Source organism: Furipterus horrens, unplaced genomic scaffold (assembly GCF_987537825.1).
Source record: "Furipterus horrens unplaced genomic scaffold, mFurHor1.1.pri manual_scaffold_5, whole genome shotgun sequence".
NCBI classification, from domain to species: Eukaryota; Metazoa; Chordata; class Mammalia; order Chiroptera; family Furipteridae; genus Furipterus; species Furipterus horrens.
This window is the reverse complement of record NW_028327175.1, coordinates 170,579,064-170,651,152: the sequence shown is the minus strand read 5'-3', so window position 1 is coordinate 170,651,152 and position 72,089 is coordinate 170,579,064.

The window sequence follows — 72,089 nt, the reverse complement described above, 5'->3', positions numbered from 1 at the left end:
AAATAAAGAAGCAATTAAAGGAGCAAGTGTTGCTAAAATGTAAAGTCTGTGAGTAAGCAATGTTCACAGACATTGGAAGAAGTTGAAAAATTACTTTACATCTGGGTTAATGAAAAAGTGGCTGACAGCATTTCTGAGGCAATAATTTGCATGAAAGCTGGGCAATTGCATGCTGATATGTTATAAGACAGGCCTGGAACAAGTGGTGAGAGTACCAAAGTGTTTAAATCCAGTCATGAATGGATTGATAAATTTAAAAAGAGGACTGGCATTCACAGTGTGCTGAGGCATGGAGAGGCAGACAGTGCCAGCAAGGAAGCTGCCAAGAGCTATGTCACTGACTTTAGGGAGTATGTAGAGGCTGAGGGTTTTGTCTCCCAACAGGTGTTTAACTGTGATGAGATGGGTTGGTTCTGGAAGAAAATGTCTAGCAGAACCTAGTTCACTCAAGAGGAGAAAGGGTTGCCAGGGCACAAGCTGATGAAAGATAGGCTAACTCTGTTGTTGAGTAGGAATGCTAATGGGGATTTAAAAATTAAGCCTCTACTAGTGTACCATATGGGGTTTCTTGGCCAGCAGGTCCCATGGCATGACTGAAAATGACCCAGAAACTTCCAGCCAAGATGGAGGCCTAGACTGACACACTCTGTCTCCCTCCACAACTAAGAAGAAATACAACTACTGCAAAACCAGAAATAACCAGAAGTTGCAGAAAATAAAACTACATGGAAGTCCAGTGTATGAAGTTATAAGGAAGTGGTGCTTGTCCAGACGGGTAGGAAGGGCAAAGCCAGGGCAGAGAGGTCAAGCTGTGCTGGTGGTGGCAGCTGTGGTGATGGCAGCAGGGTGGCCGTAAGCACAGACACCTGTATTTAAGGGGAGGCGAGAAGCACCTGGGGAGCATCCCCAGCTGCAGACCAAACCCGTCAGCTCGAAATTCCAATGTGGGGGGAGGCAAACCTCCATTGCCTTGGACTGCGAGGGCCAGAGTGCGTGGGGATGGAGGAGGAGGCTCCCGGTTTCTCAGCTGAGAATGAATGGCAGAAATCCATCTTGGACCCCCACCCCCATGCAAAATACCACAGTGTGGTGAGAAGGGTTGACCGGTTGTGATGACTACATAGGGCTCTACCCACTATAACACAGGAGGTGTGGCAGCCTCACCCAGGAAGCAAAGGTAAACACAAAACTGTCAAGATGGCACAGATCATGATAGAGATCCCAGTGACACAGCTGACCAGAAGCAAATATCTAATCTAAAGGCTCAGCAGATAGGAAATCTTTCCGAGGCACAGTTCAGAGCTTTGGTTATACGAATGTTTACAGACCTAACAGCAGATCTTAAACAAGATGGTCAAGGAATGAAGGCTAGCCCTGCTAAAATAAATGAAAACACCTATGAAACTAGTGGTGAGGCAAGAAAACCAGGGATCAAATCAACAAATCAGAACATAGGGAAGGAACAATCAACCAGTGAGGAAAATGAGGAAACCTATGGGACAGCTATAAACAGGTCAACATCTGAATTGTAGGGTTGCCAGAAGGTGAAGAAGAAATGGAAATTTAAAAATTATGTGAAAAATAATAAAGCAGAACTTTCTTAACTTGGGGAAGGAAATAGACCTATCGGTCCAGGAAGCACAGAGAGTTCAAAAAAAATCTAGACCCAGGGAGAATCACACCAAGACACATTATAATCAAAATGTCAAAGACTGAGTATAATGAGAGAATCTTAAAAGCAACAAGAGAGAAGAGAATTACATACAAAGGGGTCCCAATAAGACTCTCAGCTGATTTCTCAAAAGAAACTCTGCAGGCAAGAAGGGACTGGCAAGAAATATTCAAAGTAATGAAAAGCAAAACGCTACAACCACGATTACTCTATCCAGCGAAGCTGTCATTCAGAATAGAAGGGCAGAGAAAGTGCTTCCAGGACAAAGTAAAACTGAAGGAGTTCATCAGATCCAAACCAGTGTTCTATGAAAAGTTAAAGGGACTTTTTTAGGAGAAAGAGGATCAAAAATATGAACATTAAAATGAAAACTGTATCGCAACAACCAACAACAGAAGCTAGGGAATTGAAACAAAGTCAAACTAGGTAGGCAACGAGAGTTTGAAAAGAATTATAGGTACGAGGAACATTTTGGGGGGAGTTCATCAGGGAGGGGGAAGAGGGAATGGAGGGAAATGGTACAGGAATTAAGAAGCATAGTAGGAGGGAGTGGAGTATATAGGAAGATGTTGAGAAGAACTATATGCACAACCAATGGGCATGGACTAAGGAGGGGGGAAAACTGGAGGGAGGGAGTCACTGGGTGGAGGGGGACAAAGGGAAAAAAATTGGGAAATCTGTAACAGCATAATCAATAAAGCATATTTTTTTTAAAAAAGAAAGAAAATGACCCAGAAACTATCTGTCTGTTCTGGGGAGCAAAGGGTGAGCACCTCAGGTGAGAATGCTCCAGCCCCCATCCCAGAGTTTAGATTTATTTAGTAGCTGGCATGCAAGGAATTTTGCCAAACAGGATGTGGATAACTTATTTACAAAGCTTTGAACCTACTGTGTGAAAGTCAGCATGGAGATAGATGATCATTATCTATTTATCACTTCCCTGTTATCAGAAGGGTGCGACTTTCTCTGGGACTGTTTTCAGTCTGTGTCATTGTCTTTGTCTTCAGGGCATTGTGCAGGGGTCGGGGGGGGGCGGGTGGTCACAATTTTCTGAACCAAGGCCACCTATCCCCCACAGTATCACAGAGAAAAACCACAAGTTTCTAAGAGAGAAAATGTTATGAAAAGCAAGTTAAATGTGATGTGGAGGGACAATACTAAAACTTGGGTTTGGAGGCAGTTATTTATAGAGTGGATGAACCAAGTTTTTGGCCCCAGTGTGAAAAATATTTGCAGGAAAGCACACTGCCTCTGGGGGCTTTGTAATTATGCATAACGTTCCCTGCTCACGTTCCAAGCTTGGATGACAATTTATTGGAGTAGATGTGCTTCATTACCGTGAAGTTCTTGCCCCTAACTCAACTATTCTGCTCCAGCCCATGGACCAGAAAGTCATTTCCAACTTCAAAAAAATGTATATAAAGGTTATTTTTCAGAGGTGTTTTGAGGTAGCCTTGGATACACAGTAGTCACTCAGAGAGTTCTGGAAGGACCATTTTTAATATCCTCTACTGTGTTTCTCTCATAAATGAGGCCTGGCGTGGAGTCTCTTACAAGACCATGAACTCTGCCTGAGAGAAATAGTGGTTGGAAACTGTTCGTAACTTCAAGGGACCTTGAAGGCTTTGAGGGTGATCTTGGTTGCCCAAAAGTGGAACATATTGTGTCTCTGGGCAATTCCATGGGCCTGGGTGGAGGCCAATGATGAAGATGTTGATGAGTTAGTGGAGGAGCACAGAGCTGAGCCCAGTACTGAGGAGCTGCGGGAACTTCAAAAGGAGCAAGCAGCACAGAGCGGCTGAGGAAATTTCTTCAAGTGAGAAGGAGGGAAGAGAGAAAGCATCTACTGCACTAATAAAAAGAAATGTGCAGTAAATGGGTTGAAGTTCAAAACTTGTGGAAAGGTATCACCCAAACAAAGGTATCACCCAGACAAAGCCCTAGCAAGTGGAAATGTGGACCTCTTTAATGAACAGATAATGTCATGCTTTAGAAACATTTTGAAACATAGGCAGAAACAAGTTTTTATTAATAGGTTTTTAGTGAAACTCCCTATATTTGAGTCTCTAACACTGTTCAGTGAAGTCAAGAGACAGAAAAAAGAAAAAAAAAAAAACCTGAGAAATTGCCTGAAGTTGTATTGGAAGAGGACTCCTCTTCCAACAACTAGTCCCTCTTCTCTTCCTCTTATACCTCACCACCATCCCATTATGCCAGGAATTCCTCTCAGTACAGTAAAGTTAACTGTTACTGTATTGTTATGTAATTAATTGATTTTTTATCCATTTTTGTTTACTTTAAGATCTTTTATTACAAAAAACAAAACAAACAAAAAATCTCATTACTTCATAATAGCCCAATAAAATGTAAAAGTTCTTATGGGAAAAATTTGTTTGGTACTTGTCGGTTTTGGCACTTGTTGTGAGTTCTGGAACGAATTAATAATGAGTACCAAGGTACCACTGTATTTTATCTGATTGACATAACTTTTTCTGTTCTGGTTGGTTTTAACCTTTAAATATTTAAAATAATTATGTTCATAAACTACTTTACATATATCTTTAATATTAATTAAAAGTATTAACTATATCAAAAGGCATATACCTTTTAAATATATTTTGGTATAGTTTTCTAGACTTATTTTGGTGTGTTTTTTAGATTACGTTTATTGTGGTAAAATTTACTATCTTAATTATTTCTAATTGTACAGTTCAATGATGTTAAAATATTCACATTATATAAAACTAATCTCCAGAATTTTTTCATCAAAACTAAAAGTTGATATCCATTAAACAACTGCATTTTCCCCTTTTCCCTCCCCAAATTCCTCCCTCCCCCCAGTTCATGGCAATCGCCATTCTGCTTTCTGTTTTTATGGATTTGACTACAATAGATACATCATGTAAATGGAATCCTTTGCATTTAAAATGTCTTTCTGTAATTGGCTTCTTTCATTTAGCATAATTTCAAAATTTATCCATGTTGTAGTATGCGTTGGAATTTTCTTTCTTTTTAAGGTTGGATATTCCATTTTATGTATATACCACATTTTATTTACCTTTTAAAGGATGCTTCGGTTGCTTCTACATATTGGCTATTGTGAATAGTACTTCTATGAACATGAGTATTTAAAAATATTTAACTTATGTTCTGCATTCAATTTTTTTGAATATTCAGAAATGGAATTGTTCAATTATATAATAATTCTATTTCTAATTTTTTGAGGTACCACCTGATGTTGGAAATCAAGGCTGCTAAACTGAGGCATGTTCTCATGCCTCTCAGTCCAGATGTTCTATGACCTGAGCTGGTGAGCTTGACTCGCTGGCGCCAACAGTCTTTGACTGATCAGACCTCAGGGTTTCAAGACATTCTGTGACTTAAAAGAAATCTTGCTGAGTACTCCATCCTCCCTGATGTTGACAAGGAAACCAAACAAAGCCAAGCACAGGTAGTGCTTAACCCTGCATGCTTTCTGTTAATGTTTAAGGAACAGTGTGGCCATTCCCATAGTCTTAAAGGAATAGATGATTGAATTCCTATTTTTTGTTTTTGATAGGAATCATTCTTTATAGTTTATATATTAACCTCCTTTTGTTGTAATCCCAAGTAAGTAATTGTATATTGTAATCAATATTGGAATATGCCTGTAAGCTCATTCCTTACCGTCCCTATTGATTTCTATACTTGTAAAACTGAATGAAAGGAGAGGTCTTTGCGCAGCTCGCTGCTGACCTGCCAGAGCATGCGGCAGCCCTCCAACAGACTCATTCTCCTTGCTGTAATTACTTCCGCGCCCTCGACCACATTTAATACAACATCTGGCGCCGAACGAGGGACAGAAGGTAAGAACTGGGAACAGGGAGAACCTAGAAATGTATTAGGTTGCGCGGAGTCCGCAAGCCTCTCGGCATATGAGTTGGAGTCATGGGGAATCCCCCGTCTGTAAAAGAAGAGTATACTATTCTTATTCAATCTTTATTGAAAAGTTCACAAATTAAGGTTAAGGAAAATACTCTTATTGATCTCCTTTCTCAGTCTAAGAAACATTGTTATTGGTATATTCCAGAAAAGGGAAAAACCAAAAACAACAAAAAAGGACCCACTTCCCATGAAAGAATGGGGTCAGGGTTATCTAAGGAACAGGAGCTTTACTTTAGGTTGTTACAACAAGTAATAAAAGGAACTGGATGCCAGATTAAGGAAAGGCATCTGATTAATTTACTACATACTGCTGTGGCTCAAAGCACTGTGGTCTCAGAAAAACAAAGGGAAATTAAGAAAAATAACTCAAGATTAAAAAGTGCCACAGTCATGATAAGAGTAGGAAAGGGGGAGGCAAAGGGGAATATGTGGAGTGCTGTCAAACAATCGGCTCTGCAGACCCCTTCCCTCTGGAATGCTGAAAAGCCACAATGTCTCTTGCAGCCTCTGCCGGCTGACATAGGCCCACCAGTAATCCAACCTTGACAGAAAAACTGTAAAAATGTTTTTCCTACAATTGCCTTAAAACTAAGGTTCTATTTAGTAAAATAATATCTTATAGTATATTACTCAAATATTCAACTAATATTCAAAAATTCATGTCTTTTAGTGCTAAGAACTGAATTTTTGTGTCTATATTAATATTATATATCTTTTATTATCACTTTAAATAAAGAGTCAAATATTATTTTATAATATATATTCCTTAGATGACAAAATTTTCAAGATTTAAAAATTAAAAAACTTCCTTACAACCTTGGGATATTTCAAAGGGCCCTTGAAATATCTCAGGAATTTATTATTTTCTTCTTACCAAAAAGAAGAAAACTCTAAACAATCAGGCTTAATACATTCTGAAGTACTTGGAAAGCTTTGTCAAATAAGAAAATTTTACAAAAGAGCTCAAAAACAATTGGCTTTTAAAAAGCTAATAAAGACTGTAAAACAGTTCTTCGTCCTCTTAAACAAAACTTTCAAAATATTAGTCAGTTTATTCAGGCTTGTCAAAATATTGGCACGAAAAATTATAAAGTGTCTCTGCTCGCTCCAGCCATCTCTACGGCTGCCACCAAAGGTCAAAAAGAAATTAAATGCTTCATTTGTGGAAAAACAGGCCACCTTAGGAAGGAGTGCTACAATAATCAAAAAGAAAACTTTAAATCTCCAAGAAAGAACTGTCCTTGTTGTGGCAAGGGGAAACATTAAGCCAAGGACTATAAATCTAAATTTAATAAGAATAGTAAATGTATAGTACCCTCTGATAATCAGGGAAACTGGCAGCGGGGCATGAGCTCCGGTGCCCCAACCAAAACAGGAGCCCCCAAGGCCCCAGCAATCAAATGTTTTGAAGTCAGGGTAATGCCAAGTCACAAATCTTTGCGCAGCTACAAGCGGAAGCACGGGGCTAGACTTGGTCACCACCCAGCAATTAACTCTTAAAGAACAAAATCGCATTTATGTTTTTCCTACTAGGGTATAGGAACCTTTGCCTAAAGAATATATAGGTTTAATAATTAGCCAATCTAGCCCTATTGTTAAGGGTATTATTACTCAACCAGAAGTTATTAACTCTAATTTTAATAAAAAAATCAAAGTTATAATACAAGCCACGGGCTATCATATCATACTTGCTAACACTCGCATAGCACAGCTTATACTTCTTCCTTATACTGTGTCTGCAACTTAATATTAAAGAAGGAAACAAAGAATTTAGCAGCACTAATAATCAATCTGTTTTTTAGGCTGCCTCTATTAAATTACAAAACCTCTTTTAGAAGTAAAAATTAAAAATAAAACATTTCAAGGACTATTAAATACTAAAGTACTGTGTCAAAAACAAAATATAATTAAATAGCTATTCTTACCACATAAATCAACCAAAAGGTTAAAAACTTATCTCAGTAAAATTGTTCAAATTATAGCTCATAGCAAATTACATTTTAGACAACTTTGTAGTCAAAATACTAATGAAATTATTGTTCCTTTTACCAATAAAGAAATTACTAATCATTAAATATTATATGAGAAATAGCAAAATGCCTTCTCTGACTTTTTAGGTAAAGTTCATAATTCATATCCTTCCTGCAAAAGGTTTCAGTTTTTAAAGTGAACTCAGTGAATACTTCCCAAATATCTTGTTTCACAACCTTTATCTGAGGCAAAGACATATTTTACCAATGCTAATAAATTTAGTGTTGCTGGTTATAGTAACTTGAAAAATAGTAAAACTATTCAAAGCCCTTATAGTTCTGTACGAAAGGCAAAGTTATTCGCTATTGTTATGCTTCTAACTAATGTACTTTCAGTTCCTTTAAACATCATTACAGACTCACAGTATGCTGCTCATACAGTTCAAACTTTAGAAACTGTGACCATACCTCAGAATGGTTCTGAACTTAATATTCTTTTTTTTTACAGCTACAGTTTATTCTCCAAGCTCGCCATCATTCTATCTATATAACACATATTTGTTCCCATACAGGTTTACCAGGACCTTTAGCTGAAGGCAACAATTATATAAATACTCTAGTTGGTTCTGCTGTCAAAGCACAAGCTGAACATCAGCTTCATCATAATAATGCTTGGTCGCTTAGAAACAGACATAATCTTACCTAGCGCCAGGCACATCAAATTGTTAAAAATTGTCCTACATATCAACCTATTAATCAGCCTTCTTTACCAACAGGTATTAATCCTAAAGGTCTATTACCTAATCAAATCTGGCAAAGAAATGTTACTATTTTACCTAGTTTTGGAAAGCTTAAGTTTGTTCATCATTTTATTAATACTCTAAATTCTCCTAGGCTACAGCAATGTCCTCTGAATGCACAAAATGTGTTATTACACACCTCCTAGAAGCTTTCACTGCTCTTGGAAAGCCTAAAACTATTAAAACAAATAATACTCCAGTTTATCTCTAAAAAATGTCAAAAGTTTTTTTCTCAGCATAATACTGGCATTCCATATAACAGCACTAGGCAAGCTCTCATTGAGCGTCATAACCAAACATTTAAAAAGCTACTTTTAAAACAAAAAGGGGGATATAGTATGGATTCTCCTAAGAAAAGATTAATGAATGCAGTATTTACTCTAAATTTTTTTTGCAAATTGGTAATGACTCTCTCGTTCCAGCTCAGAGGCATTGGACAATGAAAACTGTTTCACCAATAAATCAACCTGTTTTTTATTATAATGTTTTTAACCTCCAGTTGGTTCCCAGCAACTGTTATTCAATGGGGCCAAGGTTATGCTTATATTTCCACAGGTACCCAGAATATTTAAATTCCTTTTATAACCTTATGCTAGTTAAAAATTCTCATTATGCCCAAGCTTGTGTACGCATTCCATATCTAATCTTAAAAGGCGAAATATCTTAGAATTATAAAATAGGAAAACTTTATTGTTATAGTTGTTCTTTATATATTTGTATTAATCATACCATGAGTTTGTCTCCCAAGGAAAGCTTGTATCTACTGAAAGCCAGTACTGAAGTTTGAATCCCCATCTAAATGAATCGCCTTTGGCAGGACAGCCCTGCCCTAGGATTCATCAGAAAGATTGCAGAACAACTTTTAAAAAAGAAGCAAGCATTTTACTGGACTTTTAATTGCCATAATAATGGAACTTATTGCTGTCACAGCCACTGCAGAGACTGCTGGTGTAGCACTTCACCACTCTGTACAGACGGCAGACTTCGTTCGGGACTGGCATAAGAACTCTAAACAGTTATAGACTGCCCAACATCAAATTGATTCTGAAATACAATCTGAATTAGCAGATTTAAATCAGGCAGTTATTCTTGTAAAAAATTAAGTGCAAAGTTTAAAAAAGCAGATTAAGTTAAAATGTGATTAGAATCAGTCTACTTATTGTATTACTCCTGTGCCTTATAATGCAACTGAGTTCCCTTGGGATAGGGTTAGGAAACATTTGTTGAATTATGATAATCTAACGAAGCATATTATTTCATTACAGACAAAAATCCATAGTACTTTTAAGAAACATCTAGAACAATTGTCAGGTCAGGAAATCTTTGAAAATATTGTTAAAAATATTAATAATATAAATCCTATTCCTTATGTTAATGGGTTTGTTGAATCTCATACAGGTCTACTTTTTTTTTGTTTCTTGTAATCTTTTTAATCATTATTATAGTAGGATGTAAGTATAGAAGAAAGCAGCAGGTTAAAAATGCCATTTTTTCCGTTATGGCTAATAAGGTTTCCGTAAAACAAAAAGAAGGAGATGATGTTGGAAATCAAGGTTCCTAAACTGAGGCATGCTCTCATGGCTCTCGGTCCAGGTGTTCTATGACCTGAGCTGGCGAGCTGGACTTGCTAGCGCCAACATTCTTTGACTTGTAAAACTCAATAAAAGGAGAGGTCTTTGTGCAGCTCACTGCTGACCTGCCAGAGCATGCGGCAGCCCTCCATCCGACCCATTCTCCTTGCTGGAATTACTTCCGTGCCCTCGCGACATTTAATACAACAACCAGCATAGTAGCTGCATCATTTATATTTCCACCAGCAGTGCACAAGAGATCCAATTTCTCCACGCCCTTGCTACCATTTGTTATTTAATGCTTTTTCTTAAACAATACTTAATAGTTTCTGTTTTACTAATAAGTATAAACAGATATCTCATTGTGGTTTTGATTTGTGTTTCAGTATTGATCAGTTATTGAATATCTTTTCATATGCTTTTTTAGTAGGTTTTCTTTTTGCAGACTGATCTACCTTTCTATATGAGTGTACTTGTTTTCCTCTGCACTTAAGAATGATGGTGGTCATAGTTATAACCATCACTATTGTTATTATAATTTTGATATATTGACTTAAAATGACACAAAATGGTATTTTATTACAAAAATAATTTATCTGTTTACTGGCAAGTTTGAACAATTATATTCATTTGTCATTATATAGCATCATTTGGCTATTTATGTTATTAATTTTTCCAATATTTTTGTTAATTTTAATAATTTTGTTACAAATATTGAATTTTACATTTAAGTTTTTAAGTATTTACTGGCCATTGCAGAATATTAATAGTTTCTTTACATAGAGTCATTTTCAATATCTAAGGTATATGGATTGATTATATGGTTGATTTTTTCTTAATTATTATTTTATTTCTATACTTTTTCCTAAAATAGATGCCTTTTTATCAAAATATTACTTTACTCTGGACAGCTCACCCATGTGTTTTTCTTTATGTTTTGTTTCCCTTTGAAAGATGTGTTTAATCATAAAACAGATAAATCTTCACCAAAATATTACTTCACTCTTTAGAGATTACACATGCTTGTTTCTTCATTATCCATACTTTTGTGTTCTTTTCTATTTTTTGCTTACATATATTTTCAAATTTTTATATGATATGCAGGAGTTACTTTTTCAATATAATGAATGAATTAGTATTTTTTAATTTATACAGTACACAATGAAAACTATGATCTTAATAGAAAAATGGGCAGGACTGTTTAACTGACATTCAGAAGAGTAATATAAGAGCAAAAATGCACATGGTATTTTTATTCTTCAAAAGTAGAAAATAAAATAAAATTATATTTTAATTGTAAATTTAAAAAATTTAACTGTTAATATCAAATGTTGGTTTGAATGTACACCAGCAGTGTTAAGTGCAGATTACTTGGTAAATTTATTTTGAGTAAAAATATAACAATAGGTAGCAAGATTTTTAAAATATAAAAATTATTGTGTTAGTAATCTCCCAAAAGACCACAATAATGGATCATGAAGGGATGTACAAATGTATCAAATATAGAATTGCTCATAATACTTTATAACTAGAAATCATATTAATGTCCAAAATTTGATAAATTATGAACTTCTATGATATATTCATACAATAAAATATATGCAATTACACAGAGGGACAATTTTTAAAATAATTCCTGTTGAGTTTGATCTTTCAGCTGTTTTAAACTTAAATAGGCATGCTTATTTCAAAGCTGCAGTTAGTTTTCTTATATTACATCAAGTTTTTCTCTACAGCTTATCTAATTCAACCACTCTAGGCTGGATCAAGCCTGGATCGAGGGAAGCACTAGTGCTTTCATATTGGCTGAGAGAAAACCTTCCTCAAGTGTGGAGGGGTGGGGGATTACGTTGGAGACCAGCGACAGGTTCATATTGGTCAAGGCTATTCAGTTACACAGGAGACAGTGTGGTGAGAGGTTGTGTACTGCTCTATATAGTGAATCATATTCTGAAGTGTAGTCTAAGTTCTTGTCTGTACACAAGGAGTTAGCAAAATTTATTTTTTTATTTATGTATGTACTTATTTCCTTTCCTTCAGATCATGTCTGCCTCTGCTGTTTCTTGTTGTAAGTGCCTAAACAACCCTGATTTGTTTTGTTCTATCTGTGGCAGTTTCAACATTCCCAGTCAAAGAACGAACATCAGTGCATTTGTCAGGCAAGCCTATTTTGCACATTTTAAAGTAAAACTTGGTGATCAAGATATGTCTTGGGCCCCTCACAAGGTGTGCAAGCAGTGTGTCGAGAGTTTATGGATGTGGACGAAGTGAACATGTGATAAATTGCCATTTGGTATACCTATGGTTTGGCCAGAGCCCAGACATCATTCAAGTGACTATTACTTTTGTATAGTGAAAATGCCAGTATATAACAAGAAAAGTAAATGTAAAATAGAGTATCCTAGTCTACCATCAACTATATGCCCAGTGCCTCATTTAGCTGAAATCCCAGTGCCAGTTTTTACTGAACTACCCTCTTTCGAAAAACAGGAGTATGGTGAAGAACTAAGTGACAACAACAGTAAAGATTTTGAAATTGAAGATGACTCATTTCATAAGGGATTTGATCAGCATGAGTTGAATGATTTGGCATGAGATCTGGGACTATCCAAAAAGGCTTCAGAACTCCTAGCATCAAGACTGCATAAACCTGGCTGCTGTGGCTCAGTGGATTGAGCATCGACCTGTGAGCCAAGTGTCGCTGGTTTGATTCCCAATCAGGGCACATGACTAGGGTGCATGTCAGGTCCCCAGTTGGGGGCACGAGTGAGAGGCAACCACACAGTGATGTTTTCCTCTCTTTCTCCTTTCCCCTCTCTCTAAAAATAAATAAATAAATAAATAAATAAACTAAACAAGTAAATAAATTAAAAAAAAAGACTGCATGAGAAAAACTTGCTTAAAAAAGGAGCAAAGGTATCCTACTTTTGATCAAGAGAAAGTGCATTTCTGCAGTACTTTTGAAGTGATGATGGTTTTGTGTATTGCCATAACATACATGGTTTAATGGAGGAATCGGGAATTCCAATCTATACCGCAACTGAATGATGATTGTTCATCGATAGCTCAAAGTGGAGCTTGAAATGTGTCCTCCTCCAAATTGGCAATTTATTTGATGCAGTCCCAACTGGCCATTCAGTTTGATTTTTGTGAAGAATATGAAGACATAAAGAGAGTCATTGATCTGTTGCAATATCACAAGCACAATTGGATCATCTGTGTTGACCTTCAAATGGTCTGCTTCCTTCATGGTCAGCAATGCAGATACACCAAGTATCCCTGTTTTCTGTGTATGTGGCACAGTAGAGCTCATGAGAAGCATTGGGTGGAGTGGAATTGGCCTCTAAGATCTTACCTCAAAGCTGGTGATTCAAACATTCTACATGAGCCACTTGTCGACAGAAAGAACATTATCTTCCCACCTCTGCACATAAAACTGGGTCTCATGAAGCAATTTGTGAAAACTTTGCCAACTGAAGGAGACTGTTTCAAGTATCTCATTTTGGCATTTCCTAGCCTGTCATTTGAAAAGATAAAATACCTTAATATGTATGTTTGGTAGCAGAACTTTACTACTTGTACACAATTTGACTGACAGTTATAATATATAGGCTTTATGTGAATAAAATATCTAAGTAAACAGCATATTCAGGTAATTTTTTCTTCATTTTTCTTTGTATGTACATTTTGTATGATTTTGGAGACAAAGGGAGGGTATCCTGTACCTTAAAAAGTGGATGTGATAGAGAAAACCTGGGGTCATTTTTGGATTCAGATACCAAAAGTTAGTCAGAAAACAAGTGTCAGATCTAACTCAACAAAAATTGTGTTCCCCAGTGTTATTGATAAGAATAATGCATATTTTTGTTCAACATGTAAAACACTTATTTTATTTTTAAAAACAATGTGTAAAGAATGTTATTTAGAAAAAAAATCCCATCAGTATGTATATTTAAATCAAAGCATATGCATGTAAATAATAATACTTAATTCTGAGTCATGGCATTTAAAAATTTTTAATTTAATTTTTTCTGTCCTCACCTGAGGACATTTTTTCACTGCTTTTAGAGAGAGAGGGGAAGAGAGAGAGAAAGAGAAAGAGAAAGAGAGAGACATTGATTGGCCACCTCCCATATGCACCTGGGCCCTGGATCATAGGCCCTCCCACCAGGGACTGAACCTGAAATCTAAATTTATGCCCTGTCTGAGACTCAAACCTTCAATCTTTTGATTATGGGATGATGCTCCAACCAATCAAACCATACTGGTCAGAGCCTGGTGGTAGCATTTCAGATAATTTTTATTTCATTTTATTTACTTTTAGAATATCTTTATTTTCTAAATTGTTATAATAATCACACATTAATATGCTACTTTTTAAGTTATTAAATCTTTTTTAGGTTGACAATTTAAATATTCCTGCTGTGTGTATGTGACATAGATATTTTGGGGGGGGATACAGAGAGAGATAGAGAAAGAGAGAGAACAAGAATGGTTTTCTATATAATTTTTTTCCTGTCCTGGTTGATATTTTTCCATTATTGTATGCTTTTCTTCCTATTTCTTATCTGAATATTGTTATTAGTGTTAAGGAAATATGACAATACAAACATAAGTTACTTGAGATAACAGCTTGCATTGTGAAAAGCCAAAATTATTCTCTTCACTATGGCAACCCTGAAGATATGTAGTCAACAGACTTCAATAGAAGGCTTAAAAATCCTGGAGTAAGTTATTGTTGTAAACTTGCACATCCTGACCATAAAATATCATTGGCAAGTATTAGCCATTTCTCTGCAAATGCAAAGCCCTCATTTATCATCACTCCATAGAAATCATGTTAAAAAGTTAGCACATCTGTTGTTTTATATCCTCTATTTTTATGACCATTTCTCCTATCTCTAGAGAAAAAAAATGTTATATGAGCTGGTGAACTGCTTGTTTTCTTATCTGCCTGTTTCTCTGCTTTACTTTGTCTGTACACTCTTCATTCATCTTTATTAGATCTTCAAAAGGCTGAAAAACCCTGTATAGTGTGAAAGTTCTTGTCAATTATTTAAGGAGGGAAAAAGCTCACTAAGAGAGGCATATGGAATTGTTCTGGTTTCTTTTACTTATGTACTTAGCCAATATTTGCTGTCCAAACTCACAGTTCAAGAGGACTCAGATTTTCTTTAAAATCTCATAAATCATGGCACAAAAGCTTTCAGCCTAATTAAAACCAGTGGGTAATAAGATCTCCCATGGTTAATGAGGTTTGAGTGGTGGTCTGCATGGAGTAGAATGTAATGACACATTTTAAAAGTGGGCCTTATTAAAAATTAGACTAATTTCAGCAGATCCAGATAGAGCACCATTCACCTGGTTTTCCAATATCAGATACTTTATCAAAAATGATAACATTATTAAAGCTTTATTCTTTAGGGTTTAGCAACCCATCTCTTTCAGGCATAGTATTAAACATCAAATCCAGAAAGAGAGTGATGCCTAGGATATCACACGCCTCATCAGCAGAGCCTGCTGGAGGGCATGGGACCTGTTTTTGCAACTTGCAGCCAAGCTAGGCAGGGTCTGTTGCCTGGAAAGCAGTGGAAAGTGTCATGCAAAGAGGAGGCTTACAAAAATGTAAGCCAAGGACCAGTGAGGAAAGCATATGGATGAAGTGTCAAGAGACTGTTAAGTAGGCAGTGAACTAAAAAGTCAGAATGTGTGAGAAACTGGGGAAGCACAGTGAGACTCCAGGCAGAGGCAGAGATCAAGCACAAACCCCACATACAAATCCATTTAATTCCATGTTTTTGCTGGGCTCTTACTATTCTTTTATTTAAATCCTCTTCCATTTATTAATTTTATTTAAATAATCTGTAAAATATGCATGTAAAATTAAATGGTAAAATTGCCAATAACCTTCCCATCCTAATATATTTTCTATTGCTAAATTAACTTTTTTCTCTATTTTTAAGTAAATTTTGAAGTTATACAGTATATGTGATTTTGTAGCTGGTGACATAGCATTATCCATAACCTGTTGATTGTATTTACTGGATATATAAAAGTATATCACATGTATAAATTTGATCTTTTAATAGTTCTCATGCAAATGGGATGTTTTATCTTTTTTTTCCTTTTTGCTAATATATAGCATTGTCAAAAACATAAGTACTTTACCTTGAAAATATTGCTAAATTATTTTCCAAAGTCATTTGTAATACATTGCAGTTTTAAAAGCTGGATATTTGACTAGTGCTTTTTGAATTTTAATGAGCATATGAGTCACCTGGGGATATTGTTTAAAATAAAGATCCTGACTCAGTCAAATATTGACTGTGGCCTGAGATTCTGAAATTCTAACAAGCTCCTAGGTCATTCAACACTAAAGATTCATGAAACCCATTTCAGCCTCAAAGTACTAGATTACATGTTCCATTAATCCTCATCCACTGTGAATGCTATTTTTTGAATTTTGATTATTTTGATAATTGACAAGGAGTAATCACAGAATATTAATTCTCATATTTTCTTATTTAATGCTGGTGAGAATAAACAGTTCTACAAATTCTTACATTTTCTCTTTCATTATTGGCCAGTTTATGTTCTTTTGTCATTGCTTAATGACAGAATCTCTGACAGAGTTTATGTTTTCATATATTTTAATTTTTATATATACTTGTCACTTGCTGACTTGCTTTCATTTCCATGACCACAAAATAATAAATAGATAAATTTGAATATAATAATGTTAAGGTATTCTATTTGTCATTTTACTTTTAAAAAGGTAAAAAGATAGGTTATAAATTCTATAAAGATATTTAAATATTTAAGATTACCCTCCTTGAGATTAAAGGGACTGCATTAAGTCCATTTTTAATTTATCTTGTTCATTTGCATAAACACAATAAGAGTAGCAAATGATCACTTATGATTTTAAGTTCTGCTTTGCTGGCACTTACGCAAGGAGTAGGGTGACCTTCAGTCTGCTCTTCAGGACACAGAGGCTGAACCGCATACCTGCCATTCAGCCTTGCCTGTAAACACCTGTCTTTTCCAAGTCCTTCAGGTTTTTCATTGTGCCTTAAGGTCCCTTCTAGCCATCTTTCAGGATAACAACCTTCATTCTTTCCCTGGAATAATTGCCGTGGACCGCACAACCAACCATGGTACAAGGTCTTTTTACTCGTGGGCTTTTATTACCTTTGAAAGTCAATCCTAGTTCCACAGGGCTTTTTGGTAATAACCAGAGCCCAAGCATGTCTCCTTTAGGCATGACATTCCAGTCAAATTCTTGGTCAAAAAACTATTAACACCTGGTCTTATTAGTTTTATGAAAAGAACCTTATGTCATTACTTACTTCTTCAGAATGCCAAATTCTGGAGGGATCAGATAGGGAGAAAAATATATAGTGTGAAGGAAAATGCTTGTCCTTTCAATATTCACTGAAATTGCATTTCCATTCTTTATATTTTCATTTTTTCCCCGACTAAAATTTTTTTTTGTTTGTTTTTCCATTACAGTTGTCCCACTTTTTTTCCCCACACCCTGCCCCCCCACTTCTCCCAGTTCAGTTCACAATCAGTTGTCCATGTCCATGGGTCATTTGTACATGTTCTTTGACTAGACCATTCCCCTTCATACCCCTTTCTCTCCCTCCCCCCTCCCACCTTGCTACCGTTAGTCTATTCCTTGTTTATATACCTCTGGTTCAATTTTGCTCTTTTGTTTGTGTTGTTCATTAGTTTCCTGTAATAGGTGATATCATAAGGTATTTTTCTTCTCTTGCCTGGCTTATTTCACTAAGCATAATTCTCTCTAGTTCCATCCATGTTGTTGCAAATGGTAGAAGTTCCTTCTTTCTTTCTGCTACATAGTATTCCATTGTGAAAATGTACCACAGATTTTGAATCCACTCATCTACAGATGGGCACTTAGGTTGTTTCCAGCACTTAGCTATTGTAAACAGTGCTGCAATGAACATAGGGGTGCATAGGTTCTTCTGAATTGGTGTTTCAGGATTTTTAAGATATAATCCTAGGAATGAAACTGCTGGTTCAAAAGACAGTTCCACTTTTAGTTTTTTGAGGAAATTCCAAACGGTTTTCCATAGAGGCTGCACCAGTCTGCATTCCCACCAGCTATGCACCAGGGTTCCCATTTCTCTGCATCCTTGCCAGCACTTGTTGTTTCTTGATTGTTGATGATGGCCATTCTGACTGGTGTTAAGGTGGCATCTCATTGTGGTTTTTATTTGCGTCTCTCTGGTGGCTAGTGATGTTGCCCATTCTTTCATATGTCTATGGACCCTCTGTATGTCCTCTTTGGAGAAGTGTTTGTTCAGGTCCTTTGCCCATTTTTTTATTTGGGTTGTCTGTCTTCTTGGTATTGAGTCATATAAGTTCTTTATATAATTTAGAGATCAATTCCTTGTCTGAGGTATTATTGGCAAATATAGTTTCCCATATGGTTGGTTCCCTTTTCATCTAGCTGATTTTTCTTTTACTGAGCAGAAACTCTTTAGTTTGATGTAGTCCCATTTGTTTATTCTTTCCTTTATTTCCCTTGCCTTAGGAGATATTTCAGTGAAAATGTTGCTACGTGGGATATCTAAAATTTTCTGCCTATGTTTTCCTCTAGGACTTTTATGGTGTCATGGCTTACATTTAAGTCTTTGATCCATCTTGAGTTTATTCTGGTGTACGGTATAAGTTGGTGGTCTAGTTTCATTTTTTTGCATGCCCCTGTCTAGTTCTCCAAACACTATTTGTTGAAGAAACTCTTCTCACTTCATTTTAAGTTCCTTCCCCCTTTGTCAAATATTAGTTGACCAGATAGACCTGGGTCTATTTCTGGGCTCTCTATTCTGTTCCATTGGTCTATATATCTGTTCTTATGCCAGTATGAGGCTGTTTTGATTACCATGACCTCGTAGTATAGTTTTATGTCAGGTATTGTGATTCCTCCTACTGTGTTCTTCTTCCTCAAGATTGCTGTGGCTATTCAAACTCTTTTTTGGTTCCATATAAGTTTTTGAAGTATTTTTTCTAGGTCTGTGAATTATGTCATTGGTATTTTAACAGGGATTACATTGAATCTATAATTGCTTTGGGTAGTATGGATATTTTAATGAGGTTGATTCTTCCCATCCACGAACATGGTATATGCTTCCATTTATTTGTTTCTTCCTTAATTTCTTTCTTCAGTGTTATGTAGTTTTCTGAGTACAGGTCTTTTACCTCCTTGGTTAAGTTTATTCCTAGGTACTTTATTTTTCTTGTTGCTATGATAAGTGGGATTTTTTTTTTTATTTTCTATCTCTGAAATTTTATTGTTGGTTCACAGAAATGCCTTCGATATCTGAACATTGACTTTGTACCCTGCTATTTTGCTAAATTCAGTTATTAGGTCAGGTAGTTTTTTTGTGGAGTCTATAGGGTTTTCTATGTACACTATCATGTCATCTGGAAATAATGACAGTTTTACTTCCTCTTTTCCAATTTGAATGCCTTTTATTTCTCTTCATTGTTGGATTGCTGTGGCTAGAACTTCCAAGACAATGTTGAATAGGAGTGGAGAGAGTGGACATCCTTGTTTTGTTCCTGACTTAAGGGGGAATGCTCTCAGTTTTTGCCCATTGAGTATGATGTCGGTTTCAGGTTTCTCATATATGGCCTTTATTATGTTGAGGTATGCTCCCTCTATTCCCATTTTGCTGAGAGTTTTCATCATAAATGGGTGTTGTACTTTATCGAATGCTTTTACTGAATCCATTGATATGATCACATGGTTTTTGTCTTCCATTTCGTTTAGGTGGTGTATTACATTTATTGATTTCAAATATTAAACCATCCTTGCATCCCTGGGATGAATCCCATTTGATTGTGGTGTATAATCTTTCTAATGTGTTCCTGGATCCGGTTTGCCACTATTTTGTTGAGGATTTTAGCACGTATGTTCATCAGTGATATTGGCTGTTAATTTTCTTTCTTTGTTGTGTCTTGACCTGGTTTTGAAATTAGGATAATACTGGCTTCATAGAACGAGTTTGTGAGTCTTTCCTCTTCTTGTGTTTTTTGGAATAGTCTGAGGAGGAGGAGAGTTAGTTCTTTCCTAAATGTTTTATAAAATTCACCTGTGAAGCCATCCAGTCCAGGGCTTTTATGTGCTGGGAGTTTTTTATTACTGCTTCAATTTCACTGGTTGTTATTGGTCTGTTCAGGCTTTCTGCTTCTTCTTGATTAAGTTTTGGAAGATTATATGTTTCCATAAATGTCTCCATTTCATCTAGGTTGTCAAATTTCTTGCCATACAGTTGTTCATAATAATTTCTTACAATCTTTTGTATTTCTGTGGTATCGGTTGTAATTTCTCCTCTTTCATTTGTGATTTTATTTATTTGGGTCCTCTCTCTTTTTTTCTTGATGAGCTTGGTTAAAGGCTTGTCAATTTTGTTTATCTTTTCAAAGAACCACCTCCTACTTTGTTGATCTTTTGAATTGTTAGTTTATTCTCTATGTCATTTCATTCTGCTCTGATCTTGATGATTGCCTTCTACTCTCATGGGGCTTTTTTTGTTGTTCTTCCTCTAGTTCTTGTAGCTGTAGAGTTAAATTTTTTATTAGAGAGTCTTCGTCTTTTTTAGGTAGGTCTGTATTGCTATGAACCTTCCTCTCAGGACTGCTTTTGCTGTATCCCATAGGTTTTGGGTTGCTGTGTGTTCATTATCATTTATTTCCAGTAACTTTTTGATTTCTTCTTTGATGTCATTGTTAACCCATTCATGATTTAATTGCATGTTATTCATTCTTCATGCGTTTGAATGCTTTTGAGTTTTTTCCTTTGGTTGATTTCCAGTTTTAAGCCATTGTGATCTGAGAAGATGCTTGACATAATTTCAATTTTCTTGAATTTGTTGAGGCTTGTTTTGTGTCCTACCATGTGGTCTATCTTTGAAAATGTGTCATGTGCACTTGAAAAGAATGTATATTTTGCTTCTTTGGGGTGAAAAGTTCTATATATATATCGACTAAGTCCATTTGATCTAGAGTGTTATTCAATGCCTCAATATGTTTTGAGTTTCTTTGCTTCAAAGATCATTCAATTATTGATAATTGGGTGTTAAAGTCCCCTACTATGAGTGTGTTGCTGTCTATATCTTTCCTGAAGTCTTTCAAAAATTTACTAACATATTTGGGTGCTCCTAAGTTGGGTGCTTATATGTTTACAAGGGTTATATCTTCTTGATGGATTTTCCCTTTAGTATTAGGAAATGTCCTTCTTTGTCTTTTTTTATGGACTTTGCTGTGAAATCTGTTTTGTCTGATATTAATATTGCTACCGCAGCTTTTTTTCACGTCCATTTGCTTGAAATACTTTTTTTCCATCCCTTCACTTTCAGTCTGTGTGATCTTTTGTTCTAAGGTGGGTCTCTTGTAGACAGTATATATGTGGGTCATGCCTTCTAATCCATTCAGCTACCCTATGCCTTTGATTGGAGCATTTAATCCATTTACATTTAACGTTATTACTGACAGGTACTTATTCATTGTCATTTTACTCCTTTATACTTGTGTTCCTCTCTGTCTCTCTCTGTTTCTTCATCTTCTTAAAGCAGACCCTTTAGCATCTCTCACAATGTTGGTTTGGTGGAGATGTATTCTTTTAGCCTTCTTCTGTCTTGGAAACTCCTTATTTCACCTTCCATTTTGAATGAGAGCCTAGCTGGGTAGAGTATTCTTGGTTGTAGGCCTTTGTTTTTCATTGCTTGGAATATTTTTTGCCATTCCCTTCTGGCCTGTAGTGTTTCTGTTGAGAAATCTGATGATAGCCTTATTGGAGCTCCCTTGTATGTCATTAGTTGTTTCTCTCTTACTGCTTTTAGGATTCTCTCTTTGTCTTTGAATGTTGCCATTTTAATTATGATGTGTCTTGAAGTGGGCCTGTTGGGATTCATCTTCAGTGGTACCCTCTGTGCTTCCTGAACTTGCCTGACTCTTTTTCTCAACATGTTAGGGAAGTTTTCTGTCATTAGTTTTTCAAGCAGATTTTCTATCCCTTGCTCTTCTTCTTCTCCTTCTGGAATTCCTGTGATATGGATATTATTACGTTTCATGTTGTCCTGCAGCTGTCTTAAAACCTCTTCTTTCTTGTTCAGTCTTTCTTAATTTTGTTGCATTGTCTGGGAATTTTTGTCTATGTTGTCCTTCAGCTCACTGATTTCATATTCTGCTTCCTCTAGCCTGCTTTTAATTCCTTCTACTGTGTTCTTCAATTCAGAAATTGTATTCTTCATTTCTTCCTGGTTCTTGTTGATACCTTCTATGTCCTTTTTCATGCTGGTGTATTTCTCAGTAAGCTCCTTGTAGTTTCCCTGAAGTTCCTTGTAGTTTTGCTGGAGTTCTTTGTAGTTTTCCTTGAGCTCGCTGAGCTCATTGAGCTTCCCCATAATCCATGTTTTGAATTCCATATCTGATAGTTTGCTTCCGTCTATTTTATTTAGCACTCTTTCTGGGGATTCTACCTTTTTGTTCTATAGGGGGTTGTTTCTCTGTCTCCCCATTCTTGTGACTCTTCTTGTTTGTTGCTGCTTCTTAGATTGATCTTCACTTCCTGGATCTGCCCCTGGTGGCATCAGATCATGTACCAGTTTGGCCCTAGGCAGCCTGTTGGAGACTACCAGGAATCTACTGCCTTTATTTGTCTCCTTTAGTTGTTAACCTATTTGATCTGTGATTAGCCATCAGGGTTAAGGACTGAGAGTGTGGCAGCTTAATTCCTGTAGGCAGGGCTTTTGCTTCCTCTCAGTCTGACTCCACTCGGAGGTGAATGGTCTTCCTGCAGTACTGGGAATGAGTCAGCACTGAGATCCGGTCGGCTGTTTCCCCAGTTCTCCCCTCAAAGCCACCGCACCATATTTTCTTCAAGCAACTCTAGTCCTCTCTGCCTTCCCTCCTTCCCTCTGCTTGAGCCCAGGGTAAGTGGGGATCAAAATATTTTCATTCGTGATCCACTTAAGAGCTCTTTTTCTCCAGCTGTTTCTCTCTGGCTATCAAGAAACCCTGTGGCTTTTTGCTTTTCACAGCTGGATACTATTTTACTTTCCACTCTGTTGCTGTAGCTGGGAAGCCCAGCTGGGGAACCCTCGGCTGCTAAGCTGTTTCTCAATCCCTTTAGCTGCCACCTGTTGGACCCCAGACAGCCCTATCACTTCTCTGTACTCCCTACAAATCACGTTGTGATGTACCGGCCTTTTCTGTCTTTCTGTGGTTATAAGACTTCTCTCCAGCTAGTGTTCAGTTGGTTATTCCAGATGATTTCTCCAAAATTAAGTTGTAAGTTCAGATTGGTCTTGGGAAGAGGTTAGTGTAGTTTCCACTTACTCCTCCGCCATCTTGGATCTGTGTGTTTCATTTTTAAGTACATATTTTCCACTTACACTTTGTTCTGTCCTTTGAGGTTTTAAAAAATATTTTATTGAATTTATTGGGGTAACATTGGTTAATAAAATTATATAGTTTTCAGGTGCATAATCTATATATTGTATTATGTGTTTAGTACCGCAAGTAAGGTATTCTATCACTATTTAGCTTCTCTAAACCCTCTTCCAACTCTCCCCACCCCACTTTTCTTCTTGTAATCAACATACTGTTGTCTGTGTCTAGAAGGCTTTTCTTTTTTTCTTTTTTCTTTTTAGCTTAATCTCTTTACCTTTTAACCCAGCCCACAACCCCCCTTTCTTCTGACAGTTGTTCTCTATGGTCTGTTCCTATTTTTTTGTTAGCTCATTTTGTTCATTAGATTATAAAATTAAGTGAAATCATATCATACTTATTGTTGTCTTTCTCTGGCTTATTTCACTTAGCATAATGCTTTTCAGGTCCACCCATGCTTTCACAAAAGGTATGATTTTCTTTTCTTTTTTTTTTTTAATGGCCCAGTAGAATTTTTTTTTTTGCTCATCTACTGATGAGCACTGCGGCTGCTTCCAAATCTTGGCTGTTGTAAATAATACTGCTATGAGTGTAGGGATGTATATATTTGTTAGAATTAGTGTTTTGGATTTATTTGAATAAAAATCTCTGGGTCATAAGGTAGTCCCGTTTTTAAATTTTTTTAAAATATTTATTTTTTAACAGGTTGCTTTATTTTATTTTATTTATCTGTTTTTAGAGAAGGGGGAAAGGAGAAAAGAAGGAGAGAAACATCAATGTGTGGTTACCTGTCATGCACCCCCAACTGGGAACCTGGCATGCAACCTAGTCATGTTCCCTGACTGGGAATTGAACCAGCGACACTTGATTCACAGGCTGAAACTCAATCCGCTGAGCCACACCAGCCAGGGCATGTTTTTAAATGTTTGAGATAATTCCATACTGCTTTCTACAGTGGTTGCAACAGTCTGCATTCCCACCAATGTTGCACAAAGATTCCTTTCTCTTCACATTCTCATCAGCACTTGTTTGTTGATTTATTGATGCTATCCATTGAGTTTCTTTCTTTCTTTTAACCCTCACCTAGGGATATATTTGTTTATTCTTATTTATTTTTATTTTATTTTATTTTTTTAGGGAGAAAAGGAGAGAAAGAGAGAGAAATGTCAATATGAGAGAAATGTTGATCACTTGCTTCCCACACCTGCCCCGGCTGTGGATTGAAGCCATAACCCTTTAGTGCACAGAACAACACTCCACTGGGACAGGGCTTTTTGTATTTTTTTTGTATGTATATGTCTTCCTTCTTAGTATTTAAAATATTTATATTACCTCTTCTTTATATTTACACATGTAACTTTATATATATATGTATATATATATATATGTATATATATATATACACACACACACTTATATGTGTGTGTGTATATCTCTTTAACTTCTATTTCTTTATTATTAACTTTAGTCAAAGTGAATTTACTTCCATATTCAGTAAAAACAATAGAAAATTAATGCTCTTTATCTTTCAACAGTCTCTTTCCCAAATGTGTTATATTGTTATAATCATATTTTTCTCTGCTAATTTAAAATTACATTCATTTGAATAATATAACCTGTTTGCTCCTTGAAATATCATATTTAAAATATATTATGTGGAATACTCATTATGAAAGATTATAACTATGCCTTCCTCGCATTTTCCTTGTCTCTTTCATTTTTAAAAATTATATTTATATTTTTACATTATCAAGGCTTATTAAATTTACATTTTATTTTGTCCTAAAAATCCTGGAGTTTTTCAGCCTTACTTTCATATTTCAATTGATATGGTTCTCACTAACTAATGTTTTGTTGCTGTAGTTTGTTTTGTTGCTAGTAATAATAGCTTCTTTAATTCTAAGTTTTAAAATTTGTCTTGTCTCCTTGTTCAAAGAATTTATTTTGGTGAATCTATTAAGATGATCATAGGTTTTTTTGTTCCTTTTTATTTTACATGTTGAATTTTATTGATTACTGAATGCTAAATAAATCCCGCCATTCTTGGCCTGGAAAAAACTACTTATTTTTCATATTACAGTTGTAATATGTTGAGGATACAAATAGATAATATTTTATAAAATATTTTCACTTGTTCATGAGTGATATTCTTGTGGTACTTTTTTCTGTCTAGTTTTGGGATTGTGGAATTGCTTGCTTCTAAAATGAGTTGGGAGATGTGGGATGCATAACAATGGTTCCCCCCACCAAAGATGTCCATGTCCTAACCCCTTGGACCTATGAATATGCTCTCTTACATGGCAAAAAGCACTTTGTAGATGTAAAAAAATTAAGGATCTTGAGATGGATATTATTCTGAATTATCTGAGTGGGCCTAATGTAATCACAAGATTTCTGATGAGAGAAAGACAGGTGAGTCAAAGTCACAGAAGATGTTAAGAAGAATCTTGAAGGCAGCAAGAGATAAAGTATGCCTTAACTCTATGGGTAAAACAATTTGAATGACAGTGGATTTCTCATCAGAAATCATAGAGGCCTTAAGGAAGAAGCACATTCTAAGTACTGAAGGAGAAGAAGTGTTAGCATAGAATCCTATACCCAGAAAATATCCTTCAGTAATAAAGGGAAAACTAAAACATGTTCACATGAAAAACAACTATGATTTATTGCCAGCAGACCTCACCCAAAAGAAGGCTAAGGAAGTTCTCTGAATAGGACAAAAAATGATGAAAGAAGGCATTTTGAAAGATTAGTAAGGAAAAAAGAATATGGTAAGCAAAAATATGGTATATGCAATAAACATTTTTCTCTCAGATTTTTAAAGTTATGTTTTGATTGTTGAAGTAAACATTATAACACCATTTCATGTAATTCTGAATATAAGTAGATAATATACAGGGTGAGATGTGAGTGCATGAAACTGTTTATTCTTATATTATTATTTATTAGTTATTATATTAATTTCTTATGAATAACTATAAATCTACCTTGCCCCACCCTGGATTTGACAATTATAAATGGTTAGGATAAATAACCTAAAGGAATATAATGTTTCAATATTTCATTCAGGCTGGTAATAACACTAGTAGATTATAATAAGGTATGTATATATAATTTAAAACCCTTGGTAACTTTTTTAATGTTTTATTTTTTATGTTATTACAGTTGTCCCAATTTTTCCCTTCCCACTCCACCCAACCCACCCCCCATTTCCGTAGTCAATCCCCACACCATTGTTCATGTCCATGAACCCTTCATAACTATTTTAAAAGGTATACAAAAAGATGCAACTAAAAAGCACTCTAAGTAAATGTGAGTGGAAACTTAACAATTTTCAAATAAATCACAAGAAGGAAGGGAAAATAAAACAGAAAAACAAATGGAATGCACAGAATACAGAGAGATGGATGTAAGCCTTAACATGCCAATAATTACACAATTTATAAATGGCCTAAATATGCCAATTAAAAAGCAAAGTGGATTAAAAATCATGACCCACCTGTATACTGTCCACAAGAAACTTATTTTAAATATCCTGATATAATAAGGTTGAAAGTAAAATGACAATTTACATATATATATATATAATCATGCAAATATTAATCAAAAGAAAACAGGACTAGTTATATTAACATCAGATACAAATTATTTCAGAGAAAAAAGTATTGCCAGGGGCAGAGGGGGACATTATACAATATAATCTTAAATATCTATTCACCAAAATCAGTGACAAAATATGTGAAACAAAAATTTATAGAGCTGGAAGGATAAATATAAAAATTTACACATAGTTAGAGACTGCAAGTCCCATTTCTTAAAAATTAATAGAGAAAATCAGCAAAAATAAGGAATTCAATAAACCATCAAAAGGATATAATTTCACTGGCCAGTGTGACTCAGTTGGTTGATGCATTGTCCCATAGACTGAAAGATCATGGTTTTGATTCTTGTCAAGGCACATATCTACATTGCAGGTTCAGTCCCTAATCAGGGCTGTGGGAGAGGCAACCAATCAATGTTTCTCTCTCATATCACTGTTTCTCTCCCACATCAATGTTTCTCTCCCCCCCCTTTCTCTTTCCCTTTCCCACTGTCTGAAATCAATAAACATGTCCTTGGGTGATGACTTAAAAAAAAGGATAAAATTAATATTTACAAAAAATTTTACCTAAGAACAGCAGAATACATATTCTTTGCAAGTGCTGATGGAACATTTGCCAAATAAACTATATATTGAGCCATTAAAAAAGCACATCTGAAAGAATTTAAATCATATAGAATGCATTTTCAATCATATGGAATCAAACTAGAAATTAATAACAGAAATAACACAGCGTATACAGTAAGGAAGCAGAGATTGTTTATTTTTCACAGCAATTGGTTTTAATATAATTTTTTTAAATGATAGGGAATTGGTTAGTGGTTACTTCATATCAATTTTGAAAAACATTTAAAGTTTTGCTTATGATTTCCAGAGGCATAAACAAGAAATGACCTAGGTCAAGTTAGTGTTGCAAAATAAACTAAACTTTGTTTATATGATTAAACTGGTTTGTCTTCTCAAAACATTTTTGTTTTTTACTTTATCAGGTAAATATGGAGTTTCAAGAAATTACAATATATTAAACTGAATTAAAATGTAAATAGCATATAAAAATGCATGGGACACAAGTAAATAAGTGCTGGAAGAAATTTTTACCACACTAAATGCTTACATTTATTATAGTTTTGTAAGATTTTACCATTCTGGGAAACTGAATAAGTGTATAAGTATTTTTATTACAATTCAATTATCTTAAAACGAAGAGTTTTATTTACAAAATATAATAGAGAATATTATGAACAACATTCATACAATAAATTTGAAAATTTAGATGAAATTCTCAAGGTAAAATCACGACTCATCTAAAATCATCCACAATTAATACACAAAAGTTGTGGTATCATATATCTTTTAAGGAAACAATTTTAATGCAAAATAGTTTTCATAAATTAATACTCAAGCCCATTTGCCTTCAAGAATAAATTCTTTTATAGGTTTAAGTAATAAATATTTACCAGTTTTATACGAACTCTAGATATAGGAAAAAAGAAGCACTTCCTGTGTTACTTTCCTAATGCTGCTGTAAGAAGTGACCATTAGTTTGGTGGCTTAAAACATCTCAGATCTATTCTCTCCAAGTTGTGAAAGCTATAACTTCATGACCAAGTTATTAGCAAGGCTCCCTTACCTCCCACGGCTTTAAAGGAGAATCCCACCTTGCTTCTTCCAGCTTTTAGCTTCAGGTGTTCCCTGATGTGTAGTAGCATAACTCCAGGCTTTGCCTCAATTTTTTTTCTTTTTTCTTTTTTAATAATTATTTGTTTGTTTATTTTGTTTTATTTTTAGAGAGAGGGGAAAGGAGAAAGAGAGGGAGAGAAACATCACTGTGTGGTTGCCTCTCATTCACGCCCCCAACTGTGAACCTGACGTGCAACCTAGTAATGTGCCCTGACTGGGAATCGAACCAGCAACACTTGGCTCGCAGGTCGATGCTCAATCCACTGAGCCAAAGCAGCCAGGGCTTTTTGCCTCAATTTTCACATAGCTTTCTCCGCTGTTTCTTTGAGTTTCTCTTATAAGGACAGCTGTCACTTAATTTAGACACCACACATTAAATTCAGGATGATTTCAAGGGCAAGAGCCTTAACTTAATTACATTGGCAAAGATCTTTGCTTTTCCAAATAAGGTCACATTCACAGGTTCCAGGGATTAAGGTATGGACATATCTTTTGAGGACCACCATTTAATCCACTATGTATTTTATAAGGCCTGAAGTCCAGGAGTACACTAATACTAATATGTAACAAGAACATTACAAAAAGGTTCTAGGCGATTTCTCATAAACATAAATAAAATTTTCCAAAGAAAATATAGCAAATCAAATTTAGCATGATTTTAAAAGTATATCACAGAAAATTGTTTCTTTCAGAAATACATTAGCTAATATCTTTTTTAAATTAGTCATACATTTACTACAGCAAAAAAAAAAAACAAAATAGAACATATGATCAACACCTATTTATTATAAAATCTCTATTACCTATGAATTGATATGTTAAAAAAGAATTTCAATAAAAATTTTGAAAGCTTTTCCTCTGATCTCACAACTTTTATCAACAATATAGTACAGTTCCAAGCTAGTCTCATAAAACAAGAAACAAATGGTAAAGGGCATGAAAAGAAAGAAACTGAACTCATTATTTCCAGACAACATGTATGTAAGTGAACAAAATCCAAAATAATCTACACTTTGGATATATAATTAAGTGAATTCACAATGTAGCTGAATAATAGGTCAATACAAAGGAATCAACTTTACTATAGTTTACTAATAATCAACAAGTAGAAAATTAAATCTAAGAAATTGTGCCACTTAAAAAATTATAAATCAAACATATAAGAAAAATATAACTATATGTATTCCACTCTTGGAGATTATATATGCAGTAAAAATTTCTGACAAAGAACTAAAATATATGAAGAATGCATGCAAATCAAGTTTGTTTTTTTAAAAAGGCAGTAAACAGACCGGAGAAAAAAAGCAAAGATTTAATGACATTTTATAAGAGTCTATCCAAATGGCTGAGAAATGTATAGAATGGTGTACAACCTCCTTAGTTATCATAGAAATAGAAAATAAGTCCACAATGGCAAAATGTCAAAAATAAAATGACTGACACCAAATATTGGTAAGGATTTGAAGCATCAGTAATTTTCACCAGAAACATAATTGTGGTGTGTAACTTCATACAACAACTTCAAAAACTGTCTGACAATATCTACAAAGGCTGAATATGTGCCCATCCCATGATTCAGCATTTCCACTCCAAAAGGTTACATCTAACTATAATGCAAACCTATGTTTATTCAAAATATTGTATAATGGTATTCATAGTGACATTGTCTGTAGTAAAGAAATTGACAATTGTAGAAGAGATACATAATTTATGATATATAGTCCTATAAAGAAAACTACTTTACAACAAGAAGAATCTAAAAACAAGTTTGAGCCAAAGAATTTTAGTGTAAAAATTATATACTGTAAGATCTGACTTACATACCCACCAAAAACTAATCAGTAATGTTAGGTGTTAAGAGAAACCATGGGACAGGATGCTGATGGGGAGGACCAGTGATGCTTTAGAGGGGAAGATGCTTTTTCATCTATGATTAGTTACATCCATCAGATAGTTTCTGTACATCATATGCATTATGTTTCATTAAACACTTTTAATATAAAGTAAAAAACACTACAGATGCTGCCAGCTTTACCTGTCAAAAGATGTTTTAATTGCCACATTTCAGAAAAATGTAAGTTCTGATAAAAAAAAAAAGAGCATTTTAAATAAGGCGAAATTATAGACTTCCCAAAAAGTTATGATGGAATAATTGGCTATCTCTTTGGAAGAGTATAATTTTGTTGTTCTGAACCTTAAATCATACAGTAAAATGAACTGCAGAAGGCTTAAAGTAATAAAAATAAAAATTAACCATGTAAGACCTAGAAAAAGTATAAGCAAACATTACTATTATTTTGAGGTGAGGGAAGAATGTCTGAGCATAAAAGAAAATTAGGATAATTAAAATAAAGAATATACAGATTTAACTATATTTATATAAATATTTTGAGTGATTAATAAATTATATAAAATAAAATATTGACTAATTATTAATTTTCTAGATCAGCCATAAGATTTACAACCTTAATATTAAAAGTTATGTAAATCAATAAGAAATTAATTACACAGTAATAATTAAATATTAGGAGGAGAATCTCTCAAAGCTAAAATATATTTAGCATGGTAAACAGAAAAATGTTCACTTTTGAAATCAAATTAATACAAGATACTGCTAATAAACTATCAAATTACAAAACAGAGAGAAAATTAGAAAGAGAGAGAGAGAAAGAAGAAATGAAAATAACATGCTCGGTATTATCATGTGGTAGGAGAAAAGGAAACTCACATATGATAGGTACTTTTTTTCTTTTTTTTATTTTAACCTTTTTACTATAAAATAAAACAGATTCAGAAAACCATACAAATATCTAATTTAGTGGAATAAGACACCTTGTAACCACAATCCAGGCCTAGAAACGGACCTTGGCTAGCCATCCCAACATTCTTTTTTTTTGTTTTAATTGTCGTTCTATTACAGTTGTCACACCCAGCCCTCAGTTGCTCTCCACTGTCCCGCCACCCACTTCCACAGTCAATCCCCACCCTATTATCCATGACCATGGGTCCTTTATACTTGTTTCTTTTTCTTTTCTTTTTTTTAAAGATTGTACTTATTTTGTTTTTAGAGAGAGGTGAAGGGAGGGAGAAAGAGAGGGAGAGAAACATTGATGTGTGAGAGATACATCTATCGGTTGCCTCTGGAATATTCCCAATTGGGGACCTGGCCTGCCACCCAAGCATGTGCCCTGACTGGGTATCGAACCGGCGACCTTTTGGTTCTCAGGCCAGCACTCAGTCCACGGAGTCACACCAGCCAGGGCTACCCTTTCTTATACAAACATGTAGAAAGAAAATAAGTTTGTTTAAATGTTGTTAATTTTTTTACTTATATTTTGATTTTGCTATTACAGTTGTCCTGATTTTCCCTCTTTGCCTCCCTCCACACAGGAACCCCCACTTTCTCAGGCAATCCCCCCACTCTTCTTCATGTCCATGGGTCATGCATATAAGTTCTTTGGATTCTTCATTTCCTATACTGTACTTTACATCTCCATGGCTACTCTGTAACTACTTATTTGTACTTCTTAATAACCTCACCTCTTCACCCATTCCCCCACACCCACCTCCCACCTGGTTTATTTCACTTAGCATAATACTCTCCAGTTCCATGCATGCTGTCATGAAAGGTAGGAGTTCCTTCTTTCTATCTGCTGCATAGTATTCCATTGTGCCAATGTACCATTGTTTTATGATCCACTCACTTACTGATGGGCACTTAGGCTGTTTCTATCACTTGGCTATGTAAATAGTGCTACCACGAACATTGGGGTGCATAGGTTCTTTGGAGTTGGTGTTTCAGGATTATTTGGGTATAATCCCAGCAGAGGAATCACTGGGTCCAAAGACAGTTCCATGTTTAGTTGTTTGAGGAAATTGCATACTGTTTTCCACCTTTGCTGCATTCCCACCAACAGTGCACTAGGGTTCCCAGAACTTGTTGTTTGTTGATTTGTTAATGATGACCATTCTGACAGGTGTGAGGTGGAATCTCATTGTGGTTTTAGTTTGTATCTCTCTGATGGCTAGTGATGTTTGAGCATTCTTTTATGTGCCTATGGGCCCTCTATATGTCCTCTTTGGCGAAGTGCCTGTTCAGGTCCTTTGCCCATTTTTTAATTGGATTGTTTGTCTTCCTGGTGTTGAGCCACATGTGTTCTCTATATATTTTGGAGATCAGACCCTAGACTGAGGTATCATTGGCAACTGTTTTCTCATATGGTTGGTTCATTTTTAATTTTGATGATATTTTCTTTAACCATGAAGGAGCTTTTAAATTTGATGTAGTCCCATTTGTTTATTCTTTCCTTTCTTCCCTTGCCCTAGAGGATGTATCAGTGAAAATATTGGGGTAGGCCATCTGAAATTTTACTGCCTATGTTTTCTTCTAGGACTTTTATGGTGTCACAGCTTAAATCTTTTATCCATATTGAGTTTATTCTGTGTGGTGTAAGTTGATGGTCTTGTTTCTTTTTTCTTTTTTCTTTCTTGCATGTACTGGTCCATATCTCTCAATGCCATTTATTGAAGAGGTTATTTTTACTTCATTTTATGATCCTGCTCCCTTTGTCAAATATTAATTGACTCTAGAGATCTGGGTTCATTTCTGGGCCCTCTATTCTGTTCCATTGATCTATATGTCTGCCCTTATGTCAGTACCAGACTGTTTTGAATATAATGGCTTTTAATATAGTTTGACATCAGGTATTGTGATCCTTTCTACTTTGTTCTATCTCAAGATTGCTGAGGCTATTCAGGGTCATTTTTGGTTCCATATAAGTTTTTGAAGATTTCTACATCTCTGAAATATACCATTGGTATTTTAATAGGAATTGTGTTGAATCTGTAAATTGCTTTAGGTATTATGGGCATTTTAATTATGTTAATTCTTCCAGTCCATGAACACGGTTTTTTATTTGTATCTTCCTTAACTTCTTTCTTCAGTGTTCTGTAGTTTTCTGAGTAGAGGTCTTTTACCTCCTTGGTTAAGTTGATTATTAAGTACTTTATTTTTCTAGTTGCTGTAGTAAATGGGATTTCTTTTTCCTGGTTTCTGTTTCTGATATTTTATTATTGGTGTACAAAAATGACTTTGATTGATAAATATTGACTTTGTGTCCTGCTATTTTGCCAAGTTCACTTATTGGTCAAGTAGATTTTTGGTGGAGCCAACAGGGTTTTCTATACACACTATCATGTCATCTACTAATAATGATAGTTTTATTCCCTCCTTTCAAATGTTGATGCCTTATTTTCTTGTTTTTTTTTCCAGAAACTTTGAAATTTCTTCCTTGATCTCATTGATAACTCATTCAATACTTCATAGCCTGTTATTCAGTCTCCTTTAATTTGATGTTTTTGAGTTTTTTTCTTGAGATTGGCTTCTAGTTTCAAGCCATTATGATCTGAGAAGATGCCTGATATTTCAATTTTCTTGAATTTGTTGAGGCTTATTTTGTGTCCTACCATGTGGTCTATCTTTGAAAATGTCCTATGTTCATTTTAAAAAATAATGTATATTTTTCCTCCCTGGGTGAAATCTTCTGTAAATATCAATTCAGTCCATTTAATCCACAGTGTTGTTCAATGTCACAATATCCTAGTTGTTTCTTTGCTTGGAAGATCTATCCGTTGTTGACAATAGGGTGCTACAACCCCCAACTACTAGTGTGTTACTGTCAATATCTTTCTTGAAGTTTTGCAGAATTTTCCTTATATATTTGGGTGCCCCTTTGTTGGGTGCATATATGTTTATAAGGGTTATATCTTCTTGATGGATTGTTCCTTAAGTATTATAAAGTGTCTTACTCTGTCTCTTTTCTTGGCCTCTGTTTTGAAATCTATTTTTTCTGAGTATTTGTCTAAGTATTGCTTCCCCAGGTTTTTTCTTTTTTTCTTCATGTCCTTTTGCTTAAAATTTTTTTTCCATCCTTTCACTTTCATTCTGTATAGAACTTTTGTTTTGAGGTGGGTTTCTTGTAGACAGCATATATGCATGTCATGTTTTCTTATCCATTCAGCTTTCTATGTCATTTGATTGGAGCATTTAATCCATTTACATTTAAGGTTATTACTGATAGAGACTTATTCATTGCCATTTTTTTCCTTCTGTAATTGTGCTCCTCTCTCTTTTTATCTTCCTACAATGGTCCCTTTAACATCTTTAGTAATGCTGGTTTGGTGGAGATGTATTCTTTTACCCTTTTTGGGGGGTTGAAGGGGCTGGGAAACCCCTTATTTAACCTTCTATTTAATAGAGAACCTTGCTGAACAGAGTAGTCTTGGTATCAGGCATGAGTTTTTATTACTTGGAATATTTCTTGCCATTCCCTTCTGGCTTGTAGTGTTTCTGTTGTGAAATCAGGGGATGATCTTATCAGAGCTACCTTGTATGTTACCAGCTTTTTCTCCCTTGCTGCCTTTAGGATTCTCTCTTTGTCTTTGAATTTTGCCATTTTAATAATGATGTGTCAGAGGTGGGCCTATTTGGGTTCATCTTGATTGGGAGCCTCTGAGCTTACTGGACTTGCATGACTTTTTCTCTCACCAAGTTTGGAAAGTTTTCTGTGATTACTTTTCAAATAGGTTTTATATCCCTTCTTCCTCTTTTTAACCTTCTGGTATCCTTATGATATGGATATTATCATGGTTTGTGTTGTCTTGCAACTCCCTTAAACCCTTCCTGTTCTTTTTGAGTCTTTTTTGTTTTGTTACTCTGTCTAGGATTTTTTTTTTTTACTCTGTCCTCCAGCTCACTGATTTGATCCTCTGCTTCATCTAGCTTGTTTTTAATCCATTCCACTGTGTGCTTCATTTTAGACATTGTATTCTTCATTTCCTCCTGGTTATTATTGATATTTTCTTTTTTATGCTGGTGTAGTTCACAGTAAGTCCCTTGTACCTTCCCTTGAGTCCTTTCTAGTTCTCACTGATCTCATTCAACATTCTTATAACCATTATTTTGAACTTAATGCCTGACATTTTGCTTGCCTCTTTTTCATTTAGCAGTCTTTCTGGGGACTTCTCCTTTCTGATTGATTGGATGATTATTTATTTGTCTCCCCATTTAGGCGACATTTTTTTGTTTGTTTGTTTCTGTTTCTTAAGCTGATTTGCGTTGATTCCCTGTCTTCATGGTGTGACCTTCTGTGATAGGAAATGTGTGGGATTCAGTGGTACCGTCTCCTTGATCTCCTGAACTTGATGCTGTTGGTATAGCCTTTATGCCATTTATGGGGGCTCTCTAGTTGTAATTGGGTTTTAGTTGCTGTAAGGTCATTCTTTGGTAGATCCTCCCTTCAGCTGGCTCACTGAAGAGAAGTATCTACCCACCATTTCTTGTATGCTATTGTACAGGTGTTGCCAGAACAAAACCAACAGCCCAGGAAATAAACCCACACCCATAAAATTATCCCCCACTCACAATTACCCTATCAACAGCTAATGAGCCAATATTAATAAAGCTGTAAAGATATTAAGACTATTATAAGAAAAGAAAAATGAATATGAGATGACTAACTGAAAGAAAAATAATTTTGAGAGCATAGAGCGAGTAGCAATAATTAGAATGTGGAATAGAGACAAAGCAAAAACAAAAAGAAAGTAACATTTAGATCATAAATAAAAAAAGGGAAGGAAGAAGGTGGAATGGAGTAAGAGAAGGGAAGTATGTGGTATTAGGTTTAAACAGATTATATATGTATATATATCTTTGAAAAGATAGAGGGAGAAAGAATACTAAGAGTGAGGAGTTAAAACCAGACTAAGACAGGGAAAATTAAAATTTAAAATAAAAAAAAGAAAAGGCAGGAGGAAGGCAAAATGGAGTAGGAGAGGGGAATGATAAAATTTGAGATTTAAAATACAAAAATAGTGAAGATCTAGAAATAAAATTGGAGAAATACAATAGCCACCATATCCACAACCAACTAGCTATGACTGATAAAGGTAGAGATAAAATAAGGGTATTTTAAGAATACAAAAAAGAATGTGAGATGACTAATGACAAGAAAAATGGTTTTGAGAGGCTGGAGGGGGGGAAATAGTAAGAGTGTGGAATGGAAATAAGTCACAGCAAGAGAGAAAATAAAATTTAAAATGGAAATGAGAAAAGGAAAAAAGAAAATGGAGTAAGAGAAGGGGGGAGCCAAATATGAGATTTGAAATAAACTATAACATAAAAGGTATTGACCTAATAGGCACAAACTTGAAGGATAAGAAATGAATGTTAAAAAGCTATGCAGAAGACCACACTGGAATTTACCTCCATTAAATCTAGTGTTTACCACTGTTTCCTCTTTCTGGATCCACCCCTGATGATATCAGATGGTGTCCCAGCCTGGCCCTAGGCAGCCTGTACTAGACTACCAGCAATTCACAGTCTGTGGCTGTCTCCTTCTGTTTTTAATCTGCTCATTCTGCAATCAACTGTCAGGCTTAAGCACCACAGGGTAAGGCAGTGTACTTTCTGCAGGTAAGGTTATTGCTACCGCACAGACTGATGCCACTTAGAGGAAATTGATCTGCCTGAGTAAGATGGCACCTGCAGTATGGAGAATGACTCAGCACAGGGATTATGGTGTCTGCTCCCTTAGTTCTCTCCTCAACACCACCATCCCCAGACTCTTCTCAAGCATCTCTAGTCCATTCTGCCCCCCTTTTGAAGGAACCCAGGGTAAGTGGCTTCACATGACATTTTACGCATTGGCCCTTTAAGAGACTCTCTGTGTCTCCAGCTGTCTCTTTCTGGCAGGCAGAAACCCCGATGCTTTTCACAACTTGATGTTATCTGTGTTCTTTTCCAGCTCTGGTGCTGTTAGGCTGGGGATCTCAGCTTGAGGTTTAGATCCCATGCATCTCAGGATCATAATTTGGAGACTAGGGTTACTCATCATTTGGGCGCTGTTGATTATTGTTTCTAGTCCTCCTACATTGACAGAGGAAATAAATTATATATGTTAAATATGCAGAAACAAATACACACATTACCCATGAGTTCATATGGCTATTTCAAATTCAAACTAAGGATTAAAGAATGTTTAATGTAAATTATTTTGTGTTGTGCTTGTGTCTACCAAGCATCTTTTTTTTAAGGAGATAATAAGTGATAATGTATTCTATAGTTACATATTTGCTTTATGTGCATTTATACACACACCTGTCTCAAAATAACATTGCTAATTCCACCACCAACAGTATACCAAAAGAGTTAATATTTGCATATACACTCCCTAATCTCCCTTCATTTTTATATCTACATTATCTGAGCATATAGCCATTACAACCTGTACTGTCTTTTTAATGTCAGTTTATCCTTAGTACTACAAGTAACCATGTTTAATTATCATCATTAATTCTTATGAATGTTTTAAAAGTTATTTTGTTTCCCCAATTAAATTAATTCAATTTAGATAAAGCTTTCCAGTTTAGTCATATGAACAAAAACCTTGGGTACCTATTACTAACCAAGAAATGTTACTCCTCAAAATTCATTCAAAGAACGTAATTACAGGTAACCCCCATATAACACGGTTGTTAGGTTCCTAACAAATGCAATGTTATGCAAATCTGTGTTATATGAAACAAAGAACTGGTACAAAAAAAGGGGTGTTAGATTCCAAAAATTAAAAAATATATACTATTATATTTTTATAATTAAGAGAAGTATCTTTATTAAAGCAATTTTCATCAAAAGCATTACATATTAATATGAATTAAGTAATGTTTTCTTCATCATCACTAAGCTCCATTAACCAAATGCATTTTCTTTTTGACAAGATATCCTCATCCTCTGAACTTTCTTCAATATTATCTTGATTTATATGCTCTACTTTTTGCAAAAAAATCTGTTATTTTAGATTGCTTGTTTTTAGCTGAGAACTTTTTATAAATTTTTTATATGTTACTAAGCACTTTTGAAGTTTTCACTTAAACTTTGTGTTCTTTTCAGTGCAAGATCTTCATTTAAGAAATATGACTCTAAGTGTTCAGCTAAGTCTAGACCTTTCTTTATGATTTTCAGAATAAACTGCTTAACTTCTTCATTTTCATCAGTGCTATCATGCCCTAAGTTATCTTTGCACATTCCAGATGTCATTTTCACAAAAATTGCTTCATCAATTTCTTCTTCTACCAGCAATTCTTGGATATCTTCTACAGTCATATCATGTTAGAGTGAAACTGTGTTATACAGGGGATACCTGTATATAAAAATGACAGTGATATCTGGGTAAGAGTTTTCATTGGAGTAGACTTATAATTATAAAGATTAAAAACAATATATATTCATAAAAGCAGTTGATAAGTTCAATAATAATTGGATACAATGCTATCTAGATACCCATTAAGAATCTGATATAGAAATATATTTAAAAGTGAAACTGTTAAGTGAGAAGTAAAAACATAGGTTCTATCATACCTTCCTTACAGCTTATAGATCTATATAGAGACATATCTCTTTAGATTGATATATCTGAGGGTAAATGAAATATTTCAGTGATTGGTTAGTATGATGGAACTTTAGAATTGATGTATACCACTAGCTTGTATTTAAAAAATATAAATTTAGATTTCTCTTTATTCAATGCTTTGACCTACTTATGATTGTTAAATTGTAACCTAAAAGAAATAGTTGGTGATACATCAACCTGAAGTTGTAAGTAAATTCCAGAAAGGCTTGTGATGTGTACAGTATTTCAAAAAAAGATTTTACTTTCTCTACTAACATCTGCAATGTGGTTTATTTGCAATCACTAAAGAATTATAGGTTTGCAATTTCTGATTTTGATTTGGGCATGGAATTTCCTATCACTCAGCAAAGTCTGTGAGTTTTTATTAGACTTTAGAGGTTAAAAATGAAATAAAATCTGCTAATCTATTGGTAAACTGAAAGGAAATGGGAAAACAAAGCTCTCACTTTTTTCTGTCATGTTTCATTGATTTTTAATGAACCATTAAACTTGATTGACTAACAAATAGAAGCCAGATGTTTAAAGATCAAATAAAGCAATTAATTGGTACTTCTGGTTTAACATTTTGCCTATTAGCCACCATGGCACAATTTCAAATTTATTGGGTTGTTTAATCTCATTAACCATGTCTGGTTAACCCTTTATTAATAATTAATGACAATGAGATATGTTTATTTACCACTTTTTGTGTACTTTTTATAATTATGTACGCTCATATGAAGTTGGAATTTGAAAATTCATTAATCCCCCTCTTCCTATAACAATCACTAACATTTCATTAATGAGTAAATTTTGTTCATTCTACCACAATTATTTTTAAGTGTATTTTATTGATTATGTTGTTACAGTAGTCCCAGTTTTATCCCCTTTGCTCCCCTCTGCCCAGTACCCCCATCCCCTCCAGCAATCCTACCCCCCTAGTTCATGTCCATGGGTCGTGCCTATAAGTTCTTTGGCTTCACCATTTCCTATATTATTCTTAACTTCCCCCTATCTATGTTGTACCAATCAGTTATGCTTCTTAATCCCTGCACCATTTTCCCATTTCTCTCCCTTCCTCCTCCCAGCTCATAACCCTCACAAATGATCCCCCTACCTATGATTCTATTCCTATCCCTGGTTTGCCTAGTTGGATTTTGTTTTTATCATTTAGATTCAGTTGTTGAGAGTTGTGAGTTTGTTGTCATTTTAATGTTCATAATTTTGATCTTCTTTTTCTTAAGTAAGTCCCTTTGACATTTCACATAATAATAGCTTGGAAATGATGAGCTCCTTTAGCTTTACTTTTTATGGGAAGCACTTGATCTGTTCTTCCATTCTAAATGATAGCTTTGCTGAATAGAGTAATCTTGGTTGTAGTTCCTTGCTTTTCATCGCCTTGAATACTTCTTGCCATTCCCTTCTTGTCTGCAAAGTTTCTTTTGAGAAACCAGCTGATAGTCTTATAGGCACCCCTTTGTAGGTAACTTTCTGCTTTTCTCTGGCTGCTTTTAAGATTCTCTCTCTATCTTTAACCTTTGGCATTTTAATGATGATGTGTCTTGGTGTGGTCCTCTTTGGGTCTAGCTTGTTTGGGACTCTCTGTGTTTCCTGGACTTGTATGACTATTTCCTTCACCAAATTTGGGAAGTTGTCCTTCATTATTTTCTCACATAAGCTTTCAATTTTTGCTCTTCCTCTTCTCCTTCTAGCACCATTATGGTCTGGACATTGGCATGTTTAAAGTTGTCTCAGAGGTTCCTAAGCCTCTCCTCATTTTATTCAATTCTTATTTACACATTATGTACTGGTTGACTGTTTTTTTCTTCCTTATGTTCCAAGTCATTGATTTGAACCCTGGTTTCCTTCCCTTCACCATTGGTTTTGTGTGGATTTTTCTTAGTTTCATTTAGCATAGCCTTCACTTTTTTCTTTATGCATTTGTTTATACTTAAGCATATCTGTCACGTCTGTGAGCATCTTTATCACCAGTGTTTTCAACTCTGCATATGTTAGGTTGGCTATCTCTTCAATAGTTAGGTTGTCTATCTCCTCATTGCTTAGTCCTCCCACTGGAACCTTGATTTGTTCCTCTTTTGGGTCATACTTTTCTGTCTCCTCATCTTGACAGGTTCCTGTTTTTGTTTCCTTCTATGTCTTAGGTAAAGCGTCACTCCTGTTATGTTGTAAAGAGTGGAGCCTTAGGTATTTGTCAGTAAAGAGTGACCCATTTCACCGCATTGTGGTGCTGTGTGTGTGTGGGAGGAGTCTACAAGGGAATAATGCTGCTTGTTCAGCACTTGCCCCTTTTGCAGGCTCTTCTCCCACTTCCATATGGAACTGGCACCTCTCTCACTGTTTTTCTAGCCATTTTTCCCAGAGTGGTTGTGTCTGCAATGTTCTAGGACTGTGGGGGCCCTTTAAAGAAGAGGACTCTACTGAGAGACTGGCAGTTTCTGTCTCTGTCCCAACCCCCACTGGTTTGCACTGTCAGAAGCAATTAGGCTTGATTTTCCCCGATGCTGGGACCATAGGCACACAATCTGGTCTAGTGCTGGGAGTACTCCCCAGGTGTCCATCCCTTTAAAATATCTAACTGTCCTTTCTGCTGGCCTGCCACTGCCACTGCTGCTGCCACCACCACACCTGTCCTCTCTGCCCTGGCTCCGCCCCTCCTACCTCTCTGGATGAGTATTTCTTCTTTATATCTTTGTTTTTTGGACTTCCATGCAGCTTGATTTTCTGGAACTTCTGGTTGTCTCTTTTTTTGAGGTAATTATATTCCTTCTTAGTTGTGGAGGGAGACACAGTGTGTCTCTCTAGGCCGCTATCTTGTCTGGAAGTCTATTTATTCTTGTATCTGCCTCTTTTGCCTTTGTTCTAACTCAGGCACATATGTATCATCTGGAATCTTATTTGTTTCCATTATTTTAATACACTTCCATGAGAATGTTTTAAATAATCTAGACATTATGTTACTCTAGATTCAAATGTTTGATGGATCACCATACCTCATAACAGGGGTGGCACTATCTAAATGTCTTTGAGGGCCAGGCTGATCAGTAGGTAACATGAACAAGAGAAGTGCACAATAAGACTTAAAATTGGCTAAGAAGCCAATTAACTTAAAAATATCTTACTGAACAAAGGAATGCTTCTGCAGGACAAAAAGTGACAACTTTATGCTCTCAGTCTGGGAAAATAGAATTCCAAATCTAAATATAAGCTTATAAAACACTAGAAAGTGTCCTCTACTCATCTTCCCATTTATCGCTATTCTCAAGTAATAATAAGTATTATTTCCAAAGGCAGGGACCACCAATCCTCCATTCCCCCACCCTAAATGCAAACACACACTTTGGAGTCACATCATGTCATTTTCAGTATACAGATCTTTTCTTTTGTTTCCATGAAGAATTTTCTGCCATCTTAATATGCTCTCTAGTTGATTAGTTATACTTTGACCTTCCCTATATTGTTCTCTGTTCATAACTTAGTTTGAAGATATTATATTTGAATTACAATTATTTATTAATGTGAGCTTCTTAAGATATGCTCCATGCTTCTTGGGGAAAAGGACTATGCGTTCTTTCCCTATTAACTTGTGGTACCTATTTCAGTGCCTAGTACAAGTTTAATAAATTTGTTCTGTATTTTATTGGGTTGGCCAAAAAGTCCACATGGTTTTTTTCATATAATAAAAGACACTTTTTATTTTCGCTAATAAGTTTACTGATGTGAATATTTTGAGTATGTTGGCTAACTCCTTCATGGCATAACACTGATTCTTATAAATTAATGACTCAATTTGATCACTATCAACTTCAACTAGTCTACCCAACTGTGGAGCATCACCCAGCAAGAAATCTCTAGCATGAAACTTTGCAAACCACTTTTGATATGTTGGATCAGTCATAGTAACCTCTCCATACACTCTATAAGTCATTTTTTTGCATTTCATTTGCATTTTTGCCTTTCTTGAAATAATAAAGCATAATATGCTGAAAATGTTGTGTATTTTCTTCCACCTTAGATATTAAAATGGCTACACAAAGAGTCACCAATTTTGATGCTTTTTAAAGATACATGCTGATAGACAGCTGTCATAAAATAATCTACAAAGTTATTTCAAATGAAGTTAAAGACAACTAAGTGCTACTAGAGCCATCTTAAGGGAAAAAAAAAAAAACAAACTATTTTGCCAACCCAATACTTTGTTTATAAGACAAACAATAATATTAACATTTTGTTTTATGTTTTTGTTCTAAAATCTTGACTCCAGTGTTCAGCTCAGGAAAAACTCATAGTGGCCATCTATTTAATGAATGTTTCATAATGCTGGTAATATCCTTACTTGGAAAGTCATCTCCAAACCATTAGGTTATTTTTGTAATAGAAGAATCAAGTGTAGATTGTCAGCAGGGTCAGAATAAAGACTTCTGCTTAGTGAGGAAATTTTGTGAATTATACCACTGTTAGTGGAAATATTGCTTCCATTCATTTATTACAAGATTTTGAAAAGATTATTTACTTTTATTTTCCAGTCTGTTCAAAGGAATTAAGGATGCATACTTTATCAAGTTGCTGCCAAAATATAATTAGATGCTGGAGTCAAAGAGTTGGCCCAATGCCCAGCACATTGCCAGTATTGACCTCCTTCACAAACCAGGAAAATGACTACTTTTTCTCTCTACCCCTCTGCATGGCAGCTGAATAGTATGAACATTTCCTAGACATCCTTTTAATAAATAATATTCTTAGAAGCTAAGCCAGGTGTAGGTATTTTTAAGGTTTTAGAGGAAGTATTTCAAATGATCCTTCACCTAAAAATGATTTGCCAGTTAGACCTAGTTTCGATCAAGTGCTCTTCTCCACTTGAAATTTTAGGTGTGTTCTTAGTCATCTCAGGGAGAAAAAAAATCCCAGTGAGGATACTGATATGGCCTTGGAGTGTCTTTAACAGAAAAGGACAGCATTTTTTGTGCATGGGAAAGAACAGGAATGCTGCTATCAGATTCTAAACTAACATGCCTGTCAACACAAGGTGGTCAAGTTGGGTTTAGGACATAAAGCAAGAGATCTTCGATTTTTGGACATTTTGAGTTTGAGTTGTCCACTGACCATCTTCAAATGGAGGAGTAATCAGAGAAAAAATTTTAAATCATACCTCTTGGAAAACAATAAAAGGGAGAAAAGAAGAAAATAATTACTTTTAGAGAAACAATAGTTCTCCTTAACCCAAACAAACTGGTCTAAAATTTTCTGCTTTTGGATATCCATGAAAAACACTTGGACAATAAATAACAAAGCCTAATAAAACAGAACAAAACAATAAACAGCTGCCAGCTGGCTTTATGCTGAGGCAGAAAACCAGGTGCTAAGCAAATGTTCACTAGAGCCCCAAATTTAGTTAGTTTTTTGAAATCCAATATTTCACTCTTTCTTGAGATTGCAGTATCTGGCCAGCCTGATTAAAAACACCTTAAATCCATCACCATGTACCAAAAAATATAATGCATCGAAGAACACCTTATATACCATAAATACTTCTTCCACTAATTTTGATCCCATTTCAAAGCCAAAATTTCTTCAGTAATATGCATTATTTTTCTTAATAACAACAACAGCAAGCTAACATGTTGCTGTGACTCATGTTCCAAATCTGGCCTTGGCTCCCATGCTCCTTATCATGCTGTGTTGGGTCCTCTTGGCATGACTTCTCAAGTCTCATCTCTGATTCCTGTGTCCAATATATGGTATTTCAATTCATTTTCACCATGAATTTAACACATTTAAAAAGTGAAAATCTGATGTCAAACATGAATATAAGTGGAAAAAATGTATTAGGTATGAAGTATATACTTTCATTCCAATTTATTGACTTGCTAAAAACAACTACCTCAAGGAACAATTCAAATCTTCTAAGCATTCACATAAACAATATTAGAAAAGTTCTATTCCAGTGCACTTCCTTTGTGGTATCTTAATAGACTGCTTTAGTAAGCCTATTCAACTCTTGGACTACTTATTAGTGTTACAGAAGAACAAACCTTACTCACTTGTGGTTTATCTGTCATTCTTAATCACTTACTTTTTCTGACTATTGCTTCTGATTAGAATTAACCTATTATACCACCACTTGATATTTGTATTCTTCATATCGTTGAATTTAATATATAGTTTAGGAATAAAAAACCAGCCACATAAACATTAAATTTCTCTGCTTGGGGGAACTCTGATCTCAGTATAAGGAACTCTTTCATTTTCAGAGTTTAGAAACCATGATAAGGTCTATGTCAGTGCCCTTGGCAAAGACAATCAAATGTAATTTTTGATCAAATTAGAGACTTAATTTGGCAGATGAGGTTGCAATTTTCTTTAGTGCCTGTCAAGAGTACATGAGTGGATGGCTGCCATTTGTCTCACAATCTGTCTCAACCATATAGTTCTCAAGATTTCAAATCAATGTTCAATACCGTTATTTAATTTTAGAACTGAAGAAGTTCACAAAGAGCTAGCTCCTTATTTTTGAATGAGGACACCAATATCCAATATCACTAAAAAATTTAGTGGTAAAGCTGGCAATGGAAATTATGTTTTCCAAAGTCTCAGTTTAGATGTAGTGCCTGAGACATTACTAATAACTTAGAAAACCATCAAATCATACTAATGCAGATCTTATTAAACATACTGTACATAACACAGAAGGATTTATAGCCATAGTTAAAACAAAAAATGTGGCATTGTTTAACTTGCTTAAACTACAAAAGGAACAATATATATTTATGTATTTACATATGTATATATGTTTGTGCACATATGCTCAGATATTATCTGTAGGATGAGATGACATAATAGTGGCTTGGGTATTTCTGTTATTAAAAATTAATGAGGATCAATTGTTGATAGATATGTATTTATTATCATTTTACAAACAAGCAGAACAGAGACAGAATTATACATACAGAGAATGTTTTGCTGGTTACCAGATGGGAGGGGTAGGGGGATGGGTGAAAAAGTGAAGGGATTAAGAAGTACAAATTGGTAGTTACAGAACAGTCTTGGGGATATAAGATACAGCACAGAGAATAGAGTAGTCAAAGATCATATATGCAGGACCCGTGGACATGGAAAACAGTGTTGGGATTGCCCAAGGGAGTAGCAGGGCTGGGTAGAAAAGGGAAGAAGGGAAAAACCTGGGATAAATAGCATAAATAGTAAAATGTAATGTAAAAAATTAATGAGGAACATTTTCAAATACATAACTTTTTATAAAGATTTTGATTCAGGCTTTAGGTGGAGTCCAGTAATATTTATTTTTTCTAAACTCCCTCTCTGAATTTTGGTGCAGATAATCATGGATCATATTTTAATTGTACTGTTCTATAAGGTCCCTTTTTACTGTGGGCAAGTCTGTTACTCCAAGTAATACCTTCACACTGCCAACCAATAAAGCTATCCTTGGATACTATGGGCCATGGTCATTCACAAGAAAAGAGTGATGTGAATTTAGACCCTTGATAATTGAGTAATGCTGCATTTCAGATTTGAATTAAAGAGATCTAAAAAGCCAAATTATGACAGCTAGACTCAGGAAGCATCTCTGGGATAGTATTGTCATTTAATTTTACCTTTGAAGCTTTGAAGTCAAGAGGAGGGAATGATGGAAGGAGCCCTGGACTTTAGAAACATAATAACATATTTGCATTATTTTTATAATTAAAATGTATTTGATACCAGGTTTTACAAAAAAGCTCCCAAATTTTAGTTCTGGCCTTACTTATTTTATATGATGAAATGTATTTTATGTAGTTCAGGTATGGACTAGAGGAGAGAGAGGAGGTAAGGATCTGTCGAGGAACCAATGCAAATTCTTCTTGTCCAGCAACCAGAAAAATATACGAGGTAAAGATAGAATGTTTGACATTCCTTTATTGCAGATATTACAGCATTCACACTTCCCCTCCACTACGTACATGCACTTGACCACCATCAGACCGCCAGCCACGCTCCCACCACTTACCTCATAATACTCTCATGGGGATTTCTCCCCTTATATATTATGCATAGAGAAAGCCGGCTACTAGCCCACATGTGACATCAATGCTTATATAATGGTGAGTGCACTGCACATGCAAATCTAATTATTACCTCTAAGCAACCCACTCCTGGGCATCCAGGGTGAGGGAGCCTGACAGGCTCTATTGTCCTCACTGGAGCTAAACCACAGAGTCTCGTCTGTGTTTAAGAATTGGTAAGAATAAAAATTTAGACTCATTTCAAGGTTGACTTTACTTTTGTTTTAGTCTCAAAATAGTCAACAGCCAGAATACTGGATGTTAAAAGTACAAGAAGGGGAATATTGCTCTCCATTGACTATTTCATGAAAGTTGTATTCTCATAGAGTTTGCCCAAAGTTTAAAGGTCTTAGTATTTTACAAGAAGATCTCTTTTAAATAGCTCAGTATTGAAAGTGTGCTTTATTTTAAATTTCTACAATGTTAATACCTACAAACTACACAAATCTTTAAAAAAAGAATGAACGAGACATGTCCTTCAAGTATAAGAACAAGGATCTAGTCTTTGAATGATAAATAGAGCAGTCTCTTTTTTTCAGCATTTGTGCTATAAGATCTGTTGTTTGTTTGTTTGTTTTTTCAGTGTTTCTTCCTAGAGTCATTCAGGGTGCTCTGCTCCCACACCCCATAACATTTCTAATGTTAAATTTTTCAGAGCACACAACTATAAATCAAAGTTGCTGCCATTTAGGTGAAAATAGAATTATGCTACTGTGGTCTGAAAGAGTGGGATCTTTCTTATAGAGCTGAATAAATCAGTGGTGGAATTCAAGTATATTAAAAATCCTGAATTGTGGAACTCCCATTTACCCAATTGTCATCATGCAATTTTTCTGGTATGAGTTTTACTTTTTCCTGTCACTACAGATGATTCTTTTGTTTCTGAAATCTTATGGTGGACATGCTACATCTATACTTGTAAAAAGGAAAAGAAAGGTTGCACAAGGATGTTGGTAATATAGAAGTACTTTGGAAGGACCTCCTGTGGGGCCAGGGATGCCTGGGCACTGAGCTAGAAGCAACCAGGAAGAAACACTATCTAAAAAATAAATACTCATTACATAATTCAGGTAATCAGACCTGTTCTAAGTCTATATAAAACTAAAGACACCAGGATTAAGATTTCTAAAGGCACTGCAGATCCACATGCAAGATATGAGTGAGGTAAAAAGACTGAGTTCTCATGTGTCTACAAGTAATGTTTCTGTGTGAGCATTTAATGATGGTTATAATGAGGTAAAATATGTAGCTTTGTTTTCTAAGTATAGTCACTAATGTTATCAATAGTATTGGCCATGCTCTCTCTGCCATGTTGTAGAGTTGTGGATGAAGGCAGGAAAGGGTAGGGGTAGCCTGTAGTTTCAACTGAATAGGTTCATGTGGAACCTCTGGAGTGGCCATGGGGACAACCTGCCATTCTTGCTAAGTGGCTTGAAGGAAGAAAAACTTGATTCCCAGACTTTGAGTTATTTGGGGTATGTTATTATATTCTCAATAAAAGGTTTCAACCACTGTGCATTGGTTTCTCATTCTAAGAGTAGAGAGCATTATTTGGCAACCTACATATTTATATTAAAATCTCAACAGATCTTGACTCTTTGCAAGTATCAAAGCATAAGGTCACACATAGACACACTATTGAAAAGAACAGTTTAGGGACACCTGGCTTTAAACTAAGTACTTAAATGTTAAAATATAAGGAGATTCCCTGAGGTCCTGTTGGCATTGTTAATTGCTGTTTTATTACCAAGTAAGTGTTAAACTCTTTGTATATTTTGCACATGTTATATCTGTTATGTATGCAGAATATATGACTTTGTTTGTGGTATCCTAAACATAAGTGTAATATATTTAGATTATATTTCATTTGATTTATATATTGATCTTGGCCATTATAAATTCTGCATTAGTCTGTTTTGGACCTTAGTTATGAGGAACAGCTGCTCCAATAAGAGTGCCTAGATAAAATGCTGATGCAGATACTTTCCTGTAAATTGACTTAATCTTAATTTGAGTATTTAACTTAATCTTTCTAATCCTTAGAATTTCAAAGTATGAAATTTAGATGAGTAAATAAAAATTAAGTGAGATAGTTTACTTAAAGTAGTTAGCACATATTAAATGCTCATCAAGTGGAAATTATTATAAAATGTTATTTGAATTATCTATTACCTTGAACTGTCTAGATCCCATCTCCAGGCTATCAAAAAAATAACCATAATTAAATAGTAATAATAATTATTAAAATACCAGAAATATATTGTTTATTAAGTTCTAGACACTGTTATAAGAGACCTATTTACACATCAAGTTATTAAGCCCTATTTAAACAGCCCTCTGAGGTAAGAGCCTTATTGCTGGCATTTATAGGTGACAATGGGAATAAGAAGTCCAAGTAATGGACTTGGACTTTCTCCATCTGAAAGTTTTTCTCCAGGGTTCTGCTTTGGCACTTTTGATAAATGGTACCCTTTATGGCCTTCAGTTATTTTCAGTGTTTGAAACAAAGAACTATGAGAGGAAAAAATTTAAATTAGATTAAAATAATTTTAAAATATTATTTTTATATTTAAAAAAATATTATTTGATTTTTTTCTTTCCAAATCCAGTAGAGGTGGTGTATAGAAACCAAATGCAAATTTGCCAATTTGGACTATAGGTTTGCAATGATATCTAACAGAAGCCAAGTTCATTGCAGTGATTAAATCAATCTTGGCTTTGGTTCAGTGACAAAAGATGTCAAAAAACACCGGATTAATCTCAGTTTTACTGAGACCCTTCTGTTATATTCAGAATAGGATGGTCACACTTATAGTGATTCAGTTCCACTTGGTTCCCTCTAGGGACCAGTCAGCTCCTATAGTTCTTTTTCCCTTTGCTGAGCTCCAGGAAGATTGATTCCTCAGTGCCTTCTGCTCATTGGGTTGTTGTAGCTTGGAATGAATATTGGTAAATTGAGCTGCTCATGGATTGGATTGCAAATTGTTATTTTCTTTTCATGTATTTTTAAAAATAGCTTCCTGGAATTGTGTGACTTTGATATTCTGCTTCTAATGATAAATTTTATATCTCCAAAAATCTCCAAAGGGGTTACAATGAAACTTGTAAAAATTTCAAGTTTGCATCTTAATCTTTAGATGGGAATAGTTTTAGTGTTTAATTGTGTGACACAAATGCAATTTTAAAAGTAACCCATATTTATCTCGCCATTTGGTGTGGGATGCCTACAGTCTCCTCCATTTAGTCCCTAACTGCCTATAAAAGACCATGGTGCAATACGGTTTTGCCTGGGTATAATCTTTATTTGATTGAGCTTTCATTTTATTTTAAAATGCTACTTAAATTTTTTTAATTCCCTTTCATTAAAATGTGTCTATTTGAAATATTTGTTGATTGGGGTCTCATTCAAACACTGTTCCTTTCAAAGAATAAATAAATTACCAACAGATTAGGTTGAATAAGAGCAAGCCCAACCTAAGTGACACAGAGAACAGACATTGAGTCAATAAGTTTTGTTAACACCTACTGGACCAGAGTCTGCTGAGAAAACTGAGAGAGAAAAGTCAAGGGTGGTTCTACACAGCCCAAATGGACTAGGTGTGAAGGCTAGACAAGCTGTTTCCTTCTTTGGAAATTCAACTTGAAGTACACTTCTTCCACAAAAATTGCCCTGATTCCTTCTCTCATATTCTTTTTTTTTTTTTGGCTGAAAATAATTTCTCCTGCAAATATCCATAGCCCCAAAGTTAATTATAAAAACAATAACTTTGTGCTTACTATGCACAGATTAATTATCTTATTCAACCAAAAGTCTTAATTTAATTTATTTTTAATTATTGCATGTCTCATAGCATATGTCTGGTATGCAGATAATACAATAAGTGATTGTTGAAAGAAAAAATAAATAAATAGTGAATGATATGGAACAGTGAAATACTTCCTTTCTGTGTCACCTTACTATTTCCAATTTAATAATTTTTACTTCAAACACATATCTTGGTTTTCTCCCTTTTTTCTCTCCACATTTTGCTTTCTTCCATAATATTCTAGAATTAGCATCTCTTTTTATTCTTGCATCTCATTACTAAACATGTAAAGCTTTGAGACTAAATAGTGACCTCTACAGAGGTTTCAAAAATCCCCATTTCTTTATTGCTATTGAAATGACCAAACCCAGAGATGTAGCCATCCAGAATCTGCACCCTGCTTTCTCTACAACTCATCTCTGCTTATCTCATGAATGTCCTTTGAAAGCTACTGGCACAAGAGGAAGATCTTGTTCTATAGGAGCTGAAGAATATTGGAGCTTGAGATGTCTGAACACAGGGGAGCATTATCCATGCATATCTAATTGAAGTCCCAGTGGAATTCCCAAGCACTGGGGAGACACAGGGAACAAACCTCTCTGGGAAGAACTAAATTCACGAGCAAGTTCAGTGTTAGTTTTAAGTTTGATAGCCTGTAGTATTGTTAACAGCTAATATCCTCCAAAAAACCATTTTTAGGTTATGACTCTTAGGCAATAAAATGAAGATGAAATGTCCCAAAACTGAAAAAAGGACTCCAAGTAACTTGACACCTGTGATCATTGTCACTAGAAAGATGGAGAAGATGCCAAAACTAAGGAAGTAAGTCTAGGGTCTCTAATTATACCTGGTAAATTTTAAAAAATCATCATTACTCTAGAAAAGGAAACTCTGTTTATTTAGGTTAATTAACGAGGTTGTGTCTGATCCCCCTGATCAGCTAACATAACCTCTTCTCAAGAATAAACCCAAAATGTACAAAATCCAGCATTGCAAAATGACAAATTTTTATAGCTTACACATCACTGCCCAGAAGAAATAATAACAAACCATAACATGAAAAAACAACTTGAACATTTATAAAAAACAAAACACAATATTTTAAATAATTGCCTAGTCAAAGGTTAAGTCAGAACTAGAACTACAAAAACAAAAAAACAAAAAAAGCCAAAAATAATTAAAAAGTACAAAATACAAAAATAACAACCAAGTATATAAAAAAAAACCTGGGTTCTCTCCAAAGCTATTATTGGGTACAAAGTCACAGCCTTAGATATTTTATTGATAATGGAAAATAATCAAAATAAATTAACCAAGTACTCAATGTAAAAAGTTAGCAGGAGGCAAGAGAACACAAAGAAACAGAACAGATAAATCAATAAGTATAGAAATAAAATTAGGAAATTATATATATAAATTGCTAAAAATAAAATTAAAATATCCATACCTACTTTGAAGACAAAACATTCCTAATTATTAATTGGCTTAATAAAAAAAAAGAAGAAAACATACAACTTTATAATATTTGAATATCTTAATATTTATACAAAGGATAAAAAGACAATTCTGTATATAAATTTATATTAATCAAAAAGAATTATTATAAAAAATAACACTTTAGGAAATATGGTCATAACTCAAGAAGAAATTGTGGATAAGGGCCGACTAATAACTACAGAATCTCAGTCTTATTTGCTAATCTGCCTATTTAGAGTCTTAAAGACATCTCAGTCCACACTTGGTCAAACTGAATGGCTAATTTTTCTCCCAGTAAACCTGGCCTACTCACAGGCTTCTCCCAACTCAGGAAATGACACATCTCTCTTCCCATTTTCTCAGGCTAAAAATGTTGATATGATCATTAACATTATTTTTCCTCCTGTGCAGGAAACTTTATTGTCATTAGCATTGTATCCAGAATTCCATCTCTACTCACCACCCCACTCTACAGCCCCAGGCACCCTATCACAGCCGGATTACTGTAACCGGTCTCCTTCCTGATCTCCCTGCTTTGGCTCTGGATTCCTTTAAAACATAACTAGATTAGATTACCATTTACAACTCTGCTGTTTATCTTGTTCAGGGTGAACGTCAAAGCCTTTACCATCTCCTCCAAGTTCTGTGTGTGCTGGCTTCCAGTTCCCTCTCTGACCTCCCTTTCTTCCCACTCTTTCCATTGCTCCCATACCCATGCTTTGCATCCACTGCTCCACTGCCTCTGGGATTGGGTACCAATAAAACCTGCTGGCTCATTTGAAAATATGTATCAAAAACTTTTAGAATTATGCATTTCCTTTATTCTTGCATTCTTCTGAATTTATAACATAACCACAAGTGTGCAAAAATAATATTTATAAGAAGTCATTAAATGTTATTTTAATATTAAATTATGGTATGTACATTAAAAAACAAAATTCATGGTAAGATCTTATCATAATGGGAGATTTTTACTATAAGTTAGTAAAGTTTGTGACTGTTAAGATAAAATATATAGATTATAATTTGAATTTTAAATATACACTTATAGCATTTGTTGTAAAATGTTATCTTGATGGGGGAACTCAAAGAGTTAAAATTTTTTACTTTAGCTATAGATGCTAGGCTTAGTGACTGCAGGTAGAAAGCTGTTCTAGGAACTGAAATGCATGACCTGACCTCACTGACTTCAGGAAACCTGCAAGCAATTTGACCTTTGTGCCTCAGGAGAACTGAAAGAGATCAAGATAGTATCAGAGACACTGTGCTTCCAGAGAGAAAACTACAGGATGCAGAAAAAGAATCCTTGGGGTGCAAAGAAAATTGCTGGACTACAGCTTTTACCTGATTAACCTTTTCCCTGAATTCCAAGCCCCTTACCTATTCTTCTCTTCTCCTTATAAAAAAGATGGCTTGAGATGAGATGCTAAGACAATTTTTAGAGTACATAACCCGCTGTCTTCTCAGATTGCTGGCTTCTAAAAAAGTGCCCATAAAGATTCAATCCTTGTCTCACCTTACTGGTTCTGGTAGTGATAGGCAGCATGAATGCCAACTCTTCTGGTTTCAATCTCATATAAATATTGCATGGACATTCATAAAATTGAGTATTAAAGACATATATCTCTTCATAATTGGATTAAACATTGATTTAAACATTTTATTTTATATTCTCTTCTATATTCTCAAAAACTTTTAAATAAAATTATTGATTTTAGTCAGAAACTTAGAATGAGATTAAAAATAATTGAGGAGAGTTTACATGAGAAACAGTTTAGTAGTCCAAAAAGATATGTTAATATCTTACTACCATTACTGATAATGGTAACATTTATTGAGAGTTTTTATTACATGTGACAACTACCCATATAGTGTTATTTTAAAGCAAGCAACAATTGTGTTGATTTGTTTTTCTAACAGATGAGGATACTGAGGGAAAAAATGGTCTGTGCATCATACTTATTTTCCCCTTTGTACACAGTGATTGTGACTCCACATCCTTCTTATATATATGTGTGTATATGTGTACCTGTATTCTCATCTAACAAATTAATTGTAAGCACTTTCAAAGAAGAGTATGTGTCATAAGAGAACATCAAACATCAAACATTTCCAATCATACTTTGATACCAAAAATCTATTATTTTATAAGATGGTATCTTATTTTCCTTTTTTTTCTTTACATTTTTTCCATTTTTTATTGTATTCTTTCCATTACCATTTATCTCTCATAAACCCCCTTCTCCCTGAAAACACCACTGTTGTCCATGTCCATGAGTCCTTTTTCCTTTTTCCTCCATCCTATCACCCCTCAACCCCCCAATAACTGTCAATCTGCTTGCTCTCTATGAATCTGTCTCTATTTTGCTTGTTAGTTCAGTTTGTTCATTAGAGTACACATATTAGTGAAATTATACAGTGTTTGTCTTTCTCTGACTGGCTTTCATTTAGCATAATGCTCTTCGGGTCCATCCATGGTGTCGCAAAGAGTAAAATTTTATTTTCTTTTATGGCTGAGTAGTACATGATCGTGTGAAAGTCCCATAATTATTTTATTCATCCATCTACTGATGGGTGCTAGTGAAATTGAATCAGTAATTTAAAAAACTCCTAACAAAAGCCTTGAATCAGATGGCTTCACAGGTAAATTTTACCAAACATTTTAAGAATAATTAAGAACTCTCCTTCTCAAACATTTCAAAAAATTCAAGAGAAGGGAAGATACCCAAGCTTATTTTATGAGGCCAGCATTGTCCTATTCCAAAACCAGATAAATACACTAAAAAAGAGAGAGAGAGAGAGTGAAAGAAATGAAGAAAGAACGAAAGAAAGGAAGGAAGGAAGGAAGAAATAAAATTATAGGCAGATATCCCTGATGAACATAGATGCTAAAATCCTCAACAAAATATTAGCAAACCAAATACAGCAACATATCACAAAGATCGTACACCATAATTAACTAGGATTTGTTCTGGGAATGAAAGTTTGGTACAGCATTCACAAATCAATAAATGTGATAAAGCACATGAACAAAATAAAGGATAAAACCCACAAAGATCACATCATTAGATGCAGAAAACACATTTGATAAGATCCAGAACCCATTTATGATAAAAACTCTCAGCAAAGCAGAAATAAAGGGAGCATACCCAAATATAATAAAGGCCATATTACTGTCATCATCATACACAACAGGGAAAAACTACAGGGGTTCCCCTTAAGATCAAGAACAAGACAGGAATGTCCGCTTTCACCTCTCTTATTCAACATAGTACTGGAAGTCCTTGCCACAGCAATCAGACAGAAAGAAGAAAAAAAGGCATCCAAATTGGAAAGGAAGGAGTAAAACTGTCTTAATTGCAGATGACATGATACTGTCCATAGAGAACCCTAAAGATTCCACCAAGAAACTACTAAAACATATATATTAATTTAGTAAGCTAGCAGGTACAAAATTACTACCCAGAAATCAGTTGCATTTTTATGCCAATAGTGAACTAACAGAAAGGGAAATTAAGAAAACAATCCCATTAACAATTGCTATAAAAAAAATAAAACACCTAGGCATAAATCTAACCAAGGATATAAAAGACCTGTACTCAGAAAATTAGAAGACATTGAAGAAAGAAAGTGAAGACGATACAATAAATGGAAGCATATACTGTGTTGATATATAGGATGAATTAACATAATTAAAATGTCCATGCAACCCAAAGAAATCTAGATTCAACACAATCCCTGTCAAGATACCAATGACATACTTCACAGAACTACAACTATTTCAAAAATTTATATGAAACCACAAAAGACCCCACATAGAAATAGTAATCTTGAGAAAGAAAGATAGATTTTGAGGAATTATGCTACCTAATATCAAACTTTATTATAAGGCCACAGGAATCATGGTACTGTCATAAAAAGAGACACATAGATCAATGGTACAGAACAGAGAGCCCAGAAGTAAATTCACACCATTTTTAGTCAATTAATATTCAGCAGAGGAACCAAGCACTTACAATGGGCTAAAAAGATAGTTTATTCAATAAATGCTGTTGGGAAAATTGAACAAATACATGCAGAAAAATGAAACTAGACCACTTTCATATACCACAAATAAGAATAAATTCAAAATGGATTAAAGACTTAAATGTTACTTCCAGCCAAGATGGAGGCATAGGCAGACATGCTGCAACTCCCTCCACAACTAAGAAGGAATACAACTACCTCAAAACTAGAAAAAAACCAGAAGCTTCTGAAAATTAAACTACATGGAAGTCCAGCAAACAAAGATATAAAGAAGAAATACTCATCCAGACAGGTAGGAGGGGCGGAGTCAGGGCAGAGAGGACTTGGTGTGGTGGTGGCAGCAGCGGCAACAGCAGCAGGCCAGTGGAAAGCTCAGTTACATGTTTTAAAAAGTCAGGGTGGACACCTGGGGAGCATTCCCAGCCCCTCACCAGACCCTGTATCTCACTGTCCCAGCACCAGAGAAAATCAGACCTCATTGCTTTGGACTGTGCAAACCAGTGAGGGTTGGGAGGGAGGCAGAAACTGCTGGTCTCTCAGCAGAGTCCGCTTGTTGAAAGGCGCCCCACCAACCTAGAACATCCGCAGACCCACCCACTCTGGGAACGACATCCAGGGCAGCAGTTAGAGGGGTGCCAGTCCGGTGTGGAAGTGGGAGAAGTGCCTGGAAAAGGAGCGAGTGCTTGGCAAGCAACATTGTTCCTTCTCAGACCCCTCTCCCACATACAGCGCCACAATGTGATGAAACAGGTCACCCCTTACTGACAAATACCTAAGGCTCCGCCCCTTACAACATAGTAGGAGCAACAGCTCTCCCTGGGATATGGAAGCAAACAAACGCAGAAGACTTCCGGCCAAGATGGAGGCCTAGACTGACACACTCCGTTTCCCATCACAATTAAGTAGGAATACAACTACTGCAAAACCAGAAACAACCAGAAGTTCCAGAATAAATTGAAGCCCAACACATGAAGTTATAAAGAAATAGTGCTTGTCTGGACAGGTAGGAGGGGCAAAGCCGGGGAGAAGAGATCAAGCTATGCTGTTCAAAGTAGCAGCAGCGACAGAGGCAGGACAGCGGTAAGCACAGACACCCGTATTTAGGGGGAGGTGAGAAGCACCTGGGGAGCACCCCTGGCTACAGACCAGACCTGTCAGCTTGCAATTCCAAAGCCGGGGAAGGCAGACCTCCATTGCTTTGGACTGTGAGGTCTGGAGGCGGTGGGGATGGAGGAGGAGGCTTCTGGTCTCTCAGCAGAGAGTGAACAGCAGGAAACCATCTTGGACCCCCACCCCCGCAGAAAATGCCACAGTGTGATGAGACAGGTTGCCCAGCTGTGACGAGTGCATGGGGCTCTGCCCCCTATAGCATAGGAGGTGTGACAGCCCTGCCCAGGAAGCAAAGGTAAACACAAAATGGTCAGGACGGCACAGATTATGATAGAGATCCCAGTGATGCACCTGACCAGATAGCAAATATCTAATCTAAGGAAGCAGCAGATAGGAAATCTTTCTGAGGCTCAGTTCAGAGCTTTGTTTATAAAAGTGCTTACAGACCTAACAGCAGATCTTAAACAAGACAGTAAAGAAATGAAGGCTAGTCCTGCTGAAATGAACAAAACGCATATGAAACTAGTGGTGAGGGCAAGAAAACCAGGGATCAAATCAATAAATCAGAACACAGGAAAGGAACAAACAGTCAACCAGTGCAGAAAGAGGAAACGAAAAGTGAGGAAAGTGAGGAGAGGCTCAGAAACTTATCGGACAGCTATAAGCAGGCCAACATCCGAATCATAGGGCTGGCAGGAGGTGAAGAACTAGAAATTGAAAAGTTATGTGAAAAGATAATGAAGCAGAACCTCCCTAACTTGGGGAAGGAAATAGACTTACAGGTCCAGGAAACACAGACAGTTCCAAAACAACTGGACCCAGAGAGAACCACACCAAGACACATTATAATCAAAATGTCAAAAATTAAGGATAAAGAGAGAATCTTAGAAGCAGCAAGAGAGAAGAAGAGAAGTATGTACAAAGGGGTCCCAATAAGACTGTTGGCTGATTTCTCAAAAGAAACTCTGCAGGCAAGAAGGGACTGGCAAGAAATATTCAAAGTAATGAAAATCAAAAACCTACAACCACAATTACTCTATCCAGAGAAGCTGTCATTCGGAATAGAAGGGCAGAGAAAGTGCTTCCAGGACAAAGTAAAACTGAAGGAGTTCATCAGATCCCAACCACTGTTATCTGAAATGTTAAAGGGACTTGTTTAGGAGAAGGAGGATCAAAACTATGAACATTAAAATAAGAACTGTATCACAACAACCAACAACAGAAGCTAGGGAATTGAAACAAAGGCAGACTAAGTAGGCAATGAGAGTGTGAAAAGAATTATAGGTATGGGGAACATTTTGGGGGGAAGTCAGCAGGGATTAGGAAGAGGGGAAAGGAAGGGAGATGGTACAGTAAGAGGCATAGTAGGAGGGAGTGGAGTAGATAGGAAAGTGTTGAGAAGAACTATATGCACAACCAATGGACATGGACTAAGGGGGTGGGCAACCTCAGGGAGGGGGGTCACTGAGTGGAGGGGAACAAAGGGAAAAGAAACTGGGACAACTGTAATAGCATAAACAATAAAGCATATTAAAAAAAGACTTAAATGTTAAACTGGAAACTCTAAAAACTATAGAAGAGAACATAGGCAGTAAAATTTCAGACATTGCTTGCAGCAATATTTTATCTTATATATCTCCTCAGGCAAGTGAAACAAAGGAAAAAATAAATGGAGCTATATCAAAATAAAGTTTTTGCACAGCAAAAGAAACTGTCAACAAAATTAAAAGACAACCTACAGAATGGGAGAACATATTCGCCAATACATCCGATAAATGGTTAATATTCAAAATGTATAAAGAACTTATGAAACTCAACACCAAAAAGAACAATCCAATTAAAAATGGGCAAAAGACCTGAATAGACACTTTTCCAAAGAAGACATACAGATGGCCAATAAACATATGAAAAGATGTTCAACATCACTAATCATCAGAGAAATGCAAATTAAAACCACTGTGGAGCAGTGGGGTAATACCTCAAAAAACTAAAAATGGAACTTCCTTTTGACCCAGCGATCTCACTTCTGGGAATACATCCAAAGAAATCCAAATCAATAATTTGAAAGAACATAAGCACCCCTATGCTCATTGCAGCATTATTTACAGTTACCAAGACATGAAAACAGTTTTTCCTTCCTTTCAATCTTCTCTCATCTGTTTACATATGTCACAATTGCTAATTTCAAATCCCACTCCTAATTGTCCAGCTCCTGCCTACTCAGCATGATGTCAGGGCATTAGAAACACTAGCCTCACCTGGGAGGTTGTTGAACTGCAACATTTCCTTCCCAATCCTAGACCTTTGGAATCACAATATGCCTTTAGATATGGTCCCAGGTGATCTAGAAGCACATTAAAGTTCGAAAGTCTCTGGTCTAAAAACTTCCTTAAAACATCAAATGAGTCCTGGCTGGCATGGCTCAGTGCATTGAGCACTGGCCTGCAAACTGAAAGGGTGTAGGCTTGATTCCAAGTCAGCACACATGCCTGGGTTGTGGGCCAGGTCCCCAGTTGGTGACATGTGAATGCACCCTATTGATGTATCTCTCACACATGGATGTTTCTCCCCTTCTCTTTCTCCCTCCCTTCCCCTCTCTCTAAAAATAAATAAAAAAAATATTTTTAAAAAATCAAATGAAGAAAAACTTTTTTATTTTCTCTCAGTTTTTCATTTGAACTCATTCTGACTCATTATCCTTGGGATCATCAGAATTACTTTGTATCAAGATTTCTTTCATGAAGTCTTGCTCTATGGTGTCACCTACAGAGCATCTGGCTTAAAGGAATTTGAGGTAAAACAAATGAACTGTTTCTCCTAGTACTAGAGAAATGATTAATTTTTTTAGTTTGCTGTTTTTCCATCTGTGAGTTCACCTGTATCTCTGGATTACTTTTAAGCTCCCGCTACTTGCATGGGCTTTCTTTGCTGTCAGATGCACACGGAGAGAGTATCTGTTCTCAGCACTCTGGAGATGGCTCAGTGACACCAGTACCTACATCACAGCTGTTGTCTGAGAAGCCAGTTCTGCCTGAGAGGCTGCCAGATCATCTTCCTTCTTCTGTTACACCTGCCACATTTGCAATAGTTTATCACCAGTGCAAGAGACCTCATTTTCAAAATGGATGCATTCCCAAATGTCACCTCCCTGCATTTTATCTGGAACCTGTGTTACTCAGAACCAACTCGTCAGAAAAATGACCTGATACAAAACAATTCACAGAGTAACATTTGCATAGTAACTTAAAATTTACAATGACATTCACAGAGGCTAATCTTATATACAGCCTTGTGAAGTAGACATTATTGTTATATTTCCTATGAACTAATTGTGCCTCAGATAGCTTGGTTACTGTCCTGAGTGTCACTTTAGTGAAGAATGGAGTCCCATATTGAAATCTCTGTCTGAAGCTCCAGATCCAGGGGTGGGATATTAAAGACTGCAAATGGTGATTAAGCACTGAAGGCGCAGAATAGTATTAGGCTTTGCTGCTTTTTTCCATTTCTCTAAAACTGCAGCCCCTAGGACCTATCCAACATCAAGCAGCTCATCTTCTGTCATAAATGGTTACCCTAAATGGATGTCTCTCTTTAAGAATGGAAACATCAGTTAGCTAATACTTTATTTATAATTTTTGCATTTACATTCATAAATGAAATGAGCCTATTCTTTTTTTGAACTATCCTCTTTTAGATTTAGAATCTATTTCTTCTGTTTTTTTTTCTTTCTGTCTGTACATCTTGCTCATGATGTGAAAAAGAAAAGAATGGAAGCATCCCCTTCAATCCTTGCCCTTCAGATTTGCTATATCCAGTGGTAGTGTCGTGTCTTCAATTCAGCAATTTCTTTAATTCCCTAATTTATCAGACCACACAATTTGGTCTGATACCTTATACTTATTCAGAAGCCACCCTCCAAGGGCAGTGGGTGCTACCAACTTGCTCCCTCATGTCTTACGGAAAGCACTCAAACAGATCCACTATCCTCACCTGCAGCTCAACCACAATCACGTTTTGCACCTATTTTTAAGTGCCCGGTTTTGTCTTATTCTTGACAGTAGCCTATTTATCCTGTTTACCACCAGGGATAGGATTTGACCTTTAATTTGCCTGTCGCCTCATCTTCTCTCTGCTGAGAGTTTGATATCCAGGTTTGTGTCTTGGATCCTGACACTGCCTGACAAGTGATGGCTGCCCTCTTGTCAAGATCCTTTTGTCTCTGCCTGCCTTGCACCCTTCTCTCCCTCTGGGACACCTCAGTCACTTTGTCTGGCTCCCTGATACAGGGACTTACCTGTACCATGATTTATAGATACTAATAATTTGTATAATATATTCATCTTGAGGATATCTACCCTTCTGTTTTCTCCACCCCATTTCTTTATCCCACCACTCCATAGTGTTCCCTTAGCAAGAGTGTCTAATTCTAGGTCTTACTCTCTCGTTGACTGTAGTTATTTATGCTTTGACTGACTAGCCTCCTTGATAAGGCAGAAGATAAGGAAAGAGAAAAATGAGCTGAGAAGATACCAACAAACTAAAAATTTCAGTTTTTCCTTTCCAGTTTTGTGTTTTGATGAATAGTAATTTATGATGAAGATTGAGTTACATTAAGATGTCCTTTCCTGTCCTGCCCTTTCAATCCTTGACAGGAGATGCATGCCTAGTAACATGTCTAGTGGCTCTTTTTCCATTTCCTTTTTCATGTTTTTTACCCTTTCTATGACACAGTAACCTGAGAGTGGGTCATAGAATGCATTCCTGTTACTCAGAGGGTAAGAAGAAGACTTAGATTTATTGATTTTTTACACTGTAACTGACTCTACAAAATAGCTTATTCAGTGTGATCAACATCTTATCCAGAAGGCAACATGTGTTAGGAAACTTTCTTTCTTCTTTCTCTTCCACTTCCTGTAGTCATTTCTTTCTCCTCTTCTTTATCCCCCACTTTCTCCTTCTCTCTCTTTTTCTGCCAATAATGTAATTGATAGAAATAAAACTTAAAATGTCAGAAACCTCAAATTAAGTTTCAGACTTGGAAAGATATATCATAAACCCATGATCATCTTGTTACAACTATCACATAAGATCTGAATCTTCTTTGATTTTTCTAAATTGGTCATCTTTGGATACATCAGTAGAGAATCATTTATTTGAAGTCTTAGTCAATACACGTGATTTCATGATACCATTTATATGAATATCTCAGGTTCTTTAGTTGAGTGGATGCTCTATCTCATGACCCCTGCTTTCAACTATGCACAATGATATTGTCAGCAGCAGTGCATACATTTCCCTCCATCACTGAGCAAGTTCATCCTTTAGATATCTTAAAAGTTTCTTGCATCATTGTGATGCTTTTCTAAGTTAATAGACATTCATACATTACTCTTTACAGTCTGAGTAAAAAGTGCATGAAACCCTGTCTAGGAATCCTAGTTCCTCTAAAAAATTTCTGACCTGAGTACTGTATTTACAGACATCACTTAAGTTCTGTTGGAATTGTAAATTATGTTTTGTGATATGCTTGCTAACCCTCAGGTCATTCCAGAGTTTGAGATTCAGAACTCTGAATGCAATTACAGTTAATTTCGCACTGTTGCCAATATGTTCTGGGACTTGTAAGAAAAAACATGTATAACAAAACCAATTTTGTCATAGATTGTTTGACACGTATAAGAGTTAGTTTCCTTTGGCATCTTATCAATGTCATAATGAAATAACATTGAAAGAAATGACATTATTTGTACTTCAAAGCTTTTTTTAGTTTAATTTTTGTCCTTTCATGATATCACTATGTTTTCAGTTATAGCAAGAAAGGCAAATGTCATATCATTCACACATATATCCCACAGCTGTAAATCCTAAGTGGAGAGGTGAACATGATATAACATAATGACATATTCTTCAAAATATGCTATGAATTATAAGGCACCTTCACAGTTAAAAATTATATGAATGCAAAGTTCACAACCAAGGCCTTGCTTAATGACTTGAGTGTGGAGAATGACAGCCTACGTTTCTGGAAGATATGGTGGCATTTTACAACACCAGGACAACATAGAGCCTCAATTTTTCTAAATAGCATAGAAAACTGCCACTCTGTGTCTGTTTTTGGAAGAATTTTTATTTTTGCATGTATGTAGTTATATATTTGTCCATTGGTGTATTTTTTATTTTTCTATATTTCAATTACAGTTTACATTCAATATTATTTTGTATTAGTTTCAGGTATAGCATAGTGGTTAGGCAATCTTGTACTTTACATAGTAGTCCCCATCTGGCTCCACACATAGTTTTTACAATATTTTGACTGTATTCCCTATGCTGTACTTCACATTCCCATGACTATTTTGTAACTACCAATCTGTACTTCTTAATCCCTTCACCTTTTTCACCCAGTACTCCAACCCCCCCCCCTCTGGCAACCATCAGTTTGTTCTCTGTAACTATGAGTGTTTCTATTTTGTTTGTTTATTTTGTTCTTTAGATTCCACATATAGGTGAAATCTTATGTGTTTATCTTTCTCTGACTTATTTCACTTAGTATAATATCCTTTAGGTATATCCACACTGTCACCAAAGGTAAGATTTCACTAATTAAAATGGCAAAGGTTAAAGACAAAGAAAGGATCTTAAAAATAGCAAGAGAAAGATAATTAGCTAAAAGGGTACAATAAAATTATTTGTGTATTTTTTATTCCTTGTTTCCTACATAAGAATTTGAGTATTTATGTGGTAAATAATGTTCTCTTTGAAAATGATTTCATTATATATGATCATTGGCAAGTAACCAAATCCTTTTTAGACTCAGTATCTTTATTTTTAAAGTAGAAGCCTAGAGCTATTTTCTGCATTATTTTGTAAGAACTTAATCTGATTATAAGAAATTGTACAGTTCTTTCTCCCTTTCTTTAATTTTTATTGTTATTGTTAATTTTGAGAGCAGATTATCTTCTAAAAAACATATAGTATCTGGTATGATACTCAGTGCCTGTTACAGTATATAAACTGTATATTTGAATATATACTGAATGAAGATTTGGAATCTAGACCAAGGGTGAGATTTTTAAATTAATTTTAAGTATGGTAATAATATTTATCAAGTAAATACTATTTATTTTGCCAGAGAGCTAGATACTTTACATTTATTATTATTCATGCTAACAACAACCTTGTAAGGCTAGGATTTTATTCCCAATTTATCGATGGGGGAATTTCAGTGTGTTTGAAAATATATATACTTAACAAATGTCAAAGCTAGAATTTGAATTCAAGGAGGACTAGCTCAGCAACTACTCCAATTCCTTTTCTCTACCCCAGATACTCCAGTCTAAGTACCTTAGAAAGGTAATATTGGAAAACATAGGGGTTGTGACTACTTGAAGAATATTTTCAAAATTTTCTTTAAATATCTAATTATCATATTTTTTACTCCATAGGACACACATTTCCCCCCCCAAAAGTAGAGGAGGGGGATGTCTGTGTGTCTTATGGAGCAAATATTGTGTCACAGAACATTATTTGTATTACCTGACCTCTAAGTGTTTATGACAGCTGTTAGAAGAGGAAACAGTGGGCCACGTGAAACCCCTGGGGATGCTTAAATGTCCCACTTTACTGCTGAATCTCAGGGTGTCTGGTCAGTATGAAGATAGCAAAGAAAGTGATATCAGTGATTGTGAGCAATTGATCTTCATAAATTCTTTTTCTTTCTTTCTTTCTTTATTTATTTAGGTTTTTCAATTACAGTTGTACCATTTTTCCCCCACTGCTATCCCCCACCCAGCCCACCCCTTCTCCAACAATCATATCGCTCCTGTTGTCCATGTCTATGAGTCATTTTTACACGTTCCTTGACTAAAACCTTTCCTTACTTATCCCCCTTCTCTCCCTTCCCCCTCCCCCCTATTGACTGCTATTCTCCTTGTCCTATTTAGTTCGTTTGTTTGTGTTATTCTTTAGTTTCCTGTGTTAGGTGATATCATATGGAATTTCTCTTTCTTTGCCTGGCTTGCTTCACTAAGCATAATTCTCTCTAGTTCCATCCATGTTGTTGCAAATGACAGGAGTTCCTTCTTTCTGTCTGCTACATAGTATTCCATTGTGTAAATGTACCACAGTTTTTTGATCCACTCATCTACAGATTGGCACTTAAGATGTTTCCAGCACTTAGCTATTGTAAACAGTGCTGCTTTGAACAAGGGGGTGCATAAGCTTGTTTCAATTAGTGTTTTCGGATTTTTCGGGTATAATCCTAGCTGTGGAATCTCTGGTTCAAAAGGCAGTTACATTTTTAGTTTTTTGAGGTAATTCCATACTGTTCTCCATAGTGGCTGTACCTGTCTGCATTCCCACCAACAGAGCAGTAGGGTTCCCGTTTCTCCACATCCTCGCCAGCACTTGTTGTTTGTTGATTTGTTGATGATGGCCATTCTGACTGGTGTAAAGTGGTATCTCATTGTGGTTTTTATTTGCATCTCTCTGATGGCTAATGATGTTGAGCACTTTTCCATATGTCTATGGAACTTCTGTATGTCTTCTTTGGAGAAGTGTTTGTTCAGGTCCTTGGCCCATTTCTTAATTGGGTTGTTTGTTTTCTTGATGTTGAGTCATATCAGCTCTTTATATATTTTGGAAATCAATCCCCTGTCTGTGATGTCATTGGCAAATATGTTTTCCCATATGGTTGGTTTCCTTTTCATTTTACTGATGTTTTCTTTTGCTGAGCAGAAACTCTTCAGTTTGATGTAGTCTCATTTGTTTATTTTTTCCTTTATTTCTCTTGGCTTAGGAGATGTATTTGTGAAGATATTGTTATGTGGGATATCTGAAATTTTTCTGCCTATGTTTTCCTCTAGGACTTTTATGGTGTCATGGCTTACATTTGAGTCTTTGATCCATCTTGAGTTTATTCTCCTGTGTGGTGTAAGTTGATGGTCTAGTTTCATTTTTTCCACGCCCCTGTCCAGTTCTCCCAGCACTATTTGTTAAAGAGGCTCTTCTCATTCCATTTTATGTTCCTTCCTCCTTTATCAAATATTAGTTGACCATAGAGGCCTGGGTTTATTTCTGGACTCTCTGTTCTGTTCCACTGATCTATATGTCTGTTCTTGTGCCAGTACCAGACTGTTTTGATCACAGTGGCTTTGTAGTATTGTTTGATGTCTGGTGTTGTGATTCCTCCTGCTGCTCTTTTTTCTCAAGATTGCTTTTGCTATTCGGGGTCTTTTTTGGTTCCATATGAATTTTTGGAGTATTTGTTGTAGGTCTGTGAAATATATCATTGGTATTTTAATAGGGATTGCATTGAATCTGTAAATTGCTTTGGGTAGTATGGCCATTTTGATGATGTTGATTCTTCCCATCCAAGAAAATGGTATTTGCTTCCATTTATTTGTATCTTCCTTAATTTCTTTCTTCAATGTTACATAATTTTCAGAGTACAGGTCTTTTATCTCTTTGGTTAAGTTTACTCCTAGGTACTTAATTTTTCTTGTTACTATAGTAAATGGTATTTTCTTTTTTGTCTCTGACTCTGATATTTTATTGATGGTGTACAGAATTGCCTTAGATTTGTGTATATTTATTTTGTACCCCGCTATTTTGCCAAATTCCCTTATTATATCGAGTAGTCTTTTAGTGGAGTTTATAGGGTTTTCTAGGTATACTATCATGTCATCTGCATATAATGATAGTTTTACTTCTTTCTCAATTTGGATGCTTTTTATTTTTTTTTCTTGTCTGATTGCTGTGGCTAGGACGTCCAACCCTATATTGAATAGGAGTGAAGAGAGTGGAGAGCCTTGTCTAGTTCCTGAATTCAGGGGGAATGCTTTCAGTTTTTGTCCATTGAGTATGATGTTGGCTTCAGGCTTCTCATATATAGCCTTAATTATGTTAAGGTATGCTCCCTCTGTTCCCATTTCTCTGAGTGTTTTCATCATAAATGGGTGTTGTACTTTATCAAATGCCTTTTCTGCATCTCTTGATATGATCATGTGATTTTTGTCTTTCATTTTGTTTAGGCGATGTATTATATTTATTGATTTGCGAATATTAAACCATCCTTGCATCCCTGGGATGAGTGCCAGTTGATCGTTTTGTATGACCTTTTTGATGTATTGCTGGATCCTGTTTGCCAATATTTTATTGAGAATTTTAGTATCTATATTCATCAGTGATATTGGCCTGTAATTTTTTTTTGTTGTTGTTGTGTCTTGACCTGGTTTTGGGATTAGGGTAATACTGGCTTCATAGAAAAAATTTGGAATTTTTCTCTGTTCTTGGATTTTTTGGAATAGTTTGAGGAGTGTAGGAGTTAGTTCTTCCCTAAATGTTTTGTAAAATTCGCCTGTGAAACCATCCGGTCCAGGGCTTTTGTGTACTGGGAGACTTTTGATTACTGTTTCAATTTCCTTCTTTGTTATTGGTCTGTTGAGACTTTCTACTTCTTCTTGACTCAGTTTTGGAAGGTTATATGTTTCTAGAAATTTGTCCATTTCTTCTAGGTTGTCAAATTTCTTGCCAAACAGTTGTTTGTAGTAATTTCTTACTATCTTTTGTATTTCTGTGGTGTCAGTCGTGATTTCTTCTTTTTCATTTCTGATTTGTTTCTTTGGGTCTTCTCTCTTCTTTTCTTGATGAGCCTGGCTAGGGGCTTGTCCATTTTGTTTATTTTTTGAAGAACCAGCTTCAAGTTTTGTTGATCTTTTGAATTGTTTGTTTGGTCTCTATGTCATTTAATTCTGTTCTGATACTTGATGATTTCCTTTCTTCTTCTTCCCCTAGGCTTTGTTTGTTGTTGTTGTTCTTGTTCTTGTAACTCTAGGGTTAGATTTTTTATTTGAGATTCTTCTATCCTTTTCAGATATGCCTATATTGCTATGAACTTTCCTCTTAGGACTGCTTTTGCTGTGTCCCATAGGTTTTGGGTTGTTTTGTGTTCATTATCATTAGTTTCCAGAAATTACTTGATTTCTTTTGTGATGTCATTGTTAACCCATTCATTATTTAATAGCATGTTATTCATTCTCCGTGAGTTTTGGTGTCTTTGATTTTTTTCTCTGAGGTTGATTTTTAGTTTCAAGGCATTGTGGTCTGAAAAGATGCTTGATATAATTTCAATTTTCTTGAATTTGTTGAGGCTTGTTTTGTGTCCTATCATGTGGCCTGTCTTCGAAAATGTCCCATGTGCATTTGAAAAGAATGTATATTTTGCTTCTTTGGGGTGAAAAGTTCTATATTTATGTCAGTTAAGTCCATGTGGTTTATTGTGTTGTTCAATGCCTGTATATCCTTGGTGTTTCTTTGCTTCGATGATCTGTCTGTTGTTGATAATGGAGTGTTGAAGTTCCCTACTATGTGTGTGTTGTTGTTAATATTCTTCTTGTGGTCTTCTAGTATTTGCTTTATGTATTTGGGTGCTCCTATGTTGGGTGCATATATGTTTATCAGTATTATATCTTCTTGATGGATTGTTCCTTTAAGTATTATGAAATGTCCTTCTTTGTCTCTTTTTATTGCCCTTGCTTTGAAATCCATTTTGTCTGATATGAGGACTGCTACTCCAGCTTTTTTTTCAGGTCCGTTTGCTTGGAATATTTTTTATATCCCTTTACTTTCAGTCTATGTAACTCTTTTGTTTTGAGATGCGTTTTTTGTAAACAGCAAATATGTGGGTCCTGTTTTCTTATCAATTCCATTACCCTATGTCTTTTAATTGGATCATTTAATCCACTTACATTTAAGGTTATTATTGACATGTATTTATTCATTTCCCTTTGTACCTCTGTTCCTCTACATTTTTTTTTCTTCTTTTTTCTTAGAACATTCCCTTTAGCATCTCTTGCAATGCTGGTTTGGTGCAGATGTATATTTTTAGTCTTCCTTTGTCTGAGAAACTCCTTATTTCACCTTCCATTTTGAATGAGAATCTTGTTGGGTAGAGTATTTTTGGTTGTAGGCCTTTGTTTTTCATTGCTTGAAATATATTTGACCATTACCTTCTGGCTTGTAGTGTTTCTGTTGAGAAATTGGTCAATAGCTTTATCAGAGCTGCCTTGTATGCTATTTGCTGTTTTTCTCTTGCTGCTTTCAGGATTCTCTCTTTGTCTTTGAATGTTGCCATTTTAATTATGATGTGCCTTGGCATGGATTTTTTGGGGTTCCTCTTTATTGGAACTCTCCGTGCTTCTTGAACTTGCATAACTTTTTCTCTCATCAGGTTAGGAAAATTTTCTGTCACTATTTCTCCTATCAGTTTTTCTATTCCTTGTTCTTCTGATCCCTCTTTAATTCCAATGATTCTGATATTGTTTTTTCTTATGTTATTCTGTAATTCCCTTACTTCTTCTTCATACTTTTTCAATCTTTTTTCATTTTGTTGTATTGCCCAGGAATCTTTTTCTACATTGTCCTCTAACCACTGATCAGATCCTCTGCTTCGTTTAGTCTGCTTTTGATTGATTCTACTGTGTTTTTCAGTTCAGAGATTGAATTATTAATTTCTTCCTGGTTCTCTTTAATAGTGTCTATGTCTTTTCTTATGCTGGTGTAGTTCTCTGCAAGTTCCCTGTAATTTTCTTGAAGCTGTTGGTAACTTCCTTGGAGGTTGTCATAGTTTTTTTTAAGGTTGTCGAGTATATTGAGCTTCTTCACCACCATTGTTTTGAATTCCATGTCTGAAATTTGGGCTATGTCTATTCCATCTACCTCTCTTTCTGGGGATTCCTCTTTTCTTTTCATTGAGAGGTCATTTCTGTGTCTTACCATGTTGGATTCTTCTTGTTTGTTTTTGTTTTTTGGGTTGGTCTGCTTTAACTTCCCACCTTTGTGAGTATGAGATTGTTTATAGGAGATCTGCGGGTTTCAGTGGTGCAATCTCTTTGATCTCTTGAGCCTGATGTTCTGGGGGTACTCTTTATGTCGTTTGTTTATGCTGTCTGGTTATATTTCAGATGCTCTTTGGTAGGATCTTCTTTCTGGCTATTTGATTGAAAGTCACTCTATCCACTTTGTCTTGAGTTTCAGTTCATCCTTTGTGTGTCGTCTTCTTTTTCTGCATCCACAGCTGGTCTAATGAGGCTGGTAAGGAATTCCTGTTCCTTGCAGCAGCAGTGTACGCCCATGGTGGTCGGCACGGCGAGTTCCTTTGGTGCCTGTTGAAGTCAGCTGAGGTGCTTTTGCGCACGTGTCCCTGTGCAGGCAAGGCGGCCCGAGAGCTTGCCTCAGGCCTACTGAGCCACATTCCAGGAGTTGGTCTCTCGCCTCTTATGGCGGGACCCTGGACACTTGTGCACAGTGGAAGTGAGCATCTGTGAGTTGCTGCAACCTGCTGTTCCCGTGCCACAGCCACCAGCCATTCCCACACCCATCCAGGTGGGCATGAGCAAAGCCTGAGCAAAGCCTGAGCAAGTGGTCTGTGCTCCAGCCTGGCACCCACTGGAGCTGGCCAGAGGTGTCTGTGCATAGTCTTCTGCATGTCCAGTGGGCCCTCCCTGTGCCCATTGGGGCACTGATCTTATGTCTGTTGGGGTGTGTCCGAGGGGCACCTGGACGCATGGCCCCGTGCACCTGGGCCAGTGAATGAGGGCACTTCCCTATGCACACCCGCGTGACCCAAGGGGAGGGTTGGGGAGTGGACGAATGCACTTCTGCACCTGCGCTCCTCAAGAATGTCCTATTTCCCCCAAACTTTTCACCCCTTTCTGCAGTTCACAAGAGAAAAATATAAAGGAAAATTACTTTCTCACTTGCACAGCAGTACGCTGTTTCTTGCCTTTCAGCGCCAATGCCACCTGGTCGAGTCCTGTCTCTGCCAGAGGGAGATCTGCTATTCTCCCGATTCCTCTCTGGGGAAGTCTGTGGTCGCCAAAAATCCTTGGTGTACTTCCATCCGCAGCTCGGGCAGCCACCCCAGTCAGGAATCCCATCTCATCCCTTTTTCCTCTGCTAGCCTCACTAAACAGGTTGTTCCCAGATGGTTTTTCTCTAATCCAGCAGTGCCAAGGCTTGACTCCTGCCAGTGTCCAACTGCTCACTGAGATGTTCTGTCTGCAATTAGTCCAAACTACAGACGGGTCTTGGGAGCCTTAAAGCGCAGCCTCCCCTCACTCCTCCACCATCTTGTCTCTGAGCTTCATAAATTCTGACACTAGCGATGATGAGTCCTTGGGGTTCTCAGAAAACTAGAAGAGTACTTGAACCTTAAAGTCTCTCCTCATTTGTTAATTACAGTGATGATGATTCTTAACACCGCTGTTGGCTGCTGTTCACATTACATGGTTGAAATATTATTCTGTTATATTTTATTAAATGTATTAGTACACCATTCGGCTCAGAATATTTTTTTTCTTGTTTTCCTCTTCTAAACCTAGGTGTGTTTTATGGTCAGGTGCATCTTATAGTGTGAAAAATATGGTATTTCAGCAGCAAACTTATCTCAATTCAATAAAATTACTTTGATCAACCAAAATCCAATTACATTGATCATATTTTTATGAG